Raw genomic sequence first — 71,477 nt, forward strand, 5'->3', positions numbered from 1 at the left:
GGGTGGCTCAGTTGGTTAAGCACCCGGCTTCGGCTCAGGTCATGATCTCGAAATTTGTGAGTTCGAGCCCCGCGTCAGGCTCTGTGCTGACAGGTCGGAGCCTGGAGCCTGCTTCGGATTCGGTGTCTCTCTCTCTCTCTCTCTCTCTCTCTCTGCCCCTCCCCTGCTTGTGCTCTGTCCATCTCTGTCTCAAAAATAAATAAACATTAAAAAAATAGTAAATGAAAATACGCTTCTCAGATGAGCACCTGAAGTCAGAGGGGTTGGTTCTTGATTCCAGGCAGCTGTACTTCTCCCCTCGGGATAGAGTATAGATTTCCCTTCTGGCCCCCCCCCCCCCCCCCGAGCTATCCTGTGCCCAAGGAGCAGGATCAAGTGACTGAGAATTCTGGGACTATTTATTTATTTAAGCTCTGTGACCTTGAGTGACCCATTTCCTTAATTGTAAAATGGAGTATTTACTTCCTCTCTGGGTTGCTTTGTGAATTAAATGCAACACATAAGATAACTAGAATAGGGAATGGCATGTAAAAAGTGTTAAATAAAAGTTAGATCTCTCCTCTCTCTCTCTAGGCTTTCTCCCTTCCCGTTATACACCTTTCCATTTAAAATAACAGTAATAACAATTAACATTTATTTAGTCCTTTCTATGTGTCAGGAATTGTTCCTTGCACTTTACTCTTTCCCTTAATCCCCCATACAACCCAATGGCATGGTGACTGTAGGCTTAAGGTCAGCAGTTCTCAAAGTCTGGTCCACGGACCCCTGGAGTTCCGGAGACCCTTTCAGGCTTAAAACTATTTCCTTTTTCTTTTTCTTTCTTTCTTTCTTTCCTTTCTTCTTTCTTTCTTTCTTTCTTTCTTTTTATTTATTTTTGAGAGACAGAGAGAGATAGAGCATGAGCAGGGGAGGGGCAGAGAGAGAGGGAGACACAGAATCTGAAGCAGCTACAGGCTCTGAGCTGTCAGCACAGGACCCAATGCAGGGCTCGAACTCACAAGCCTCGAGATCATGACCTGAGCCGAAGTCAGACGCCCAACCGACTGAGCCACTCAGGCGCCCCAAAACGATTTTCTTAATAATCCTGAAACAGGAATGAAAATCACTGTTGACATTTTGCAAAGTAATGGTGGGTAAAGCTCCTGGCGCCTTGGTGTGAATCTAGGCTGTGGCACTAAATGGTATTGGTAGTTAATGTACTTTGCCCTGCCATATGCTCACGGTGAACAAAACAAAACAAAACAAAATCTCACTTGAGAATGTCCTTCATAAAGCAGTAACAATTATTCTTTTTATTAGACCTTGACCCTTGAATATACAGCTTTTTTTTTAATGTTTTTTATTTATTTTTGAGACAGGGAGAGACAGAGCATGAACGGGGGAGGGTCAGAGAGAGGGAGACACAGAATCTGAAACAGGCTCCAGGCTCTGAGCTGTCAGCACAGAGCCCGACGCGGGGCTCAAACTCACGGACCGCGAGATCACGACCTGAGCCGAAGTCGGACGCTTAACCGACTGAGCCACCCAGGCGCCCCTACATCTTTTCAATATTCTGTGCAACAGTGGAAGGCACGGGTAAAGAACTCCATACTAATATTATGATGGTTGTCTCCAGGAAAAGCATTGCTTTTAGTTTGAGCTGAGCTAGCTGCATTTCTTGTAAAATACCAAAGGGTGACTGACAAACTAGGGTTGTTCAGACTTGGTTTTCTTGAAATACAAGCTGAGACTGTCACTTCATGAAACAAGTTTTCGTTACCAAGGGTAAAATTTGAGCTTTTCAATGGCTTTTCGAACACTTGTATCTAGTACGGTGGGCTTGACAGCTTTCCAGTACTCAACGACTTTTCTGATGAGATTAGTGGGGATATTGATGAAAATGTTATTTTTTTTTTTAAATGTCAGAAAGGCCAGTCATGGAAAGTTATGTAACTTTTGTATCAGCTGCACACTGAGGTATCTCCATGATCCAAGGAACAGTTTAAATTTTTTTTTCAACGTTTTATTTATTTTTGGGACAGAGAGAGACAGAGCATGAATGGGCGAGGGGCAGAGAGAGAGGGAGACACAGAATCTGAAACAGGCTCCAGGCTCTGAGCCATCAGCCCAGAGCCCGACGCGGGGCTCAAACTCACGGACCGCGAGATCGTGACCTGGCTGAAGTCGGATGCTTAACTGGCTGCGCCACCCAGGCGCCCCTGAAAATGTTATTTTTAACGGTATATAACAAAATGTGTAAACATTTGAAAGATCTGCATAAGGCAGTGAAGCGGTATTTTCTAAATGATCCGCGCCAGATGTTACAAGATCACGCATAAGTGATCCAAAGGGCAAGAGTCAAAGACCAGTGGATTTTAATGTAACACAGTACAAAAAGTTCGTTAATATGGTATCGGATTTCAAGTTGCAACTAGCCTTTAAGAAACTACCACCCGCTGAATTTTGGTATTTGTAACAAGAACATCTAAAATGATCATTAAAATACCCCTCTCTTGGGGCGCCTGGGTGACTCAGTCGGTTGAGTGACCGACTTTGGCTCAGGTCATGATCTCACGGTTTGTGAGTTCGAGCCCTGTGTCGGGCTCTGTGCTGACAGCTCAGAGCCTGGAACCTGCTTCAGATTCTGTGTCTCCCTCTCTCTCTGCCCCAACCCCACTCAAGTGCTGTCTCTCTCTGTCTCAAAAATAAATAAAACATTAAAAAAAAATACCCCTCTCTTTTTCAACTACATATCAACGTGAGGCCAGATTTTCTTCACATAGTTTAACCAAAACAATATGAGAATGCAGAATGCAGAAGCAGATATGAGAAACCAGCTCCTTTCCTGTAAGCTGGGTGTGAGATTTGCAAAAATGTAAAACAATGCTGCTCTTCTCACTCAATGATTATTTTGAAAAAGTATTTTTTTCACAAAAAAAGTTATTTCAAAAATATTCATTTAAAATGAGAAAAATCAACCACAGGTTAACATAAATAACGAAAACAAAAGCCCTCCATTTTTAGAGTATAAAGAAATCTGAGACTGAAATGTCTGAGATTCACTGACTTAGGGAGACAAAAACTTGTCCAATGTTCATAGAGTTAGTAAGCGGGGACCCAAGCGTCAAGCAGCCTGACTTCCCAAGTCAGTGTTCTCATGAATTTTTAAAACAAATTTTAACGTTTTATTTTTGAGAGACAGAGTGCGAGCAGGAGAGGGGCAGAGAGAGAGGGAGACACAGAATCCGAAGCAGCCTCCAGGCTCTGAGCCGTCAGCACAGAGCTCGATGTAGGTCTCAAACCTACGAACGCGAACCAGGAGATCATGACCTGAGCCGAAGTTGGATGCTCAACCGACTGAGACACCCAGGCGCCTCTCATGAATTTTTTGATGCAGAACTTCAAAAACATGTCTTACCTCTGAGAAACCGGGAGTAGATCCCCTCAGGGTTAGGGAATCCCAGGCAGGGAAGCAGACACAAGGTGCTCCCAGTTTCACTGATCGTGCTCCCAAGAGCCTTAGCGTTCAACACTATTCCAATTAGAGACTCAGAGGCCTCTGGAACCTTTACCTGAGGCAGGTGAAACTTCTTTCCCTTTAAGTTGCGAATAAAAAGATGACTCAGTCTTGCCTCACAAGACTCAAACTTTTTTTTTTTTTTGCCACAACCTACAGTAATAAGGAACTTTTCCCTCCAATGCAGCTGACGCTTTCAGAAGTATACATAAACCTGAAACAAAAGCTTCATGAAACAGTATCTTTACCATATGATATTTTTGAATCTATTATTTCATTAAAAAGCGGGTCATAATTTATTAAATGGATTTTACAACCACCTGCAGTTTGAAAAATTGGAACACTACAGTATTTCTCTTGGATGGAAGATATCAGGCTGACATATATTAATACAGGCAATTCCCTACTAAGGATCAGAATCTTTCCGACCAATGCTCATGTATTACTTGGTTATTTGACATTTGAAACATTTCCCGTGAAATAAGATGGTTGGGAAAGGAAGTAACATTCACTAAGGATCTATTACATGCGTTATCTCATTACTCCAACAAATGATCCTGACTGGAAGAAAATACTCCATCACACAGATGGGAAAAATTAAGGCTCAGAGATTAGTAACTTTTCTAGTGTAGTAGAATTTGACCCCAAGACACTTGACTCCCCAAAATGTGCTTTGTAGCACACTACAGCATTTTCTTAGGTTTATAATCACTCACTCCAAACCCTGACTTCTTCTCCAAAAAATAAAACCAAATAATCCCTATTCAACCCAAATTGAGCAGGATATTATAGAGCCTAATCACCATTTATGGGGATAATCTTTGTAGAGGTCATCCTTAATTATAACTTGGGCTCTCAAAAACACATTCTCCACAGTGGTAGCAAGATTCTTATACCCCGCAAATTCCCCGGTTGACTCCTAAAACAAGCCACAGCAAATGGGAACAGAATTCTCAGTGATTTCAGAGGCAGCAGGGAGACAAAAAGGAGATGGGGACTGCTTGAGACATCCCCAAGGCCAGTAGGGGAAATCTAGGCATTTCCAGGGTGGAGACTTGAGGTAGAGTCTGGCTCCTTTGCCCTGACTAGGTCTACTTCATTTGCATACATATTCCCACTGTCTTGACATCCCTTTCCCTATTCCCCAGGAGTATCTGGGGAAAAAGAAAAATGCTCCTCTTGCTCAGCTTTAAAAGGACTCTGTTGCTAAAGCTGAAGTATGAACCACCATTCCTGATACAAGTGCCTGAAGCAGAAACAACTTTACACTCCGATACTGAAAGATGGCAGGTGGAAGGATGGGTAGGTGAATGGTTCTTGAGGAACCAGTCTGAATATGCCCATCGCAAACCCGTTTCCAGGCCTGACAAAGTGATTCCCGGAATGAAAAGCAAAAAGCACCCGCACACTCTCCCTGCTGGTGCAAACCTGCTGCTAACTGTCCATCACGAGGTCAGAGGAATCCTAGCTGCGGCCCTCCACCCCGAGTATTGGCTCGTGTGGGAGTGAAGCGTCACGTATTTATGTCCGCGTGGCTGAAAATTCAGGAGCTGTTGGGTGTGCTGGGCTTTCGCCCCAGGAAGGAGAACTGGAAGCACTGACTTTCTCTTCCCTCCTCCCTTCCACTCCCTCGCCAAGGACGAAGGGTTGCCTCCGCTCACCTCAACTTGTCTTACCTATTACATTCTTCCTTTTTATTAATTTTTATTGGTTTAAATTCAAGTTAGTTATCACATAGTGTTATCACATCTTTTCTGACTCCACTGTCTATGGCTAGGCACCCCCCGCCCCCAAACTAAAGTGAGCAAACGAACATTTTATCAGTCTTTTATTTGTATTTTTGGAGAAGATCTACAGTTTCACGAGAAACACTGATTTTTTTCTCAAACAATAGAAAAAGTTAAAAAAAAAAGAAATCTAGGGTCTAGTGTCTTAGAAGAATAAAACGAGTCTCTTCAGCAAGCATCGGGCCAATTCAGACGGGAGTAACCAGTGAAGCAGGAGTCACACACAGGAAGTTCACATTTATCCAGTTTTAGGAAGAACCCAGATGTCGTCTTGTCTGGTTCTGTAAGGTTCCAACTGGACCGGCTCAGCCTAAAACTGGCAACAAGCTGACCAGCACAGCCTCCGGGGGCCGTGTCGTTTGGACACGGGTGGCTCACTCTCCGGGAGGCTGCATCTGTTTACAGAACTCATCGAACTGCTGCTGCTCCAGCTCTGTCATGACTCGGTTGAGGGCATAGATCTGAAGGGAGAAGCCGACATGTTAGCAGACGAGGCAGCTGCTTAAGCAGACACCACAGGCTGGGTCAGGGGCAAATGCCGGGCCTGAGGCAATAATGCAGGGACAGTGATAACGGAGCACAAGCGACGGCTACTGATTCCATCTGGAGCATGAGGGGAGAAGCAGGCAGGTGGCTTGATCTGGCTTTTGAAGCTTCAGTAGGATCTGGACAAGCAGGGAAGAAAGGACATACTAGGGGGCGGGCAGAGGGTGATGTGACGGAATAAACAGAATGGAAGAGTACAGGATTAGTTCTGGAACCTTCAACTATGCTAATATGAAGGATATCACAGCATGTGGGGAGGTGGAGAGAGCACTGAGGATGTTGAAGCCTTAAATGCCCTGCCGAGGCATCTGGACTTTGGCCAGACTCTGGAGAGCCAGCAAGATTAGTGCGCAGGGGAGCAACCCGATTGTATCTCTGCTTTGGGAGAGATAACTAGAGACCATGTGAGGGATCAAGTAGGGGAAAAAGAGATTGCAGGCCCCTTAGGAGGCATCATCACAATAGTCCAGGGAGGAGGCGGCAAGAATATGACGACGTAGGGCAGGCAGCGGCGGTGGAATGAAAATCGCGAGAGACATTCTCAGGTGAAAGGTGGGGTATCTACCTCATTCCTCACCTTTATCCTTGTGGTGCTGATCTGTCCACTAAAGAACAGAAACATCATAAAACGCCCCCAGTTGTAAAAGAGAAAAATGAAGGAGTGTGTTTGTGTGTGGGGGCGGGGGGATGTAACTTGGATCAATTTAAGAGAAGACAAGAAAGGGGGAAAAAAGAAACCGAGCAGTGAGACAAATAGAAAACACAAAATAAAGAGCAGAAAGGCAACCAGATGTGTAAGAGAGGATCACTAACCATGCAAGATGGTTCTTTGAAAGCAGTAGAGAAAATCCTGCAAACCTATGACAGGGTGAACGGAGATAAAAAGGGGGAGACACAAACATGACTGGCATCAAAAAGAAAAGATAATCACTGATCTAATGGAGACTAACTCCAAGTATTATGAACTCTGTGTCAATAAGTTTGAAAACTTAAAATGAAATAAATTCCTACAAAGAGTAAAATGATCAAAACTGACTACATAGAAAGGGTGAATGATCCTACAGTCCCCCATGTGTCTACTGTGGTGAGACCCTATAATCTCTAAGGAAAATGGGAATCCCACACAGTGATGAGGACAGTTACAAGCAACATAAATGATTATCAAAAAGCAGAATACTGACGGTTAAGGGGCACCTGGGTGGCTCAGTCGGTTAAGCGTCTGACTTCAGCTCAGGTCACGATCTCGTGGTTCACGAGTTCAAGCCCTATATCGGGCTCTGTGCTGACAGCCCAGAGCCTGGAGCCTGCTTCAGATTCTGTGTCTCCCTCTCTCTCTCTGCCCCTCCCCCACTTGTGCTCTGTCTCTCTCTCTCTCTCAAAAATAAAAACTTTAAAAAAGCAGAATACTGATGGTTAAAATGGTTAGCTTTTAGGTTATATACACTTTACCACAATGAAAATAAATGCATAGATCTGAATAGTTTAAAAAAAAAAAAAGCGGAGTGAAGAGAGACAGTCACAGAATGTAGTAACATATTTAAAAATTCAGAAACATGCACAACTAGATAGTATATTGTTAGGCCACAAAGTATTACTTGGGGGTACACAGTGGAAGAGTAAATTAGTACAGAACAGCAAGGGCATGATCGGCATAAAATCAAGAAATTAGGCCATGCTAGTGGGAAGGGTTGGGGACAAGACCAGAGTGGGGCCCGAGAAGCTTCCAAGTTCCTGGTCATGTTCTATTTCTTCAGTTGGGTGGTAGGCACAGGGTTGTTTTATTCATCTCCTTTAAGTTGCACACATTATATATACATATGAATACACATACTTCTTATATATGTAGATTAGATATAGATTTATAGATATAGGTATCATATATTTGAACCTCGGCTTCATCCGTTCATGCTTTACTGAGCATTTTAATCTGCATCTGACTGAGCTGGGGACTAAGAAGGATATGAAGTAGCTTCTTGGAGACCAGAAGGCAGACTGGTAGAAGGGAAAATAAAATAAGCAAAGAAGGGACTCAAAATAGGTCAGCAGGTCTGAGCCAAGGAATGAAAGACTTTTGAGAAGGAAAGAGTCGCTAACAGTGTCAAATGCTGCTTCACAGCCACATGTGCCCTCTGTTCCCATTTATCCCCCACATCGCTCCATCACATCGAACTTTCTAGAATGTGCCATCTTTGTAGAACTGAATGGAACCTGTGTCTCCTTTTCCCCGCAAGGGTCTTGCCATTTCTATCTTAAGAGAATACATCCCAGGCAGCACAGATAAAGCGAACAGCAAGGTCACTGTGGGGCAAAGCAAAAAGCAGGAGCCGAAGGTCAGATTTAGCTGGCAGTCCTGCCCCTCGATCCCTCAGTAACTAGGGTTCTGTGCTTTAAAGTGAGGATAATACCTTCTACCTCACAAAGTCACATATTCTCTATCTCTTCCTTATGCCAGGCAGGATTTACAAAGGTCAGAATAATGGGAGGAGTAATAAGCCCTAGTGTGAAGATACACGTGGTCATGCACGTGCGGGCTGGCCCCGTGCCTGGGAATGTTACATTTCAATATTCCAATATTCCATTGCAGCATATCACCATAAACACGATCAGTCCTTCAATTCAGAATCCGCACAAGTAAGAGCAGGCCAAGTGCCTGGAAGCACCCGATCTCTGCTAACAATCTGCTGCCATTTACTGGGTGCTCTCTTGGTGCCAGGCCCTGTGCTAAGTGCCTTACATACATTTCTGTTCCTCATGACAATCTTGGGAGGTAGAGGTCATCATCCTCGTACTAAGGGGGGGACTGAGGTTCAGAGAGATGAAGCATCTTGTCCAAGGTCCCATGGAAAGAACTGGGGTTCATAGAGGAGCGGGGATTTAGAGTTGGACTAATAAATCTAACCTGTGGAACCTCACCAGAAGGATGTCAATAAGGACAAGAATGTCCCTGACAGCATCTTTCCTTACAGCGTGCACAAAGGACGGTTGCCTCAGGCTGTTTCTTAGAGCAACCCTCCAACTGTTCCCCAAAGCGTAATGCAGTAAGAACATCTGGGGCCTGGATCTAGGTGGGGACGGGGAGGTGAAGAAGGGGAGAATAATTTGTTAGAATCCAAGTCCACAGCCCTCAGGCGGTCGGTCTTAACCCAAAGGCAGATTTCTGTGTATGGATTAACTTCAAACACTCTATTATACAGTTTACTTAGTATAAAGCGCCTCCCCCAATGAATGCAGCTCCACGAAGGCAGGCATTCTTCTCCGCCTGGTCCAGTCACGGGTCTCAAGCTCCTGCAACGGCGCCTGGCACCTAGTAGCAGCTCAGGACTTAATGAACGGATCAAATCAACAAAAATGTGAAGTCTTTCGCTATCAAGTAGGAAAAGAAGTGAGGAATGAGAACCCTCTTACACTGCTATCACCTCTTTGACAGCAATCTGGCAATGTCTAGTACAACGGAAATATACACAGCCATTCTACTTCTAGTTATAGATGCTCTACGGAAATTCTAGCACAGGTGCCAAAGCATCTATGACATCGAAAAGTTTTTCACGACAGTAATATCTGTAGTAGTAAAAATCTACAAGTAATTTAAATGTTCATTACTGGAAGAACGGGTAAATATACCCAAGTGGATTCATAAAACAGACTACTGTATCTCTTTTTCTCCTATGCTCATTTCTTTTGTTTCTTAAACTAAGAAACAGACTCTTAACTATAGAGAAAAATTGATGGTAATCAGAGAGGAGGTTGGGGTGGGGGGGATGGGTCAGGTGGATAATGAGCACCGGGTGATGTATGGAAGTGTTCAATCACTACATTGTACACCTGAAACGAATATTACACTGTAAGTTAACTAACTGGAATTTAAATAAAAAGTCAAAAAATAAAATAAAATAGATTACTGTAAGCAGTGATGAGGAATAAACTACATTATTATAACATGAATAGTCCTACAAAACATAATGTAGGCAAAGGGTCAAATAAAACACAGAATTTTATTTTTTACTTATTTATTTTTCTTTTTTTAAAGGAGGATTTTGTCAAGTTTTAATTTTTTTTAATGTTTATTTATTTTTGAGAGAGAGACAGAGAGAGAGCATGAGTGTATGAGTAGGGGAGGGGCAGAGAGAGAAGGAGAGAGAATCCTAAGCAGGCTCTGCCAGCACAGAGCCCAACGTGGGGCTTGAACTCACGAACTGTGAGATCATGACCTGAGTTGAAGTCAGATGCTTCACCAACTGAACCACCCAGGTGCCCCTACTTATTTATTTTTTGATAATTTTTTTGAAGATTTTATTTTTAAGCAATCTCTCTGCCCAACATGGGGCTTACACTCACACCCCCGAGATCAAGAGTTGTACACTCTACTGACCAAGCCAGCCGGGTGTCCCAAAACACAGAATTTTATTAATATAAAATTTTAAAACACAAAAGAACATTGTATATTGCTCAAGGATATCTATTAATATATTTGAGTGTAAAAGCATAAAACATTATAATGGTTGCCCACAGAAAGGGAAAAAGGGTGTAAGACAGGAATGGACAAAGAGGACTTCAAATTCATATGTAATTTTTATTTATCTGAAAGGCTCCAGGCGAGTATGACAAAATATTAATCACCACCAATCTGGGGTGCTGAGTACGCAGGTGTCTGTTATAATAGTCTGTTCTTCCGTATTTTTTAATGTCTCAAAAAAGGAACAAATAAAATGACTAGAAAGAGGGAAGACAGTGCAGCAAGCTTTCTTATGATATTAAATACTAAAAAAAAAACAAAAACCCTACATGTCTGGATGTGCTCCAACAAAGGTAGTGTCAACAGTTTAGCTTTTCATTCTCAAGTTGATTGTGTAGACTGAACAAAGGAACAGGTCTGGTGGCTATAGGACCTGCGCCTCTTCTGGTTATGAGCAGCTAGCTGCTCCCCGGCCAAATCCCGAACATCTGTGCTAGAGGGTATCCAACACTTGTTGTCTCACTCTGACCCCTCCCTCACATGTCCCTTCTGTTTTTCCTTTCTTCCTTGCACAAAGGCTCTGCACCACGAATCACGTGGGGACGGTCAGGGCTCTGACAGTAACCTGGCATGAGACTCTGGGCTGCCACTCCATCATTCTGGACCTCGATCTCCTCCCAGGAGAGCACCTGCTTTCCTGGAGGCAGAACTGCATCACAGTTCTCTCTCCTGTCTCTATTCCAGCATCATCTCCAGCAGACCACAGGTATACTCGCCCATCTTTATCTCACCTCTGCTCTTTGTCTTTGCTTCAGCTCCTGCTGGGCTGATTTCTGCTTGGCCTTCTCCACTCTGCTGACAGGTTCTTTAACTTTGGATTTTTCTTTGCGGGCAGGTGGATCCATGACTTGGCTTCTGAACGCTTCCTAGCTCTGATGATGCAGAAGAGACTGATGAACAACAGAAAGAAAGAAGGAAAGAAAAGAAAAAAGAACTGCCGGTCCCTTCCCTAACAATCCCTGAGCTCAGCCCCTTCCTTTGACAGGGAAGGCAGAGTGGCCCGGTGAAAAGGGTGCTGGATTTGGTGGACTAAGACTGAATCCCACCGCCATGACCTTGCTGGGCGTCACTGGGCGAACCGTTATAATATTCTATTTTTCTGCATTTTTAAATTTATAAGAAAAAGAAAAAGCAAGAAATGAATAAAACTAATATAAGGAGGGAAGAGAGTGCACCAAACTTTCTCCTGATATTAAATACTTAAAATCCCCTCCCCACTCTGAGCCCGTTTCCTGTCTGCAAAATGGGCCAACAGCCACATTCCCTGCCTCCGAGGCCTGCGGCGTGAGGATCAAGCCAGAGGACCTCTGAAACGTTCATACACTGCAGCGCGGTTCTGTGAGGACACCGCGGCCCGGCGGGGCCGGCCCACGCGTCGGAGCGGGTCGGCGGGGAGGCCCGGGCCTCGCGCGGTCTCCGGCCTCCGACCCGGCGCCTTCCCACGCCCCGCCGGCCCGACAGTTGCGGCCCCCCGACGCCGAAGGGTCCCCGCCTCCCGCCGCTCCGCCCGGGCCCGCCCGCCGCAGCCCGCCGCCCGCCCGCGGCCCAAGCCCGGCCCCGGGGTACGCCTCCCCGCCCGCCGCTGCCCTCTCCGGGGGCAAGATGGCGGCGAGCAGCGGCCCGGAGTCGCCGCCGGCCCTTCTCGCCTCGGGACTCCGGGGCCCGGCCGCGTCGCCGTGCAAGACCCCACGCGGGACACCCCCGCCTTTCCCTACCTCCCGGCTTGGACTCGCGAGCCCGCCGCGCCTAGGATTGGGCAGGGCCGGGGGCGGGGCCGAGAGGCGGGGCGGTGGGGCTGGCGCGCTTTGAGGCCCCGCCCCCGGGAGAGCCGCGCGTGCGCAGAGATCACATCTAGCCATTCCCAAGTCATTCCAGAGTGTGAGCTCTGGGGCAGGGGTGGGAGGTGACTAGCAAAAGCTTTCCCTGGGATATTTTCTGGGACAGCTACTAGGCTTTGAAGAGTGAGATCTCAAGCCGGGACGAGAATTGTTAACTTCCTGGCCTTCACTATTCTTAATTCGAAGAAAAGTGTGGATGGTGACCGCTGCCTTCTTGGTTTACAAGCTCGTTAAGAAGACCAAGGGAGGGAGGTCCTGCTGGCCACAGTGTTTGGAAAAAGGAAATCAGGACAGAAATGTAAATAACCAATATAAACATAGAGAAACGTTCAAGCTCATCGATAATACATAATTTTACATTTTTTTATAATTACAATTTTAGTCATTTAAAATAATTTTACAAATCAAAATAGCTGGTCATCGTTTCTCATTTATTAGATTAGAAGGATTGAAGAAAATGGTAGGTAAATGACAACAGAAATCTTGTTCAGTCTAATCGTAATAATAATAGTAATAATAATGATAATGGCTGCCTCACACACTGTTCTTAGAGCTTCACATTTATTAACTCATTTATTCCTGTTGATAAGTATGTATGACAATGTACATGTATAGGACCATGTTGTTATCCCCATTTGACAGGTAAGGGAACAGAGCACAGAGAAGTTAAATGACTTGTCCATGGTCACACAGCTAGTAAGTACCCCAGCAAGTATTTCAGCCAGGATTTAGGATAGGAAATGGCCTATCCAGAGAAAGACGCGGCCATGTAGACCCCCAACTTTTGTTCCTCTAAGGACTAGGCAAGAATTGAAACAATTGATGGATGCTAAGCAGGGAGCTGTTCAATGGATATAGACTTTGAATTTTGCAAGATGAGAAAGTCCTAGAGATCTTTTGCCCAAGAATGTGCGTATGTTTAATACCATTGTATTGTACACTTAAAAATAAATAAGATGGGAAATTTTGTGGTTTTTTTTTACCACAATAATAATACAAGCATGATCTTTGACTCAGCAATTCCACTTCTAAGTTATCCTAACTAAATAATCAGAGATAGCACTATTCTTAAGAGTGAAAAACTGGAAACAATAAAAATAATTGTAATAGGGGTTGATTAAATACATCATAGGATAGCTGTCATGGGAGTCAATGCAGTCATTAAAATGACATAGCAGAATATTTATTGATGTAATAAAATGTTTTTATTAAATGAAACAGTTAAAAAGAGGCACATACAACACGATCACAACATTTGTTTTATTTTTTCAAAAAAGATTATTTGGGACATATGGAAAAAAGGTTGGATGAAAACATACCAATAGGTAAATCCAGATTACTTTGAGAGTAGAGGGGATTTTTATCTTCTTTGTGCTTTTCTGTATTTTCCAAAATTTCTGCAATGAACACTTATACCTTAGCAAGATTTATACTTTCTTCTTTTAATTAGAAGGAAGTCTAATAAATTTCATTTAAAAATGCTATACGAATGGTGATTGGATTATTGTTAATAATAAAAGTAGCCAAGTTAGACTGGATTATAATACAGCTGGAAACAGGCATGGGCCTTTGGAAAACTTTAGAAAGCCATTCTAAAACGGACTGCATGCAGGGTATGAAGGAGTGGAAAAGCCGAAGTAGAAGATTAGGAAGAATAGTGGAGCCACTGATAAAAGTGAAGGTATGCTGAGTTAGCTTGGGAAAGGATAAAGAAGAGGGTAAATTAGAGGTGTGTGTGTGTGTGTGTGTGAGAGAGAGAGAGAGAGAAAGAGACACACACACACACACACACACACACACACACACACAGTGTGTGTGTTAGTTTATACTCGAGGTGGCAATAGGCAAGAACAGTTGTCTAGCTCCAGAAAGGTACAGGTGTAGAGACACTGGTTTGGGATTCTTCATCAGGATAGTGAGGCTGGAGTCTGGAAGGAGGGGGAGTCTGGAAGGAGGGGGAGTCTGGAAGGAGTGAAAATCCCCTCCCCCTAATTCCTCCATGAGTTTATGATATCTATCTATCTATGCATCATCTGTCATCTTTTTGTGACCATCAACAGACTGTTGGCCAGTCTGCTTAATTCCCTAGTTGGCTGAGTCAGAGTTTATGTTGATACAACCACAGTATATTTTTACAATTGAGGTGTATACCATACTAAGGTTACATTCACTTTATTGAATAATTTTTTTTCCTATAGTCAAAAATTGCCTTTTTCCCCCCCATTCACTTAGTTATGTATGCATCTATTGTTAATTCTTCCCCAAATTCTCCATCTGGACTATAAAACATCTCTTGATCTGGTCACGTGACTCTGGTGATCTTTCAGTGTCTTTTTTTTTTCTTTTTTTTTTAATTGGAGACATCCTTCCTTAGGCCCATCCTCTTCTCTCCAAGTTATCGTCATGGCCTCACTAGGCAACTATCGTTGTAGGACTTCCCCTAACCACATTCTGGGGATTCCCATCTCTTCTCCCTGGTGCCAAATCCGTTGTGTCCTGGATCTTCCCATTTGTGGTTTATTCTCTCATTTTAGAAGAGTGGATTCTCCAGTAACCTCCCCAGAAGGGATTCATGGGAGGTAAATGTTTGAAACCTTGCTTGTCTAAAAATGGCTTTATTTTACTCTCACATTTGACAGTTTGGTGGGGTACAGATTTCCAGACTGGAAATCAAATTCTCTTGGAATTTTAAAGGTATTGATCCGTTGTCTTTTAGCTTCTCATGTGGCTAGACTTTTGAGAAATCTGATTTTTATTCTGGTTTCTGTCACTTCCTGTGTAATTTTTGTTTGTTCATTTGTTCTCCAGAATTTTTTAGGGTATACGTTTTTCCTTCATCCTTGGTGTTCCGAACGCTCATAATGACTTGTCATGGTAAGTCTTTTTCATTCATTGTACTAGACACTCCCTTTCAGTCAGGAAACGTGTAGTGTTCGATTTTGGGAGACTTTCTCTGTGATAGATTCCTTGGTTTTTAAAATCTTTTCTTTCTCATTTTCCACCTCTTGGTTTTGCTCTAGTTTATAAGAGATTTTCCTGAACTTCATCCCCTGCTTCTTCTGTTGAGTGTTCTCATTTCTGCTCCAAAATTGTAATTTCTGAGTTTTTCCTGGTACCTGACTTTTCTTTTGGCAACCTCTTGCTTTCATGTTGTGGATTCATATACCTGAGGACATCAGTTGTAATTTTCTGCTCTTTCCTTTCACTTCGTAGATTTTTTTGTTTTGTTTTGTTTATTTTGGTCTCTAGCTTTGAAGCTGGAGGCTGTCCTCAAATAATGATAATAGCTACCAAATATTGGGTGTCAAGCTCTGTTCTGAGTATTTTACATATTTTAACTAATTTAATCCTTATACTATCCCAGTGAGGTAGTTACCATTCTTATCCTCAATTTACTGATAAGGAAACTGAGACACAGAAAGGTTAAGGCTCTCATCCTGGACACACAGCCTGGAAGTGAACCTGAATCTAATCAAACCTCCAGCTTTCCAAATCACAGGAAATATGAGGGATAGAGAAATAAATTCAATGATACCACTAGAAAGCAATCAGCCAAATCCAGAATGTGGGACATTGTATGAGACAAATTTCTAAGTTTTACCAATAATCAAGGGTATAAAGACAAAAATCTTTTAAAAAAAAGGGCAAAGAGACCATTATGGAACAAAGGCACTTTAGAAACCGAACCCCGGGGCGCCTGGGTGGCTCAGTCGGTTAAGCATCCGACTTCAGCCAGGTCACGATCTCGTGGTCCGTGAGTTCGAGCCCCGCGTCGGGCTCTGGGCTGATGGCTCAGAGCCTGGAGCCTGCTTCTGATTCTGTGTCTCCCTCTCTCTGACCCTCCCCCGTTCATGCTCTGTCTCTCTCTGTCTCAAAAAAAAATAAACGTCAAAAAAAAAAAATTAAAAAAAAAAAAAGAAACTGAACCCCAAAATGTAACATGTGCGTCTCGTTTGGATGCAGATTTGAACAAACCATGTGTAAAAAGACATGTCTGACACCATTGAAAATGTGTGAACATAGACTGGATATCAAATAATATCAAGGGATTATGATGTATGTAGGGGTGTGTGTGTGTGTGTGTGTACCTTAAATGGGTTATATTTTTGGAAATTTGCCATAGTAGAAATTAAACTAAGAAATTATTACTTCATTTAAACATGTCCTTACATGTTAACATAAACAAAATATGTTTTATGAGAACAGCTATTTTCTGAAACAAAAAAAATTAGTGAGAAGGGTGGTTTTGTTTCACACATCTGTACATCTTTTAAGTGTCTGGCTTGATAAAGACAGCTGTATTCTCGTATCAGCTCTTAAAAAATTTGATCCGCTGCAGTAGGCTGTGTGGTTGAAGTGGATGTGATTGGAAAAGGGGCATTTCAATCGCCTTCTCAAGTAATTGTGGATATTCTTCTTTGATACTTTGGCCTAACTTGGCCAATGGTAGTTTCTGAAAGGTTACTGCAGCATGGGATCTGCAGCCATCCCGGTGAACTTTTCTTGTCTTTTTTTCTCTCAGCTTTACTGAAATAAAATTGACATGTAGGCGTACAACTTGTAGATTTGATACCCTTATATATTGCAAAATGATTACCACCATAAAGTCAGCTAATACCTCCATCGGGTCACATAATTACCATTTCTTGGTTGTGGTGGGAACCTTTAAGATGTGCTCTCCTAGCAACTTTAAAATGTATAAGCCACTAATGAACTTTCCAGACTCTGTTACCACTGAATTCTCTTGCATTTTGAGTAGATCTTTTACCTTTGCATGATTTTGTCAAGACATGCATTAGTCATTTGGAAGTTACTGGTTCACTGAGTTACACAGGTCTTTCAAATGTTGACACGTTTCATTACATAACATCAAAAAATCACTAATTACGTTTAAAAAATTTTTTTTAAACGTTTATTTATTTTTGAGACAGAGAGAGACAGAGTATGAATGGGGGAGGGTCAGAGAGAGGGAGACACAGAATCCAAAGCAGGCTCCAGGCTCCGAGCTGTCAGCACAGAGCCCAACGTGGGGCTGGAACTCACGGACCATGAGATCGTGACCTGAGCCGAAGTCGGACGCTTAACCGACTGAGACACCCAGGCGCCCCTAAAAAAAGTAATCGCTAATTATTAATGTCACTACCAATCTCAAGAACATGATCTCTTTTTATTGGGAAGCTATCAAGCCCACAGCGGCAGATGAAATGTCAACACAGTGAAAAAAGCAAATAACAGTTTAGTATTATTACGAGCATAACAATACTGGGGGACCTCAGGAAAGGGTCTCAGGGGCTTCCGGAGTTCATGGACCCCATGGACCCCGCACATTGCTCTCCTAGAGAAACTCTTGCACATGTGAGCCAGGAAAGAATGTTCACAGCAGCACTGTTTGTAAAAGCAAAGGCCCAGGCACAACCCACATTTTTATCAATGAGGGAATAGACACACTGTTGGTATATTCATACAATGTCTACCACCCAGTGGTGAAGGAACGTACCAGAGCTCTCTGAATCAATCTGGATGAATTTCAGTATTTTAATCTGTACTCCACCAAAAAGCAGAGTGTGAACCGAGTCCTTCAGTGCAAGAGTTAGGAGGTGTTCCCAGGAATCCGGAATGGGTGAGAAGAAAAGGAAGAAAAAACCAATAAAATGTGCATTATTGAGCTAATGACATCTGTGCACTACTGTGCTCATTTCCTCTGGCAACTCTCTGAGGTGTCGCGTAGAATACAGCTCAGAACTGTCCCTCAGGGTGTGAGGCTGGAGCCTTTTCCACTGATGCCTGTCACTGCCCAGTTGATCCCTTCAGGGCATTAAGGTTCCTGAACTTCTGGGTGGCACACAGGTCGAACAGCCTTCCCTTTGTGTAGAGCCGAGTCAGACAAGCAAAGAGACCCTGTGGTCTTTGAGGTGGCATGCTGGCAGCTTGCCTGCAAGTTTCAGCTACCCCAGGATCCGGGGAGGGGGGTTGCTGAGGGGATATGGTGTCCACCACGGATGTCTGCTAGACTCAGAAACTAAGGTTGAGTGAAAAAAAGGAAGTCACAGGGAATTACGTACAATGTATTACATTTTTACAAAGTTCAAAGATAAATAAACATATAATGCATTATTAAGGATACAATTATGGATATTGTGCATATGCAGTTATGGATGTTATGAAAGCAAGACAGGCAGGAAAGGGTTTATCACATGTTGGGAGACAGTCAGCAAGTCTGTTTGCCAGAAAGCACATGTCAGGGTGCAGCTGGAGATAAAGGTAGTGGGGTAAGGAAGGTGGTTCATTGGTGGGTATCTTTGAAACCAATCTTCAATTTTACTCTAATATGGAAAGCAAAGGGCAGCGAGCTTGTGAGAAAGAACGCGACAGGATGGAAATATATGGAATGGAATCACTCTGCCTGGGAGGGGAAGGAGGCTTTGGGGCAAAGTTCCCTCGCAGCGGGTAGCACTGGGAGGTTCCCTCGCTTTTAGGGAGCCTCCTTTCTGCTCTGTTCCTTTATCAGGGGCGGACAGGCAGGGTGTGGCTGGTTGGTGTATAGGAGGCAGCTAGAGGGGAGTGTGTGGGGCCGGAGAAGCCCCTGGCTGAGGGCTGAGGGCTGAGGGCTGAGGCCTGAGGCCTGAGGCCTGAGGGCTGAGGGCTGAGAATAAAAGATGAACTCTTCCCAAGGCTCACCTCAGCCCTACCTGATGCTCCTGCCTGAAGCCTGATCTCCGTGGATGGACGGAGGGAGCGTTCCCAGCTTGGAGACTCCAGGTCTGCTGGTGCGGGACAAAGGGCCCCCGATTCCAAAGGTGGGGAGTCCTCCCTCTCTCTCCTCTTCATTCTCCTTAGTCCTTTGACTTTCTCGGGATCCTCAAGTTTGTTGGAGAAACTGTCCCCTTTCTCCTCACAAGTACGTTTTAGAAGACAAAATGGGGCAAGTGGAAATGAGCATAAAAGGATGAGGGACAAGGGGGCTGGATGGGTTTTGTCTAAAGATTCTCACTGAAAAAAAAAAAAAAGATTCTCACTGAAGTAATATTGTTATCATTATTATTACAGCTGTCATGTATTTAGTCCTTCTTATTAGCCAGGTCCTATGCTCTGTGCATCTAGACCAATCATTTGTAGATTTGAGGAGTCTTCTTAGCCTGCTTGGGGTTGTCAAGGGAACTTCCAGTGCGTGGTTTTTTGTGTTTGTTTGTTTTGTTTTTTCTAATTTAGAAGGTTTTGAAATTAAACTCTTTAAAACTTAAACGTAAAATAAATAAAGAAATAAATAAAACTTAAACGTAAATGGGTGCCCGGGGACAACATATTTCCAACATGTGTAGTAGAAAGAAAATTGTTCCTATGTGAAGAATTTTGCAAACCGTTAAAGAGACAGATGCCCACATAAAAAAATGGACAAAGTATTTAGATAACTGACAAAGTCCAAATAATAAGTAATCAAAAAAAAATAAATTAAAACAAAACACCATTAATTCTTTTAAAAGAGATACCATTTGGGGTACTTGGATGGCTCAGTCAGTTCAGTGCCCGACTTCAGCTCACGGTTCATGGGTTTGGGCCCCGTGTGGGGCGCTGTGCTGACAGCTCAGAGCCTGAAGCCCGTTTCAGATTCTGTGTCTCCCTCTCTCTCTCTGCCCCTCACACACTCACACCCTGTCTGTCTCTCAAAGTATGAATAAAAACATTAACACATTTTTTACATAAATAAAAAATAAAAGAGATAGCATTTTGCTACTCATTAAAATAACAAAGATTCTTTTAAAAACATGAAGCCATGTGATGGCAATCTTGTGGGGAAACAAGCAATTTCCTCACTTTGGTAAATTGATATGACCTTTCTAGAAGGCAATTTGGCAGTGCAAATTAAAAGTCTCTCTATTTTAAAGATGGGAACCTCAAGGCCTAAGAATTTAAGTGACTTGCTTAAAGTTACAAAGTCAACAGTTAGTTAGGGACTAAACCAAGATTAGGGCTCAGACTTCTAACTCTGGCCCTCCATGCCTTATCTGGTAGCGATGCTTAAACAGCAATGTGTTGGAAAACAACCTAAATATCCTACAATATAGATTTACTTTTAAAATTCTCGAATATCCATGATATCCATGGCACATAAATCATTAAAAGAATATTTGATGGTATGGGAAAATGCACATAATGTAGTGGTTAGGGAACTTGACAGATATCAGCAGCATATATGGTATGGTCCAATTTTTAAAAAAAAGTTATATACATGCATGGAAAAAAAATTGATGAAATATATCTCTGGGTGGAGAGATTTCAGATGATTTAAAAATTTTAGGAGCACCTAAGTGGCTCAATCGGTTAAGCATCGACTTTGGCTCAAGTCATGATCTCATGGTTTGTGAGTTCAAGGCCCACATTGGGCTCACTGCTGTCATTGCAGGGTCTGCTTCGGATCCTCTGTCCCCCTCTCTGCCCCTCCCACATTCGCCCTTGCTCTCTCTCTTGAAAATAACAGTTAAAAAAATGTACACTTAAAAAATAAATTTAAGGGGCGCCTGGGTGGCGCAGTTGGTTAAGTGTCCGACTTGAGCCAGCCAGGTCACGATCTTGCGGTCCGTGAGTTCGAGCCCCGCGTCAGGCTCTGGGCTGATGGTTCAGAGCCTGGAGCCTGTTTCCGATTCTGTGCCTCCCTCTCTCTCTGCCCCTCCCCCGTTCATGCTCTGTCTCTCTCTGTCCCAAAAATAAATAAATGTTGAAAAAAAAATTAAAAAAAAAATAAAATAAATTTAAAAATTTTACCTATTTTTTTGATAATTTCCAGATTTTCTACAGGATAGAAAAAGCAATATATTTTATTTAATAAAAACTTTTAAAAAATGGCTGAAATGCCATGGGGCTCTTCTGGATGTGAGCTGGAGCTGGCTGACTGGCAGGTGACTGTCAGGGCAGGAAACACTCATCCCAGAGGGCAAGTGTGAGGGGCTCACACAGTCTAAGAGAATTTATAGCCATGACCAGGGAAGATAGGAAAGATGGCTTTTAGTTCCTTGAAGTTGGATAAGTACAAAGCAAAAGTTAAAGTTCAGGTATAGGAATGAAAAAATACCTAATTAGATTAACAATGTGTTTGGGGGACCTGCTGTACTATGGGGGGACTCATAGCAGAGGTAGTACCCAGAGAGCCGGTGATGGAGGATTCCCACGCACTGTCTGTTCACCCTTTTATACTTTCAGTCTTTTTCTTCTACTCTGTCCCCCTTCTACCATCTTTTGTTTCTCCTCCCGATCTTACTTAGGTTTCTTCTCCCCATCTGACTTGGAAACGTACATTGAATACCCTGGTTCTCCTTCAGCACCGCTCTGCCCTCTGAAGGCTCTCAAAATTACAATCTGACTAATCCTGCTCTTCATAATTTTGTAAATGTAGGCATCAAGTTTCCAAATTAAGTTATTTCTAGCAAAGAACTGCAAGACAAACACTCGATATATAATTTTTCCTTTTCATAGTATACTGGAGTTAGAAAAGCTCCATCTATGGGACGCCTGGGTGGCTCAGTCGGTTAAGAAAAGCTCCATCTAATCAAAATCCCTTAATAAGTGAATTTATTTTTTGCTAAATTTAGTTTTGTGTTATGTCTTTTTATTATTTTATTATGCTTTATTAATAAGTTAGGAAATAGAGATGAGAAAAAATTGTCTATATTTCCAACACCTTAATTAATTTTAATGTTTTTAATGTTTATTTATTTTTGAGAGAGACAGACTGTAAGTGGGGAAGGGGCAGAGAGACAGGGAGACACAGAATCTGAAGCAGGCTCCAGGCTCTGAGCTGTCAACACAGGGCTTGAACTCACGAACTGTGAGATCATGACCTGAGCCAAAGCTGGATGCTTAACTGACTGAGCCACGCACGTGCCCCACCAACACCTTAATTATTAATATTCATATTTTATAGGACTTCCTCTCAACTCCTTTCTTACACACTCTTTAGTTATAATCATTGTAAATATGTTATTTTGTATTTTGATTTTAACACATCATTATTAGTTTGAAGCTAATCATTTGAAACACAGGCTTGATGAACCATAATTTACTTAGTCATTTCCTTATTGATGTACCTATAGATAGTCCAGTTTTTCACTTTTATAAACATACTGCTGAGATCATGTGACCTTTTATATTTAAGATTCTTTTCTTAGAGTAGATTTCCAGAATATTTCTTACTGAATCAAAGGCAAATACATTTCTTTTTTTTTTAATGTTTTATTTATTTTTGAGAGACAGAGAGAGATAGAGTGTGAGTGGGGGAGGGGCAGAGAGAGAGGGAGACACAGAATCGGAAGCAAGCTCCAGGTTCTGAGCTGTCAGCACAGAGCCCAACGTGGGGCTCGAACTCACGAACTGCAAGATCATGACCTGAGCTGAATGTGGATGCTTAACTGACTGAGCTATCCAGCGCCCCCAAGTAACGTTTCTTTACCTCTTGTTCCTTCCCAATTTACAATGAATTCAGCAAATGTAAGTGAATCTCTTATTTTCAAGACAGGAGACTCGGGGCCTAAGAGTTTAAGTGATTTGCTCAAAGTTATAGAGTCACATAGTCAGTTAGGGACCAAGACAAGACTGAAACCAAGGCATCTGACTCCAGCCCTCAGTTCGCTAGGTCTACTAGCTTTTCTTTTACCATTTGGCTTTATTTAGCCTTAGATTCCTGGGAATTTTCCCATTGGCTTACTCTTTGCTCTTCTCAGATGAGATTATGCACGAAAGTCACATCTTTAATAAAAAAAGCTAAGACCTTACATTACACTTGTCACCCTCTACCCAACAACAGAATACACACTTAAAAAAAAAGACACATGAAATATGTGTCTCCTTTGCCTAACTTCTCTATTCAGTTTCTGAGTAGCTGGTAACCTGTGGGAAAGTGGGTGGGATGGGGTGGGGGGGGGGAAATGTCCTAATTGTCATCCTAACCTCAGTGTGTCCTAGTGCTGTGTTACCATTTGCAACCCTAGGGGATTAGAGATGGATATTACATGCGTTGTGACTGAAAAACAAAAACAAATGAAACAAAAACAACCCTAAAGCAGTATGCTGTTTGCCATGAGAGAAACAGAACTGGAAATTCGTTCAAAGCTTAAGTCCATCCTCCGTTTTTCCTCCTCCCTTTGATGGCCCCCCCTCCGCCAAGTCTCTTTTTGCTCTATTCCAAGACCTTCCGGGACCTCACCTGAGGACTTCTACAAAAATCCTCCTCTTTAGAAAGGATTTGAAATCTTGGGGAGAATTCAAGAGACATTATCTCTTCCCTGGAGTGTTTTTTACCTTTAAACTTCATCCCCGGTTGTGGCATGAAAAGGTTTGGTTCCCGCTAAAGGAATTTCAGGCAGTCGCAAGTAGGTGGGGAGAGTTTTATAGTAGGGAATCCTCTAGGGTGTCCTTTTGGTTAATGCGCAAGGTGCATTTAGTAATAACTAAACTGTGGTTAATGCACAAGGTGATTTAGTAATAACAACTACAGCACTTTTATTGAGCACTTTTTCTGCCAGGCATTTGCGGCAAGTGCTTTCCATGCATTATCTCCTTGCATCTGGGAAGAAGCTCCCCCTTTATAGATTAAGCACTGGAGGCCCACAGATTTTAAACAATATTCCCAGGGACACGGAGCTAGTACATGAATGGAGCTAAGACTTGAATCCACTGTGCATGGAAGAGCAACTGTGGAAGGGCCAGCAACAGGCCCTTGCCAAGCCTGGCTTGAGACACTAAATGCTAGAAGAAGCCTATATTCTGGTGTGCACCTGGTTAGTTCTGGGTGTAAGTTCTTGTTTCTCCAGACCCCTGCCTATGCCTTTGAAATCACACTCTATCTCAGCCTCCCTGTCACCATGGCCCTCAGTCACGGCTTCCATGTTGAGCACTTACCTCCTCCAATCCTCACAATAATCCTGCAAGGAGGCACAGTTATTATACCCATTTTAAAGATGGAGAAGCAGAGCCTCAGTCACAAGGTTACTCAGAGAAGTTAAGTCATGAGTTTCCATGGAGGTAAGTAGCCAAGCTGGGCTGTGGGATTCCAGAGTGCTTGCTGTGCGGCTCGTGCCTGCGCCCCCACCTCCTCCATTGTCCCCGTTCCCTCATCAAGCTCACCAGCCCTTTCTGGTGTCTCCCTGTGTCTGTCCTCCTAGTTCGGATGGAGATGGCAAGCTCCTCGGGCGCCTGGCTCTCCGGCTGCCTCGTGGCACTCGTGTTCCTCTGCCTGCCCATGCGTGTGTCAGGTAGGAGTTTGCGAACCTCTTCCCGTGTCCGGGACGTCTGCGGAAGGAGACCCAAGCGCAAGGGGGCCTTATTTCTTCTCGCGTTCACTTCTTCCCCCCCCCCCCCCCCCCCGACCCCCCAGTCCTCTCCCAGGCCCTTCCCGGGCCCTGCCCTTCCCCAAGACGTCCCCTTCGTCCATGGCAAAGCTCCTGCGCTCCCATCCCTCCCAGACGCCCTTGTCCCTTTTTTGTCCGCACCGCACAGGGGACACCAGCAACTTCCACCTGGCCCCGCTAGGGGGCACAGCCGAGCTGCCCTGCCCGCTCGCCCTGTGGCCGGTCACCGTGCCCACCGCGGTGACGTGGCTGCGGTCCCCACACCCGGACCGCTCCCAGGCGGTGCACGTGTTCCGGGACGGGAAAGACCGGGAGGAAGGCGTGATGCCGGAGTACAAGGGGCGAACGGCCATGCGGAGGGACGCCGGAGAGGGGAGCGTCAGCCTGGAGATCCGCCAGGTCCGGCTGGAGGACCGAGGGCAGTACCGATGCCAGGTCCAGATTGGAAACCTGACTCGAGAGGGCACCGTGACCCTGCAGGTGGCTGGTTAGTCATTGTCCAAGGGGGACTGAAGTGCCCCCAAGATCTGAATCGTGGGGTGCAGTTACCCTAGGGGCGGATTGGAGAAGGTATGAGGATGAAGCCAGAGACTGTCTCACCCCATGGGGAGGAGGATGAAGGTGGGGAGAGGGTGGGCATGCACGTGCCGTGAGCAGCCCCTGCTGCCCCCCACCCCGGAGACCGTGGGAAGAGGGGGGGGGGCTCCCGCGGGGACCGCGCCCCCACGGCCAGGCGTCTCTGTTCCCTGTCCCCCTCGCAGTTGTAGGCTCTGACCCTTACATCCACGTGAAGGGCTACGACGCTGGATGGATCCAGCTGGTGTGCAGGTCGGCGGGATGGTTCCCAAAGCCTTGGGCCGAGTGGAGAGACCCTCAGGGCAGGGTGCTTCTATCCCTGTCGGAGGCCCATTCCCTGGAAGCTGGGCTCTTCCGGACAGCGGTGTCCAGCAGAGTCAGGGACAGCACGCTGGGGAACGTGTCCTGCACCTTCCGCAACTTGGCCCTCGGCCAAGAGAAGACGGCAGCCATGGTCATAGCAGGTAAAAGCTGGGGCCGTAAATGGGCTTGAAGCCCCTGGTGAAAACTCCTACCTTAGTGGAAACCTTATAAAGAATTTTCACATTTTTTTAAATTCTAAGAGTAACACATGTTTGCAGTAGAAAACTTGAAAAAAAACCGAGGAACATTTTAAAGAAACCAACAAATGGCCTATAATGTCATAAATTAGAGAGAACTGCTGCTAACATTTAAAAAAATTATATATTTTGAGAGAGAGAGAGAGAGCACAAGCAGGGGGAGGGGGTGAGGGAGAGGAGAGAGAGAAACCCAAGCAGGCTCCATGCTGTCAGCACAGAGCCCGATGTGGGGCTGGATCCCAGGAACCATGAGATCATGACCTGAGCGGAAATCAAGAGCCCAACGCTTAAGGGACTGAGCCACCCCAGGGGCCCTGGGGCATTTCTTTCAAGACTGTCTTGTGTGCGTGTATCTCTGAGTGCGTATGTCTTTGCACGTATGTAATTTTCTACCTGGTGTCTTCTTCCTTTTCACTTCTAATGTCCTGAGCATTTTCCGCCCATGTCCTTCAGTAGTTCTCTGCAACGTGATCTTTAAGGCCTACATAGTACTTCATTGTGTGGTTATAGCTGAATAAAATTAATCGAAGCCCTATGTCTGGACATCTGGATGGTTTCTAATTTTTCCTCCTATTATAATGAGTGGTGCAGTGGACACCTTTGCACATATTTTGGCAAGTGACTTTGGTTATTTTCTTAGAATGTGTTTCTAGAAGTAGAATTGAGGGGTTAAAGGGGTATGAACCTTTTAAAGATCCTTGAGACATGGAGGCCATGTGGCAGAGCAGAGTGGTTTTAGAGCCCAGAAAGATAGACTGTGGCCTGGGGTCCCGAGTAAGCAAGGGTCATGACCTCTGCCCCCTCCCTTCTCTTACTACTGCCGCTGCCTCTCACTGAGTGCTAAGTGCTTTACCTGCCTATCCCTTTCTTTATTTAAACAAAAATTTTTAATGTTTATTTATTTTTGAGAGAGCGAGAGAGAGAGAGAGGGATCTGGGGAGGGGCAGAAAGAGAGGGAGACACAGAATCTGAAGCAGGCTCCAGGCTGAGTTGTCAGCACAGAGCCCAGTGCAGGGCTCAAACTCACAAACTGCAAGATCATGACCTGAGCCAAAGTCGGAGGCTTCACCGACTGAGCCACCCAGATGCCCCTATTTATTTATTGTTTAATTTTTTTAAGTTTATTTATTTTGAGAGAGAGAGAGAGAGAGAGAGAGAGAGCAAGAGAGCAGGGGAGGGGCAGAGAGAGAGGGAGAGAAATAATCCCAAGCAGGCTCTGCCCTGTCAGCACGGAGCTCGATGCGGAGCTGGAACTCAGGAACCATGAGATCATGACCTGAGCCAAAACCAAGAGTCAGATGCTTAACTGACTGAGCCACCCAGGTGCCCCATGATCCTTTTAAATCTCCCAACAACCCAGTGGAACAAGGATTATTATCATCTCTATTTTACAGATGGTAAGCCAGGCTTGGGGAAGCTCAGTCTCTCGCTCAGGGTCACATAATGTTGAGTGAGGTCTCACATCCAGCCTAGGCTCTCCACCACTTGTCACGGAGCCTCTTCTGCTCTTTTTTTCTTCTTTCCTTTCTCCTTTCTTCCTGGCTAGGCTTTAGTCTACTGCTGTAGCACCCCAGAATCTGTTCTGCCCCTGCTGCTAGGGCTCAGGGCAAAGATGTCACTGACTGTTGTTTCACTTGACAAGGAGGCAGGCGGGTACTCATGAGAAGAGTGGAGATGGCCCCTGAGGAAGTACCTCCTATCCTCCAAAGTCCCCAGATAATGGTTTCATATAAGGCAGCACGAGGTTGTGGTTGAAAGGCTGAGTTTAACCCACTGTCTTCGGGCGGGAGCATCAACACCACTCCTAAGGGTCGAGCATCTCACTTTAAAGTTGTCCCCGGGTCATCCGGGGTTGGAGTTACTGAGAGAAGCAAAGACACTCACCTGTCTTGGCCGGAGGTCTCTCCCTAAACTTGATGGAGACCGTTGGGATGTGCCTGAGCCGCCTGCCATCTGAAGTGGGGCCCTTTGAGGGTGGTCATTGGCGGTTTCTGTTTCAGCCCCATCTCCAGGGAAGATCTCCTCCTCAGCAATGGCTCTTGCTGTGATCCTGCCTTTCCTGGGGCTTCTCATCATGGCAGGCGTTTGCCTCATTTGGAAGCAAAAAAGATCCAAAGGTAACTAAGTGGTAAGGGAGTCCCGGCCGAGACTGAGAAGTGGGACTGAGGCTTCTCTAGGAAATGGCCGGGAGGAAGTAGATGTGGACATGAGTTTTCCCTAGGTTGCAGACCCTGCAAGCTGGCTGAGAGCAAACTGGTAGAGCCATGCTGGGGGACTCACATTGCAGAGAGGGTCAAAGAAACTGCAGAAAACTCCTGGGCAGAGCTGTGAATTCTCATCTTCTGATAAATTAGGAAAATACTGATCATGCCAGTCTTCTAATTAATTAAGAAATGCAGTGCTATCCATTAGATAAAACCCCTGTGAATGTGGTTGAATTGCCTAGGATCTTGGGGTCACAAAGGATCCTGAAAGTCATATAAGCCAATCACTCCTTTCCCCATCTGATGGTTTGAAGATCCTCTAATCCTTTCAAATAGTCACACACCCACAGGGACGAGGAGCAAAGTCCTACTCAGGCAGCTTGCGTGGGCCATCTTTGGACAACCCTGCCTACTAGAAAAAGTCCTTCCTTTAACTGAGCTGACACATCTTTCTTTCTTCCAGAGAATCTTCTCTATGAACAGGTGGTGGAGGTAGGTAAGTGTCTTGAGCTTGGTGGGGATGTTACTGTGTTTTATTGGTTTTGTGCTCCCAATGACCACTGATTTAAATTGTGCACCTGAAAGTCCCAACATCTGATGTCCTGGTGGCAGGGGTGGTGGGGGGTCTATACCTGCCATTTCCAGTTTTTGCAGACTCTTACTTGTCACAGCTTGCCTTCCAGTATGTTTGGTGGTTTTTGTATGTGAACTCATTCCTTGGTCTTGCTCTCCACTCCTGTGGGAGTCATGTAGATCTAACGTGGGGGAAGCTTTCATTCGTTCAACAATTAGTAATTGTCTCCGAAGCACCCCAGACCATACTGGAGGCTGGGGACACAATGGCGAGTAAAAACACACACAGTCTGTGCCTTCTTGGGGCGTTCAGTCTAATCAAGGAAGCATATGTGAATGAAATGATTATACAAACAAATTGTGCACAGATGCCACAAGAGGGAGTTCTAAGGGTTGTAAAGACTGTAACCAGGAGGAACCAACCAAGCTTCAGGGACAGGAGAGGGGGGCCCTGAGGAAGGGATGTGTGATCTGGAAGACAGGCGGTCTGGAGGGAAGAGGGAATAGAAAACCATGTGCAGCAGAAGGAACAGCATGTGAAAGAAACACAGTGTGGAAATGAGGCCAAAGATGACAGCGGATGAGGCTGTGGACTTGGCAGGGGTCAGCCCAGGTGACGCCCTGTAGATCACGTGAAGGGTTTTGGTCTTTCCTATCAGAGCAGTGGTAAAGCAGTGAACCGGGCAATCTTGGCCAGAATTGTGCTTCGAGAAGCTCTCTCCGGCTGCAGTGTTGAGAAAGGACCAGAGGGAGCAATGGGACAAGATGTGGGGGCAGGTTGGGGGGCACCACTCTGTCATCCAGATGAGAGATGGTGAGGGCCTGGGTCAGGGAGGTGGAGGTGGAGACGAGGTTCAAGAGCAGGTGAACTCAATAGGCATCGGGGACCTTCAGAGTAACAGCACAGAATCTCATTTACTTTTCTTTCTCTAGAAAATCTTCTCTCAGACCACGCAAAAGAAAAAGGTAATTATATGTGTAGAATAAAGAGTAGGGAACCAATAACAAAGAATATATTCTTTCTATTTCTACATGAATGCTGACAGTCTATGATACATACTTTATACACACACACACACACACACACACACACACACATTTTCCATTAATATTATTGGAATTCACTTTCCAATATCAAGGGCTTATAGGGCCGGTGGCCATGGTGAGGGGGTGCACTTGATCAGCATTCACGGGTCTGGATTGGCCTGAGCTCCCTTCACCAGCCTTTCTGTCAATCACTGAAAAAGAAGGTCTATTTACTATTTAGAAAGGTATTATTATGGTCATGTGGGGTGTATGAAAAATCTGAGGAACCCATACAACTTTTGCACTGAGAGAGGCGGTATCATACGATGGGAGGGTCACGGGCTCTGGAGTCAGCGACTGGGTCAGTGATACCTGGCTCAGATCACTGCTCTGCCACTTACCGGCCTTAGACAAGGCACTTAACTGCTCGGAGCTTCAGTTTTCTCGTCTGTAAAGTGGGGACAGTAAGTCCCCTCACCTGATTGTTTTCAGGACTCAACTAGACAAAACTTCTTATTACAAAGCCTGGTACTCCTTTTTCTTCCTGCCATTTCATCTTCATTAATCGAGTGTCTGCTGTAAGCCACTGAGCATAAAAGTTAGACACTCAGGGCACAAACAAACAGGGGCTATGCCCTTAAGGTCTTGCTGGGAAGACAAGTCACTGGACCAGAAATGGCTCTATGTGCACCGATTTCAGCATCTCCTCTCCTCCCTGCTTACATCTCCTCCAAGGCGATGGAAGTGTAGGTGCATGCACAACTCAGGGATGTTATGGCTGCTCTGTTCAAGAGCGGAAGGAACGGTGGTGTAGTGGGGCTGACCTCTGATTGGGAGCCAGACAGATGTGGGTTGGAATCCTGCCTCCCCGGCCACTTACTAGCCTGGTCACCTGGGCAAATTTCCACCTCCCTCTGAGCCTCAGACAACTACTCTATAAGATGGGGATACTAATTGTATGCACCTCACATGGTGGAGGGGGTTCAGTGCCCACCTCGTTATGAGAACAGGACACAATAAATGGAGACTGTTAGTAGTGGGAATAGTAAAAATCAGCCATAAGCTCCTTGGGGGCTGTATCGTATTCAGTTTCACTGCCCAAGTGCCTCATGCCTAACACATGCCCCGCCCTTAGCACAGGGCCTGGCAGTGAACTCGAACGTGTAACTTTAGTTCTCTGGCAAGGCCAGTGCTAGGAGAAAATGTGGGCTGGATGGCGCCTCCAGAAAAGCCACAAGCACAGTAGTCTCAGGAGCGTACAGTTTATGTCCTGAGACCTGGGATCTCCAAATTTACCAATCTCTCTGCAGTTCTTCAGGGGAGTTACTGTCGAGAACAATACGAGCCAACAAGCCAATGCTATAGGCTTCCTGCTGGACACCATAGCTATTATAAACAGTAGGTTATAGAAGGAGAGCAAGGGACACACCCGTGTACACACAGTCACAAACGTACAGAAACACTCAGACAGAAAGAGAAAAGGAGCCGGGCAAAAAGGGAAGAGAAGGGAGAAACCGAAGTTCTGGGCAGCCTGGGTCACTGGGGAAAGTGGCGCCGCCAGGTTCACGGGTCTGAGCTTTGAGAGATGTGACTGGATTAGGGGCCGACAGGATGGTCATCGCCCTCTTCACTGTAGGGGACGGAGCCATGAGCCTTCCCGCGTGCGTCCCAGGGATAAAGTGGCCACATGTGTTCACTTGTGCCTTTTTCTGTTTGTTTGTTTTAGGAAGGCTCCATAAAGTGCTCAGTAAGTTCCGCTCCTCACCTGTGGCTCAAACCTCCTTCTGCTGACATCTTTGCTCTAGGATGAGTGTCTCAGTTTCACTCGTTGGGGCAGAAGAGGGGGGCAAGGGTACTTGAGGCCCTGGGGGCTGGGGATATACTGGCTCCCACAGCCCTCTTTTCTCAACTATTCCCTGTTCCTCTTTCCCACATAACTGTTATCCGGTCTCTATGCGGGAACCGTTTTACTGGGAAGAGCTGTACCTCCCAAAGGGGAAGCCGCCTGGAAGACCCCCTTTGATCACCTAGGGGGGACATTCCCTTAGGTGGGATCCAAAGCGTGCGCGTCCTCTTTAAAGTGAACGTGTGGAGAAGTGGGTCTCCCCCACTTCATGAATGAGAACCTCTTTATAACAAAAAAAGTCTTCAGGCACGTGACATGTCTATTTTATTTTACACTGAGGAAACATACAGAAGAAAATCTAGTGGAAATTCGGTGGTAGTTTCAAGTGAACTGATATTTTAGGCTTCTCCCGCAACATCTACAAATGTTGATGTTTTCGTGACCTGTGTGTAGAAGATGTGTTATTACTTGGTCTGCCGGGAAGTTGTGGGGGCCGCAGGAATTTGGTGACCCTCTGCGGTGTCTCTGGGGTGTGCTGGCCCACGGCTGGGGGCCCGCTGCTCTTGCCGGCCCTGTCACCGGGGAAGCTCAGGGCATTGCTCCCCAGGATCTCATGTGGGGGTGTGGTTGGGATGGGACCGCAGCATTCTGGGCAGGTCGACGCCCTTGTTCTGATTGGTCCAACTGTGTTTCTTCTTTAGAGACCCTCCGGAATGAACTGAGTAAGTGTCCCACGTGCTTATAACTCCTGTATCACCTTGTCTCCTGTGGATTCTGTGTGTCCAGTGATAGCTCACCCCCTGGTTTCTTCTTTTATTAGAGTTGAAGAGAGCTGCAGCGAACTCAGGTGAGGTACACTTTCCCTGCATTTGACCCCCAAGCCCCAAGACTTCCCCGTTTCTCTGTCCTTAAACTCAGGCATCCCCTTTACGTCTTCCAGGCTGGAGGAGGGCCCGGCTGCACTTTGGTAAGTCACACCAGCCAAATCATCCACATTTCAGAGCCCATTGCTCTGGTCCTGAGGAATTCAGACTGTCATTTAGAACTTTGTAAAAATCAAATCTGATTATCTGCTTATCAGTTTTGAAAAATCTTTGTGATTTTGGGGTTCACATTTAGAGTTAGGAAGTCTCCCCTCTTTGTTTTGATCTTCCTATGAGTTCTCTATGAGTTTTGAGATTTATCTTAGGTTTGTTGGTTATTCACATTTCATCTTTGTGACTTGTCTGCTCCTGTCCTGTTCTGGCTACTTTTTTTTTTTTTTTTAAATGCTTATTTATTTTGAGAAAGAGAGACAGAGTGCCAGTGGGGAAGGGGCAGAGAGAGAGGGAGACACAGAATCCGAAGCAGGCTTCAGGCTCTGAGCTTTCAGCACAGATCCCAGAATGGGGCTCGAACTCGTGAACCGTGAGATCGTGACCTGAGCCGAAGTTGGACGCTTAACCGAATGAGCCCCCCAGGCGCCCCTGTTCTGCCTACTTTTTGATTTGTGAGGATATTATTTCTATATAAAGCATACTAGTTCTTTGTCACGTTTTTCACAAATTATTTTTCTGACTTTTGTTTTTCTGACATTTTCTATGTCAGACTTTCTGACTTTTATTTTTCTGACATTTTCTATTTTTCTGACATTCTCATTTTGCTTTCCCTATAATATTACTTTTTTATGTATGAACATTTTGTTTTTTATGGAGTCAAATTTATTCATCTTTTCCTGTATTGTCTCTTCCATGCTTTCAAGTTGGGGAGGTCCTTCCTATCCCACAGCTGGGCCAACAGCCAGTGCTCTTGTCTCTTTCCACACCCCTGCCACATCCTTCTTTCTCTGATGATCAGTTTTCTTGGGGCGTGGTGATTGAGACTCTCAGAGGAGTGAATGGGTGACGCAGAAGCTCCAACAACGCGGACTACACAAAAGTTTCACAGGCTCATCCTAAAAGATTTGCACATCTCTTTTCATGTTATTCCGAAATAGCTTGTGATCTGTTGCTGCTGTTTTAACGAGACCTGTTATTTTCACTGCTTTGTAGTCCGTATCAGTTTTCCAGCTGCTCATCCCCCTTCTATCCACACGTCTTCCTTCAGGCAGGTCTAATAGAATCGGTGAGTTGGCACTTAAGAGAACACCAGGTCACCTTGGTTGGCACTCCAGGAGCTCACAAACTCTTCTGACATTCGAGGTCCGGCTTCCTCCCACCACCTTGACTGAGTACAGATTTCACGGATTTACTCTCCAAGAAGAGCCTGTTTTCTGTACTTGGTGAAGGAGAGAGGCTCACTGTGACCCTTATAATCCACAATTTTAAGGAAGAATCCCTTTGAATCCTTTTCTCTATACTAACATTTAGCTATAGTAATTATAAGCAATAATTTTATTTTTTTTAATGTTTACTTATTTTCGAGAGACAGAGGGAGACAGATGATGAGCAGGGGAGGGGAAGAGAGAGAGGGAGACACAGAATCTGAAGCAGGCTCCGGGCTCTGAGCTGGCAGCGCAGAGCCCGATGTGGGGCTTGAACCCACGAACTGTGAGATCATGACCTGAGACGAAGTCAGATGCTTAACCGACAGAGCCACCCAGGTGCCCCATTTTAGCTACCAAAATGAGCATCACACCCTCACTGTGTGAACTCGGCACTATCTCATGCATTAGTTCCTCAAATCTGTACAACAGCCCTACTCCCATTTTACAGAGGAAGGAACTAAAGTTGGGAGATAAACAACAAGCCCAAGATCACATAACCAGCGAGTGGCAGAGCTGGGACATCCTAGCTGGCTACTGGATCTAATATCAAAGCCCATGTTTATTATCATACATTAGATTCCTTTGGAACATCGAAGACAAAGGCAGTATTTCCTAAGGATTAAGGCAGCTTCACAGATGATGAAATACTTTTTCCTCTTTTACGTAATACACCGCCAACAGACCTGGGGGACTGGAAGACAGTTTTCTTTGGTTCTAGTACTTATAGGGGAGGGAGAACCATGGACTCAAATAGACCAATGACAGTGGTCACAGCCTAGGGATTATCTTTCCCTTCAAAGTTACCCAAAGATCCCAAAGATCTCAGGGGATCTGAGACCTTGTCTTCCCCAGCCTCACCTGTCGGTGACTCTCTGCAGTGGCAGTGACCCTGGACCCGGACACAGCACATCCCAAACTCATGCTGTCTGAGGACCGGAGACGTGTGAAACTTGGAGAAAGAAAGCAGCCTGTGCCCGACGGCCCCCAGAGATTTGACTTTGTCGTCAGCGTCCTGGGAGCTGAGTACTTCACGGCAGGCTGTCACTACTGGGAGGTGTTCGTGGGAGACAAGACCAAATGGGCCCTGGGGGTGTGTAGCGAGTCCGTGGGCAGGAAGGGCAAGGTCACCGCCACACCGGCCAATGGACACTGGCTTGTAAGACAGAGTAGTGAGAAGAAGTATGAAGCTCTCACATCCCCGCAGACCATCCTGCGCCTGAAAGAGCCCCCACGGTGTGTGGGGGTTTTCCTAGACTATGAAGCTGGAGTCATTTCCTTCTACAATGTGACCAGCAGATCCCACATCTTTACTTTCACCCACAGTTTCTCTGGCCCCCTTCGCCCTTTCTTCGAGCCTTGCCTTCATGATGGAGGGAAAAATACAGCGCCTCTAATCATTTGCTCGGAACTCCAGAAATCAGAGCCATCAACTGTCCCCAAGCCAGAAGAAAAAGGCCAGGCTAATGGAGACGTGGCCATGAAGGTGGACCCTTCCTTACTCCCCCCTCAAGCACCGGAGCCTTCCCCACTCAGGGATATGATCCTGCCCTGGCCTTCTGACATTGGCCCTGCCCTTCAGGGGCTCAAAGTTCCTTCTTTTTAGGGCTGTGCCTCATTATCTGCCCCCCTGAAGGTCCGGCACCGGGCCCTGCATTTTAGGCTCCTGGCCCAACACCTGATTCTGAAACATCTCATCTCCTTTCCCCAAATCTAAACCTTGTGATTTCTGTTCAAATCACCTTCCTCCCAGGGCTCAGTTCTAAACTCTGTCATCCTTCTGGGGACTTAAAGTTCCCACTGCCCTGGAAGAATTCTTGAAAACCAGATGAACAATCACATTAAGTTTAGGTGGTGATGGTGAATGTGTGTCACCAAGATACAGGTGTTCTCTACTCGAGGGGCTATTTATAGAGGAACTTCACTCTACTTCAGCTTGCTCTTGACCTCTTAGTCATGAAGTTATGGTGCCCAGTCCCTGACTTTTCTCTGATCCCCTCCAGAATGGCGTTTCTTCTTTTCTCAGGGCAGGCCTCTAGCTCCCAAAGTCAGCTTTTTAAAAGTACACATTTTTTGGGTCACACACTCTTCCTTCTTTCTTCCGGAACAGGGGGTAGGTCAGCTAGAGGGGTAAAACAGGCCATCCTTTCTTTTCTATTTCCTTGATGCTTTTTTGCAGCAGAGTGTCCTGACATCCAGAGCTAATGTACATGTTTTCAAAGCTAACTTACCTATTGATGATAACCAGGTATAAGAATTTTAAATGAGGTAGCCATAATCCCCAAAAGACTGCAGAGTACAATCACGGAGCTGGGACACACAGCTTCAAACACAGCAGCCCAGCTGTGTGTGTGACCTTGAAAAAACAGCCACGGATGAGTTTGTCTGTTACCCTGGCCCTTTTGAATCTCCTCCCGGGATTTAGAGAGGCCCAGCCAGAAAAACGGTAGTTTTAACCACAAAGGTAGAGGCATTTTTTTTCCTGTAAGACCATCATTCTGGTAGACTTGACTACTTGTGTGGCAAACAGCTTCTTAGGTCAGAGAGTATTGATTTCAAATAGGAAGTCAGTAGACCATGTGTGAGGATAAAATAATGAGCCTCATTTTTTGGTGTGGATTGCAGAAAGAAGCCTATTCACTTTCAAGTCACTCCACAAAGGTGATCTGGCCTCTTTGTGGCGGTACTGGCTATCAGTTTGCAGATGAGCACACAGTTCTACCCAACAGAAACTAGATCTTTCTGTCAGAAGTTCTCTCTGTTGGTGCTTATAATAGTTAGGGTCCTCCAGAGAAAAATGTATTTGTGTTATCTTTACATGTATAAAGAGATTTATTCCAAGGAATTGTCTCATATGATTATGGAGGCTGGCACTTCCCAAGATCTATCTGCAGGGTTAGTCAGCAAGTCAGAGACCCAGGGGAGCCAATGGTGTAGTTCCAGTTTCAAGGCTGACAGGCCTGAGACCCAGGAAGAACCAATATTTCCATTTGAGTCCGAAAGTAGGAAAAAAGTGGATGTTCCAGGCTGAAGACTGTCAGGCCAGAAGAATTCTCTCTTACTAGGAGAGGGTCAGCTTTTTGGTTCTCTTCAGGCCTTCAACTGATTGGATGGGGCAGGCCCACATTAGGGACAGCACTCTGCTTCACTCACTCTACCAATTTAAATGTTAATCTCATCCGAAAACCCCCTTACAGAAACAGAATAATGTTTGACCAAATATATGGGCACCCTGTAGCCTGGTCAAGTTGATATATAAAGTTAATTATCACAGTGCATGGGTGAAATTTTCTGTTTGCTTTTGTACATGAACGAGAAGTTGTGGGGAAAGGCTTTGGACTGGTAACAGACAAGCACATTATGGGATTGGTTTTTGAACAAACTTGAATTCACCCAAGCAAGCTTTAACCACAGTTAGAAATAAAGCCACAGTTTTATTTCTGATCTGCCTTCTCAGTATTTTATTTATATCAATTTATAAGCAATAGTGTGTGTGTAGGATTTATATTTCACTCACTCATATTCAGTTTCAAACATACTTTCCTGAATATCCTAATCTAATTCCCATTGTTCACACTGGCTGCACCCAAGAGAATTTACCAGCCGGAAGAGAACTGACATTGTGGAAGCAGAAGCTTTAACTCATTTAATCCTTAGAACAATTCTGCCAGGGATTTTATGGGGGAGGAAAATGGTGCTCCAAATGGCTAGGCAGTAGAACTGGTATTATAAATGTAGATGATCTAGCTCTGAAGACAAGAAATACCGTGCAGATATGAGAATATTGGATTAGGCTTTTTTTTTTTTTAAGTAAAACTTGGAAAAAAAAAAAAATCCTAATCCTGGATACCTTAGAAGTTGTATTGTGTCGGATTGAGGAATGCCAGGTTTATCTATGTAGGACCGAGAAAAAAAAAAAAAATCCCTGTGCAGGAGCGTTGGGAGACCCAGAGGCAGCTCCTTGCACAGGAAACGTCTAACTTCTCACAAACGGATTGGGTTAGTGGATCTTTAAAATCCCTTCTAGTTCTCCAATCCTTTGATTTTAAGGATAAACCTCGCGTGAAGCGCGGAATTCAAGGCTTCACGGATGTCTACAGGACCAAGGGTCACCAATTCAACGTAAGAAGAAACTGAGTTCATGACACTTGGAGGTCATGTAGGTTAGCTCTAGGTTTTCTATTACTTCCCAGACGGGTGGTTAAAACTACGTTGGGCTTTTCTCGTGTGAGCGTAGGAGGAGATCCGACGACCTTGGAAGGGAACACGGTCTCCACTTGCTCAGTTCTAAACTTCGCAAATTTCTTCTCGGAGTCTACGCTCTTCCTCAGGACTACAACTCCCAGCAGGCTTTGTTCGAGACCAAAGCTTATTGGCGAGCCCGCCTGGGTTTCTTGCCTTGTGGCAGCCAATACAGCCAGTGGGAATGAAGGATCCTCCTCAGGACCCAATCCTGGAGGTGTAGGGCGGGTCCTCTCTGGGTTCCGGCTCCGGCTCCTCCCCCGGCCCACAGAGGCAGCGCTGTCCCTGATCGAGCGGCGGGAGCGAGGTGGGTCCTGGGTGGGCCCGAGGTCGCGGGGGAGGCGGATACGGCTTTGTGGGGAACTCTGAGCATGGCCCCTTCCCTCTCTCCCGGGAATTAGAGGCTGGGGCTTTGCTCCCTGGACCCGGTGGGGAGCAAATGGGACTCGGTGGTCCCCCCCGCCCCGACCCCTGGCCCCCGCCCCTGGCCCGCGCGGCCAGGCGGCTGGCCTCAGCCCTTATTTCAGGCCCTCCTGTTGGCCTTTCAGTCCAGCCCCCCCGGCACTGACCATACTTTTGGGGGCAGCCCCTCCCCATCTCCCTAGCCTCCCGCCCAAGCCAGTCCGCTACTCAGAACCCAGCTCCTGTCCTCTGGGAGGCGCGTATCCTCGACTCCGCCATCGGCTTCTCCCCGCTACTTACAGCCCAGCCCCCTGACACCTCTGATTGCAGCCTGTGCCTCCTCTCCCCAGGTCATCTCCTCGGACCCTCGGACCCCTATGGCCTCTAACTGACCCGTTATGCAGCTCCCCGATACATTTCCCTGTTGTTCAACACCTTGTCCCTGGTCTTTCCAAGCTCTTCTCTCCCCATTACCTCCCACCCCCTACCCCTTGACTTGACCCTAAAGACCCCGAACTTTGACCCTTCAGACCACTTTCCAGCTTAGCCACTTCCCTCTAACCCAAGCCCTTGACCTTCAGCATCTGTGATCACCAGCCCCATCTGCTTGGCTCTTATTTCTTAGTCCTGGTCGCTTCACCACTGCCCCCAGTGTCTCCCACCTCAGATCCTCCCTGTACCCCTGGGCCTCCTGGGAAGCCAAGACTGATGGGCCCTTCTCTCCCCCAAATCTTTGAAATGTGACCTGAAAGTGTATCTGTACCTTACTTGTCACTGTGTTCTTATCTCATCTCTCTGTAAGTCCCAATCTTGCTCACCTATCCTGTAAGTCCTAGCTCAGATGCCTCCTTTTCCATTTAGCAGCTCGTCCTTGATCTCTTCAGGGAGCCATGCGGGTGTCACCTGAACTCCCGAACTCCTGTGGCACTGTTCTTACTCCTTCCTCCTTCCCTTCCCTCCCCTTCCCTCCCCATCTCCCACTCTCCCCCACTTCTCTCCAATACTAGTGTCAGGCTTAAAAGCACTGGCTTTGGAGTGATGGGCACAAGTCCCAGTTTTGCTACTCACTTGCTGTGTGCCCTTGGGCAAGTTATAATTTCTCTGAGCCTCAGTTTCCTCATCTCTAAAATAAGTTGTGTAAATGAAATGCCATGATTTGTATATAGTGTTCAGCCCAGGGCCTAGCATTTAGTATCAGCTTAAAAAAATGTGGACTTTTATTATCGGTTCCTGTATAATGTGCCAGGTGCTGTGCAAGGCATTGAGGAACGGTACAAAGGTGACTGAGGCACAGTTCCTGCCCCCTTAGAACTTAACCTTCTGTACCATATGACAGTTTCTGGAGTTCATGGCCTGTTTCCCTGAACTGTGCCATAAACTGAGGGTAGTAACCATAATCTTAAATCTTTTTGCTCTTCTTTTGATCCAGCATTCAGTCCTGAGGCGAGTCAGAGCTTGGTACATTATAGGTGCTCAGAAGAGCAGGATTGGAAGTGAGAGGGGGCCATGTCGCCCCCTGCATAGACAGAGGTACTAGAACCCTAGGTGGGGTGGGCAGGGCTGGGGCTTGAATTCAGATCACATCCTTTCACTCATACATTCAAAAAACATTTGAGCACTGCCTTGTGCTGAAGAGAGATTTCCAAAGTGACCTGGTCCCTCCTTTCCAATGACTTATAAATTTCTAGTGAAGCCAGATAATGTTAAAAGATAATTGCAAATCACTGTAAAAGCAAGTACATACAAACAGGAGTCTGTGTTTGCATAAAGGTGGAAGTGGGCAGGAATCAAGAGATTCCTGAGGAACAGAAACAGACACAAGCGAGCCTGAAATGGGTTCTGTAGACAGGCCTGGCCTTTACTCAACTCTTTCAACAAATATTTATTAAGGACCTACTAGATATGACTGTCAGTGCTTTAGGAACAAAGACCCCGTCCCTCATAGGACTTCTGTTTTAGCAAGGGGAGGCAGACACTAAATAATTGACATAATAAATAAATAGAATGTTCGCAGGTGAGAAGTTCTGTGGGGTAGGGGGATGGGAATGTGGGAACGGGGTTGTAATTTTTAAAAGGATTGTCAAAACTAAATAAGTGTCAAGGAATAAATTGTTTTTGATGTTTACTTGCATTTTTGAAAGCGAAGCAAGCCTCCTTCACCTCCCTTATCTAGATTCTTCAAGAAACACTCTCAAACAAGGACTGGGAAACTATAGTTCAGCTCCTTTTGTCTTAAAGTTTTATTGGAACACAGCCACACTCATTCATTTTTGTATTGTCTGTGGCTGCTTTTACGATACAACAGCAGAGTTGAGTAGTTGCCACAGAGATCCTATGGCCCCAAATATTTACTGTCTGGCCCCTTCCAGAAAAATTTGCTGGCCTCCACTCAAAGATTTGAGGCTCTGTCCATATTGTACATTTTAGAATGTATAGTCGTGTACCATTTTTTAAATTAGAAACATTTTTTTTTTTTCTTTCCTAACAAGATCACATAAGGGATCTTTTTCATTCTTGTGTTCTCTGCAGGGCCAGGACACGGTGTCCTCCTAAGTCCCATGGGGGACAAGGTCTTTGTTCTTCTAATGTAACCCAAATTCCTAAAGTAGCAGCAGTCATATCTAGTAGGTCCTTAAGATATATTTGTTGAATGGGTTGAGTAAAGGCCGGGCCTGTCTCTGGAACCCATTGTCCTCAACCGTGGTAACGGTAGCTGTCATTTGCTGCCACGCAGCATGCTGAGCACGCCGTAGGCATGCAGGATAGGCGGGTGTCACAGGGTTAGTGATGTGGGAGTTGAGGCTCCCGGTGCTCGAGTGATTTGCCCAGTTCCGTACTGTGTGCCACCATCGGGATACGACCCTAAATACAGTCAGCGCCCCTTCCGTTACGGCTGTTGTGTGTTCCAGAAGTACTTGCTGACTTGAAGGAATCCTCGGTCTGTCATTTTCTACCATCGCTGTCCCTTCAGTCTCGCTCCCACCCTCATCCCTTGCTCGTGTCCGCCCGCAGTATCTCTGCCGGCCCACTGCACCTTCTGAAGTGCTGCTATTGCTTTGGGGCCCAGAGGAAACCCCACGCCCAGCAGAAGTACTTCATCCCTCGCCCCTGTCCTGGGCTATAGGAATGCAGAGGAGTCTGCGCAGCTGAGCAAGCATTTACCGACGTTTGCATAAGTTGGCGCTGTGTGTGTGTGAAGAATGTGGTTTGTGTCTGTTTGTCTTGTTTTTTTGTTTTGTTTTGTTTTGTCTTAACTTTAAAAAATTTTTATTATTTTCAAAGTTTATTTATTTATTTTGAGAGAGACAGAGAGAGCACAAGCGGGGGAGGAGCAAAGAGAAGGAGAAACAATCCCAAGCAGGCTCTGCACCATCAGCGTTGAACCTGATGTGGGGCTTGAACTCACGAACTGTGAGATCATGACCTGAGCTGAGATCAAGACACTTGACAGACTGTGCCACCCAGGCACCCCAATGTCGGTGTGTCTTTGTACATAGCATGTGAGCGTGTGTGATTTTGTGTGGTGTGACAGTAGAGCTGTATTTGTGATTGTGTAGCCATGTATGTGGCTACATGCTTGGGAGGACTATGCATGTATATGGGATGTGTGTGGCTGTATGTGGCTATATGTGGTATGCAGGTCTGTGTATGTGGCTGTGTGTGGTATGTGTGTATGGTGTGAGAATGTGGTTGAGTGTGTCTGGTATGTGAGTATGGCTGTGTGTGTATGTGGCCTGTGTATGTGGTTGTATATGGTGTTGGAGAGAGGAAGTGGGCATTGACCAATCAGAGCACACGGCCCAGACCCTGCAGTACGTCTTGGAGGGCCCAGACGTTAACCGTTAGTTGCTAGGTTAGGGTGAGTTCCGGGGAGGGGAAGGGTGGCGGAATGTTTAAGAGGAATCATGCTGGGCCTTGTACACAGCTAGGAGAGCCTCAAGAATGAGAGGTTCTATTCTGTTCATTCTGAAAGCAGGGAAATGGAAACTTTTCAGGAAGTGTTTTCAAAAGAGATCACCATAAAAGTAGTTTTAGTTAGCTTAAAGTTAGGCAGGAAAATGGAATTTTACCCAAATGGGAGCTCCTTTACTTGTACATGAATTATAGTCTAGACTGTCATTTTTCAATGATACTGAGAAAAGTGACATTCGCGTTGCACAAGTATCTGTTGGGCATAGACAAAGCTGATGCCTCTTTACTCCGACGGGCAGCTTTAAACATCCGTGGAAGTTTGTAACTTGAAAGTAAGTAAAGGCATTGCATCCAAGTATTCCAGTTAATTGAGGTTATTTCTAATGGATGGTTCCCTGGGGAAGGTGTACACCCCTTTACCAGAACAAGATTCCCTGTGGTCTAGCCTGACCCAACACCAAGGAATAAAGGTGTTGGCCATTTGTGTTCATTCTCAGGGTTCAGAAATGGGCAGTGAGAAGGAGAAGGAGCAGAATCCAGAACAGCACCTGCCTGAGGAAGGGGAATGGGGTGAGCCTTGGAGAGTGGAGGACTCGGAGGGTTTTCGGATCCCAGATGGAGAGAAGGAGCATGAGCAAGAGAGCCTGTCAGAAGGTCCACAAGAGATCCACCCAAAAAAAACCGTTGCAGAAAGTCACCGACCCCGCCAGAGAGCCCGGGGGCCCCATGGCTCACCCAAGGCCCGAGATCGACGAGAAGCCCTTTATATGTGCCCAGTGTGGCAAAACCTTCAATAATACCTCCAACCTGAGAACACACCAGCGGATCCACACCGGCGAGAAACCTTACAAGTGTTCTGAATGTGGCAAGAGCTTCTCGAGAAGCTCCAACCGCATCCGGCACGAGCGGATCCACCTGGAAGAGAAGCACTACAAATGTCCCAAGTGTCAGGAGAGCTTTCGGCGGCGCTCAGACCTTACCACGCACCAACAAGATCACCTGGGCAAGCGGCCGTACCGCTGTGACCTCTGTGGCAAGAGCTTCAGCCAGAGTGCCACGCTGGCGGTGCATCACCGGACGCACCTGGAGCCAGCGCCCTACATCTGCTGTGAGTGCGGCAAGAGCTTCAGCAACAGCTCCAGCTTCGGCGTGCACCACCGCACGCACACGGGCGAGAGGCCCTATGAGTGCACCGAGTGTGGGCGGACCTTCAGCGACATCTCCAACTTTGGAGCACACCAGAGGACCCACAGAGGGGAGAAGCCCTACTGGTGCACTCTGTGTGGGAAACACTTCTCCCGGAGCTCCAACCTTATCCGCCACCAGAAAACGCACATGGGAGAGCAGGCTGGGAAAGACGCCAGCTGAAGGACAATGAGGGAGAAAGAGAGAGAGAGAGAGAGAGAGAGAGAGAGACAGACCCCAGCCTAGTATAGGAAGATCTGTAGGATCTGCTGCTGCCCCCTTGACCTCAAGCCCCTCCTCCCACTTTGGAGAATGGTTTCCTGTTGCCTCTGAAGCCAGGATCTCCAGGAAGTCCTGAGAAGGGACCCTTGAGTAAAAATCCCTGCCCCTTTCCAGGCCAATTTCTTGCCTTGGAAAGTGGGAGGATCCAGTCTTGGCTTCATCTCCTTGGGATGAAAGAGAAGTAGGATAGGCTTGGCACATGCTCGTATCATTAGGGCAATCATCCCCTGGCCTTTGAGGAAGTCCCTGTGAGGTGGCATCACTGTCTGAAGGTCCTCGGAATTGTGTATGAAATGCTCGGGGCACATTGCAGTGGCTGCCAGTTCCCATCTGCTGGGCCCCACCTGTGTTGGGGGGAGCAGCCTTCCCAATGGAAGGGGCCTCCTTGGCCTGGAGAAGAGGTCTGGCCCTGCCTTAGGAATGAAAGGGAAGCCCTCAGGGAGCCTTGATCTAGGGACCTTCACAGTCCCCCATGTTTGTGACTTGTTCCCCCCACCCCACCTCCATCTGTTCCCGGAGTGATTAGCAGTAAAACTCTTCAATGAAAAGGAACTGTGTACTTATTTGGGGCATCAAGGAAGTGGGAGCTGGGGAGGCGGCCATGCTGCAGCCTCTCTGGAAGGGGGTTGAATTCCAGGAAAGACAGAATGGGTGGCTGCTCTGAAAAGCAGAGGAAAGCAGGCTGAGTCTCTGGGGCCTTTGAGCAGGAAGGCAGGAGGAACCCACATATGCTGTAGATTCTATAGGTCACATTACATCTTTGTGTCATTGACATTTGCTCAAGGGAATAAGATGAGGAAACAAGTGAGGAGAAGTGAAGTCAATTGCTGTGAAGTTACACAGCAGGTATGTGGTGGAGCCAGAGTTCACACTTGGGCCTCCCTTGATTCTGAACTGATGCTCTTTTCATTACATGCACCTACTGGCTTCTGAAGGAGGATCCACCTAGGGGCCAGCCTGGGACCAAGTGAGTCCCTGGAAACGGGAGCTAGTGGGGCCTTCTGGTGCGGCCCTGGTTCATTTGCTCTGTGGGAAGTCAGTGCCAAGTATGAGAACCTTTCCTCCCTCAGATTCTTGATTGACATTTATTTGTGTCTAGGAAAAGTGATAAGTGTTGGGGAGTAGGGGTGAGGGCTGGGATGAACCCATGATGAGGGTCTTTGCCTTTTGTAGCAATGGTTTAGTTCCCAAGGCTGGGACAGCTTGGTGGGGATCCTGCCCAGCTTCCTGCCCTCCTGGTTTCGGCCTGGCTCCACATGCCAGATTTCCATGTTTTCTGACGGCAGTTGAACATTCACCCAGATTTCCTCCAACACATAAAGAAGACCCTTCTCTACATCTCTTGCCGATCAGGTCCTGCTCTTCCAGACTGAGAGGCCCTCTTCATTTGTAGCCAATTGCCAGAATGTGATTCTGGTACCAGGCTTAAAACTGGCACCGTCTGTGACCTGACCTATCACATGGGATCCTGCCACCCAGCCGGAGACGGATGTGCTAGCAGCTTTGTACTCATGTTGAATTCTCACGTAACCCTGGGAAGTAAGAATTACCCACATTTGACAGAAGGAGAAACAGGCTGCCAGAAAGTGACTTGCCCAAGATCACATGGCAAGTAAGTCGCAGGGGCAGGACTCCACCTACTTCTGCCTAAACCCAAAGCCTGTATTCCAACTATAAAAGAAGACTTTCCAAATGATTCCCTGACATTTGTAGGACACTACAGTTTCCAAAGTACTTTTTAAAAAGTTTTTATTTTAATCACCTGGTGCTCGTCACGACAAGGACACTCCTTAATCCTCATCACTTGTTTCACCCATCCTCCCACACACCTCCCCTTGTGTGACCTTCAGTTTGTTCTCTACAGTTAACAATCTGTTTCTTGGTTTGTCTCTCTCTCTTTTTTCCTTTTGCTTGTTTGTTTTATTTCTTGAATTTCACATATGAGTGAGATCATACGGTATTTGTCTTTCTCTGATTTATTTCACTTAGAATTATACTCTCTGGCTTCATGCATGTCATTGCAGATGGCAAGATTTTATTTTATTTTTTTAATGTTTTTTATTTAATTTTGAGAGAGCACAAGCAGGGGCAAGGCAGAGACGGGGCAGAGGATCTGAAACAAGCTCTGTGCTGACAGCACAGCCCAATGTGGAGCTTGAACTCACAAACTGCGAGATCATGACCTGAGCCAAAGTCGGGACGCCCAACTGACTGAGCCACCCAGGCGCCCCAAGATTTCATTCTTTTTCATGGCTGAATAATATTCCACTGTATATACCACACCTTCTTTATCCACTCATCAGCTGATACACACTTGTGCTGCTTCCATATCTTGGCTATTGCAAACAGTGCTGCTATAAACATAGAGGGGCATGTATCCCTTTGAAATAATGTGTTTATATTTGACAAGGCACTTTTATTTCATATACATCTTTCTGCTTCTTCAAAATCTGCGTACAAAATATTTTAAACATATAGTCACCCAAACTTGTATGTATGAATTGGCACACTCCCTAGTAATTAAAGTTGCCATCAAACACCACCGAGCACCCGTTCTTGGGCACCTGTTACCTCTGATCTCCACAACTATCCTGTAAGGTAGTAGTATCCCTATTATTTAAAAACATTTTTATTTATTTAACTTACTGTTATTATTTTTTTAATTTAGAGAGAGAGCTCATGAGCAGGGGGAAGGAGAGAGAGAATCTTAAGCAGGGTCCTCACTCAGTGTGGAGCCCAACATGAGGCTCGAGCCCACAGCCGTGAGATCATGACAGCCGAAATTAAGAGTAGGATGCTTAACCCACTGAGCCACCCAGGCACCTCTCCCTATTTTTAAGATGAGAAAATTCTGAGATGTTAAATGACCTGACTTAATGGCTATGCTGGGATTCAAATCAGGTATTTATGATTCCAAGGCCAAGCTCTTCATTATACTCACTACCAAGCTAGGTCTACTGGTCCCCTGTCTGGGGAGCTTGGTATCCTTCCAGACTTAACATAGAGCCTTAGTAACAGTTGCTGTGACTTTCTGGGACTCTCTGCTGCCAGTAAAACCCAGGACCAGTGCCCGAGGCACTTGCTTTGATGTTGGGACATGACTTGCCAATCTCATTTGCCCCTTTTTGACCAAGTTCATAGGTTATGGTTTCTGCACTGGCCCAGACTTTTGAATCCTGACTAGTCCATTTATTCACTCTGTGACTTCCTTTTTTGTTAACTTCCCTAATTTTCTCCTTCATTCTCTTCATTCTCTGAGTGCAGGAGATGGGCACAAAAACCTAGAGTTAAGTGCAGGATGATATGGGTCATTATGGTTGTACCCAGGGTGCAGTAGGAGCACAGGGGAGGGCCTTACGCTGGCCTGAACTGGACATTGGAGTCCAAAATTGAATAAGACAGTCCTTCCTGCAGGGAACTCAGAGGAAGAGAAACTCTGCTCAGAACAAGGTATTGGGGGAACACAGGTGGGAATGGCTAGCTCTTTGGAGGGAAGGAAAAGGTGAGACGATGATTGAGTCTGGTCTTAAAGAATGAATAGATGTTTACTCAGGCAAAGAAGAGGAAGGTTATTTCAGATGGGAGGGAAATGGCAGTGTTTTAAGGAACAGTGAAATGTTTAACGTAATCAGAGCGGCCTGTGTGAGGAGGAGATGATGGTAAGGGAGGGACCAGATGGTGAAGGCTGTTGGATGCCAGGATAAAAAGTTGTGGGCTGTAGACAACGGGATTTTCAAGCAGGCGAACGGTGTGATCATTCAAGCTAGCGTGGAGGGTGAACTAAAGGGGTCAGGTACGTAGGAAACATGCCAGGTGCCAGTTGGGGGCACTCCTGACCCACAGAGAGTTCTGTACGATTACCTCAGAGTCTTGCCAATTCCACAGGATGGAAAGTCCAAACCCTCCACCCAATTCCTGCAGATTCCTGGAACTCATGCTCTCATGGCCTCTTGCCTGAGGTTCCTATGGTCTGTGCAAGTCTCTGTTTTGTTCCCATCAGCCCCTGTCACAGAACTGAGCATCTTCACTGGCTTCCCCAGGAAATTCCACCACAACAAGCATTCTGTAAGTTTAGAATCCCTTTGAGAGATTGGCAGTCTTGGGGAGGGGTTCCCATCATGGCATGTCACTAGCTTCCTCTCCTCTTTCCTCCCATCGCTGTCCTTATCCTCTCTCTCCCAACTGCTCTGGAAACTGCAGATTGTTTTACTCCATAATAAAAAGCTGTTTGGCTTTTCTCGGCCCCTGATGCCAATCTGCGTACACAAACACATCAAGGAGCTCAGCAGAACAAAGGCCTCACCATTTAACAGCATATGCCTAACCCATAAAGTAGTTGCAAAAATAAACCAACAAATACCCTTGGAGATTCACAAAGTAGGTAAGCATATTAAAGGTTCAAGACTCTGGTCTGAGCTCAAGTGATTGTTTCTCCTTCCTTCTGAGACCTGGCTAAGATAACTGAAAAGGAATAGAAACACATAACAGCAAAGAGAATGGCAGGGAAGAGGAGTGGCAGGTGCAGACCTCCAACAGTTTCTAAAAGTAGATGACACACACTGATGGCTCAGCAGAGTGGGAGGAAGCCATGGCCCAGAACTCAGGCATGGAAATGAGAGCCAGTCTTCCCGGCAAAACCACAGAGAGGCTCTGAGTTCATGGTTGGCAGGTACTGATGACAGACAGGAGGAGTGGGTCTAGAAACTATACTCTCCATAGAAAGTCTGTGCAGCTGCACCAGTCACCTCCCTCTTACGTCTAGAATGGAGAGTAACTAGCACTTACATCCAGACAAAAATAAAACGTACACGGCAAGACCCCAGAAGGCTCATTCTATAGAAATCAAATCTGGTGTTTCATATAATGTTGATACCCCAGAATAAAACTTTTGTCATTGTGACATTTACAAACCCTCTCCCTACCTCATCCCCCAACAACCCATCCACTCACACTACAGAAAAACCTCCCAGAAGACCCCACTCAGCTTTCTTGTTCAAGGGGGTGACCTCTCAGGGAAGCATAGAGCAACAGAGGAAATACACAGCAACTGAGGGAGCCAACTCAATTACTGAGATTAACCAACTAGATCTGTCATTCCATAAACAGGCAACCAGGAGGACCAGAGTTATGAAGACAGCTAGAAGCATGAAAGAGAGAAGGGGAAACAGAGTAAGTGACTCCAGACAACAGAAAGTTATAATGTAACAGTAAAATCTTTAAAAATTCTAGTTATATCTTCAGGAAGATCTGGGAAGTTACTGCCTCCATAAAACAAGAAAGGTCATTAGTGGCAAGGACCAGTCGGAAAATAGGAAATACCTTTGGAAAATTAAACATATGACAGCTAAATTAAGATATTCAAGAGACCACTTGGACGATAAAATCAAGAAAAGCCCCTACAATGTAGAGCAAAAATACAAAGATAAGGAAAGAAGAAATAAAGCACCTAGAAGATCAATCCTGGAAGTTCTTATGATGAAGACTGCTAGTTGTCCTCCAAAATCTGTTCACCCTTTTTTTTTTTTTTTTTTTTTGGAGCACTTAACTAACCAACGTTTCCCAGCCTCCTTTGTAGTTAGGTATAAGTCATATGACTTAACTTCTTATCATTGGAAAATGAGCAGAAATGGTACATGACACTTCTCGGCTTAGACCTCAGGAAAGAGCAGGCATGCCTTCAGTTCATTTTCTTCCCCCTTTTCACTTTTTGTAACCTGTGGGAACCCCCAGCTTTGATAGTTGCAGACTATATAGTTTGCTAGTATTGATTTGCCAGATAAAACATAGGACACCCCAATAAATTTGAATTTCAAATAAACAATGAATAATTTTTAGTATAATTATGTCCTAGATATTGCATCCTAGTGGGTGGCAGAACAACAGGATAAAAGGAAGTGGGTTTTTGAACTTAGCATGTAGCAGTGCTATCCCACTCACCTGCCTAGATGCTTCACAACTATTAGTGAGAGAGAAACAGATTTTTTTGTACTCTAAGCCACTGCTTTGTTGAGTCTCTTTTTTATAGCACTTAACTTTTCATCCTAATACTTAGAAGTGAGTTAATTTCTTCTTTCTTTTCCTTTTCCTTTTTCCTTTTCCTTTCTTTTTCTCTTTCTTTCTTTCTTTCTTTCTTTCCTTCTTATGGGGTAGTTTGGGAGTGTGATTTATTCTTATTATTTAAATTCATGTTAGTTAACATATAGTGTAGTATTGGTTTCATGAGTAGAATTTAGTGGTTCATCACTTACATATAACACCCAGTGTTTGTCCTAGCAAGTACCCTCCTTAATGTGCATCATCATCATGCATTTAGCCCATCCCCCTCACCTACTTCCCCTCCAGCAACCCTAGTTTGGTCTCTATATTTAAGAGTTCTCCTATGGTTTGCCTCCCTCTGTTTTTATCTTATCTTATCTTTCCTTCCGTTCCCCTACGTTCATTTGTTTTGTTTCTTAAATTCCACATATGAGTGAAATCCTATGATATTTGTCTTTCTCTGATTGACTTACTGAAGTGAGTTTCTGCCATAACAAGACTGTAGCACATCTTACTACAGATGGTGTCTTACTGTTGCCATTGGTTATTCTCCCCCATTTTAACATCTCCAAAATTGGAATATGTCTAATAATTGATACTAGCTTAGATTTGATGAAATATCACATTACATGAAAGAGATGACGCAGTGATGTCAACAAGATGGTGGAATAAGAAGTCCCAGTCTTTACTGCCCAACAGAGACAGTGACTGAACAACAAAGTATGGACCAAAATACCTTTATAGGAACTCCAGAAATGAGCACAGCTCAGATCAGGTTTTCTGTGGGGGGTAGGGGGAAGGCAGGGAAAAGACTGGAACATGTATCAAACATTCTGGATTTTCAGAGGGCTGCCCAAGGAACTGGTTTATGTCTTACATGACTGATGGGGAGCCAAAATACTTTTGATGCCACTAAGTACAAAATACTTTGGATGTCACTGAGCACAACATACTTTTGGATGCTACTGAGTGGGGTGGCTTTATGCTACACCACGAGAGAACCTGCAATACCACAGATAGACACCAGAGGGAGCAAGAGATATATGAGGCCCTGAGAAAGAAACCACCAAACCTCTAACTGGGAAATTAGCTCACGAACTCCGAGAAATTGCATCCACCGAAAAGGTTTTCAGAAGTCCTAGAATCTCAAGCCAGGTTGATTATTGAAGGTTTCCTCCTGCTTAAAGCCAGACTATAGAAAAATCAGGAAAATAATGCATGGACAAAATGAGAATATCAAGAAAGAGATAAAAACTATAAAAAAAGAACCAAACAGAAATTCCAGAGTTGAAGAATATTTAATAGCTGAACTGAAAAACTCATTAAAGGGGTTCAACGACACACTTGACCAAACAAGGAAGAATCCGTGAACTCAAGGACAAGTTATTTGAGATTATTGAGTCAGAGGAACAAAAACAAACAAGAATGAAGAAAAGTGAAGAAAGCCTAAGGGATTTACAGGATATCATAAAGCTACCCAATGTATACATTATGGGAGTTCCAGAAGGAGAAAAGAGAGAGAAAGGGGTGGAGTGGCTAATTAAAGAAATAATGACCAAGACATACCATTTCAAGTATGAGACACTCAGTAGTCTCTAAGTATGATGAATCCAAAGAGGCTCACAGCAAGACAAATTATAATTAAACTGTCAAAAGTCAAAGACAAAGAATCTTGAAAACAACAAGAGAAAAGCAACTCACTACATACAAGGGAGCTCCCATAAGATTATCACTGTTTTCTCAGCAGAAACCTGAGATAATATATTCAAGGTGAGTGAGACAATGTATTCAAGGTGTTGAGAGAAGAAAAACCTGCCAGTCAAGATTATTATATCTGAAAAAACTGTCCTTCAAAAATGAAGAAGAAAGAGGGGCGCCTGGGTGGCTCAGTGGGTTTAGTATCTGACTTTGGCTCAGGTCATGATCTCATGGCTTGTGGGTTCAAGCCCCGTGTCGGGCTCTGTGCTGACAGCTCAGAGCCTGGAGCCTGCTTTGGATTCTGTGTCTCCGTCTCTCTCTGCTTTTCCTCCACTCCTGCTCTCTTTCTCTCTCTCTCTCAGAAATAAATAAATATTAAAAAATATTTAAAAATTTTTTTAAATGAAGGGGAAATAAACACTTTCCAGAAAACAAAAGCTGAAGGACTTTACCCACTAGACCTTCCTTACAATAAATCCTAAAGGGAGTTCACAAGTTGAAACAAAAGGATGCTAGACAGAAACATGAAATATAAAAATATATAGCTTGTTGGGGCACCTGGGTGGCGCAGTCGGTTAAGCGTCCGACTTCAGCCAGGTCACGATCTCGCAGTCCGTGAGTTCGAGCCCCGCGTCAGGCTCTGGGCTGATGGCTCGGAGCCTGGAGCCTGTTTCCGACTCTGTGCCTCCCTCTCTCTCTGCCTCTCCCCCGTTCATGCTCTGTCTCTCTCTGTCCCAAAAATAAATTAAAAAACCCTGAAAAAAGAAAAAAAAATTAAAAAAAAAAATATAGCTTGTTGATAAATGTAAAAAAAGATAGAGAATACCTTATTACTGTAATGGTATTGCAAAAAACACTTAACGCTGGTATAGAATTTAAAAGACAAAAGCATAAAAACAAAAAACTATGGCTATAAAACTATGAATACAATTTATATAAAGATATAATTTGTCGGGGCGCCTGGGTGGCGCAGTCGGTTAAGCGTCCGACTTCAGCCAGGTCACGATCTCGCGGTCCGTGAGTTCGAGCCCCGCGTCAGGCTCTGGGCTGATGGCTTGGAGCCTGGAGCCTGTTTCCGATTCTGTGTCTCCCTCTCTCTCTGCCCCTCCCCCGTTCATGCTCTGTCTCTCTCTGTCCCAAAAATAAATAAAAAACGTTGAAAAAAAATAAAAAAAAAAAGATATAATTTGTGACATCAATAACAAAGTTAGGGGTGGAGAGATGCAAAAGAGTTGAGTTCTGTTTTTTTTTTTATGTTTATTTATTTTTGAGAGAGACAGAGACAGAATGCGAGTGGGTTAGGGGCAGAGGGAGAGGCAGACTCAGAATCGGAAGCAGGATCCAGGCTCTGAGCTGTCAGCACAGAGCCCAACGCAGGGCTTGAACTCAGGAGCCATGAGATCATGACCTGAGCCGAAGTCAGATGCTCAACCTACTGAGCCACCCAGGTGCCCCAAGAGTTGGGTTTTGTATATGATTAAAGTTGTTATCAACTTAAAACAGATTATTAGCCCTATGGTAACCACACACACACAAATACCTATAGAATATATACAAAAGAAAATGAGAACGGAATCAAAGCTTGTGAATACAAAAAGTCAACAACACACAAGGAAGGCAGAAAGAGAGGAAACCAGGGAAAAAATAGCTACCAGACAGACAGAAAAAAAAAGAACAAAATGCCAATAGTAGGTCTGTCCCCTTTAGTAATTATTTTAAACCTTCTTATTTTTAAATTTTTATTTATTTTAAGAGAGAGCACAAGTGGGGGAGGGGCGGAGAGAGAGAGAGGGAGAGAGAGAATCCCACGCAGGCTCTGCACTGTCTGTGTGGAGCCTGATGTGGGGCTTGAACTCACTAACTGTGAAATTATGACCTGAGCCGAAACCAAGAGTCAGACGCTTAACTGACTGAGCCACCCAGATGTCCCAGTAAGTATTTTAAATGTAACTGGATAAGCTCCCCAATCAAAAGACTTTGAATGGCTGAATGGATTATAAAACAAAAACAAAAACAAAAAAACTATACCCAACTATATGCTGTCTGCAGGAGATCCTCTTTACACATAAAAACACACATAGAATGAAAATGAACAAAAGAGAAAAGATCCTAGGCAAATAGTAACCAAAAGAGAACAGAAATGGCCATATTTATATCAGATAAAACAGACTTTAAGGAAAAACTGTTACAAGAGATAAAGATGGACATTATAAGGGGCAGTTGGGTAGCTCAGTGGGTTAAGTGTCCGACTTTGGCTCAGGTCATAATCTCACGGTTGGTGAGTTCAAGCCCTGAGTGGGGCTCTGTGCTGACAGCTCAGAGCCTGGAGCCTGCTTCGGATCCTGTGTCTCCCTTTCTCTCTGTGCCCCTCCCCTGCTTGTGCTCTGTTTCTCTCTGTCTCTCAAAAATGAGTAAATGTTAAAACAAAATCGAAAGAAAAAAGAAATACATTATAAAATGATAAAAGGGTCAATTCGTCAGAAAAATACAATTACAAATATACACGGCCTCAACATTAGAGCACCCAAATATATGAAGCAAACATTGTCAGAATGGAAGAGAAAAACAGACTGTAATATAATAATAGTAGGATGTTTCAATACCCTACTTTCAATAATGGGTAGAACAACCAGACAGAAGATCAATAAGGAAACAGAGGGCCTGAACGACACAATGCACTGAATGGATTTAACACATATATACAGAAAATTCCACCCAACATCAGCAGAATACACATTATTCTCAAGTGTACATGAAACATTCCCCAGGATAGATAACTTGTTAGGCCACAAAACAAGTCTTACCTAATTTAATAAGACTTACATCATACCAAGTATCTTTTCTGACTACAATGGAATGAAACTAGAAATCAGTAACAGAAGAAAAATGGGAAAATTAAAAATAGATATGGAAATTAAATCACACACTCTTGAAGAACCAAGGTGTTCAAATATTTCTTCACAAGGGAAATCAGAAAATATCTTGAGACAAATGAGAATGAAAATACAACATACCAAAATTTATGGGATGCAGAAAAGCAGTATTAAGAAGGAAGTTGATAGCAGAACATGCCTACATTGAAAAAGAAGAAAGTTCTCAAACCAACAAACTGACTTTATGCTTCAAGGAACTAGAAAAAAACAAAACTAAACTAAACCCAAAGTTATCAGAAGGAAGGAAATAATAAAGATAAAGGCAGAAATAAATGAAATAGAGATTAGAAAAACAATAGAAAATCAACAAAGTACTCAGTTGGCTTTTAAGATCAACAAAATTGACAAACCCTTATCTAGACCAAGTAGGACAAAGAAGGGAAGACTCAAATAATGAAAATCAAATGCAAGAGGGGACATTGCCACAGAAGTAAAAAAAAGATCAAAAGAGACTACTATGAACAATTACCTAGAAGAAATAAATAAATTCTTGGAAACATACAACCTACACAGATTGAATCATGAAGAAATAGAGAATCTGAACATACCAGTAACTATTAAGGAGATTTAATCAGTAATCAAAATGCTCTCAACAAAGAAAAGTCCAAAACCAGATGGCTTCAAGGGACAATTCTACCAAATATCTAAAGAAGAATTAACACCAATCCCTCTCAAATTCTTCCAAAAAAAAAAAAAAAAAAAGAAGAGGAAGGAACATATCTAAACTCATTTTCTAAGACCAGCATTATCCTAATATCAAAGCCAGATAGACACTACAAAAAAACTACAAACCAATATCCCTGAAGAATACGAGGCAAAAATCCTGACTAAAATACTAGCAAAGTGAATTCAATAGCATATTGAAACTATTATACATCACGATCATGACCATGATGTATCGTGATCACATCATAGTCTCAACTGATGCAGAAAAAGCATCTGACAAAACTCAACACCCTATCTTGATAAAAACACTCAGCAACCTAGGTATACTGCAACAAAATAAAGGCCATATATGAAGAATCCACAGGGAACATCATAATCAATGGTGAAAGACTGAAACCTCTAAGGTTAGGAACAAGGTAAGGATATACTTTCTCACCACTTTTATTCATAGTACTTGAAATTTATCCAGAGAAATAGATAGATAAATAGACAAATAAATAAAAGGCATCCAAATTGGAAAAGAAATAAAATTATCTCTTTCACAGATGACCTGATCTTACATGCAGAAAACCCTGAAGACACCATAAAAAACTGTTAGAACCAATAAGTGAATTCAGTTAAATTGCAGCATAGAAGATGAACATACAAAAATTAGTTGCATTTCTATACACTAATAACAAACTAACGGAAAAGGAAATTAAGGAAACAATCCCATTTACAACAGCATCAAAGATAATAAAATTCTTAGGAATAAACTTGAGCAACAAGGCAGAAGACTCATACACTGAAAATAACAAAGCATTGCTGAAAGAAATTAGACACAAATAAATTGAAATGAGACACAAATAAGTGGATTGAAAGATAATATTGTTAAGATGTCCATAGTACACAAAGCAACATACAGGTTCAATGTTACCCCATCAATATCCTGGCATTTTTTACAGAAGTAGAAAAAACAATCCTGAAAGTAACATGGAACCACAAAAGAAAAAATAGCCAAAGCAATCTTGAGAAAGATTGACAAAACTGGAACATCATACTTTGATTTCAAAATATATTACAAAGCTACAATAATCAAAATAGGATGGTATTGGTATAAAGACAGACATATAGAACAATGGAACAGAACAGGGCCCAGAAATAAACCCATGTACACACAGCCAGATGATTTTCATTAGAGAACCAAGAATTCACAATGAGAAAGGGTAGTTTCCTCAACAAATGGTGTTGGGAAAACTGGGTATCCATATGCAAAAGAATGAAATTGGATCCTTATCTTAGACCATACATAAAATTCAACTGAAGATGGATTAAAGACTTAAGGGGCGCCTGGGTGGCTCAGTCGGTTAAGCGTCCGACTTCGGCTCAGGTCATGATCTCACGGTCCGTGAGTTCGAGCCCCGCGTCGGGCTCTGTGCTGACAGCTCAGAACCTGGAGCCTGTTTCAGATTCTGTGTCTCCCTCTCTCTCTGACCTGCCCCTGTTCATGTTCTGTCTCTCTCTGTCTCAAAAATAAATAAATGTTAAAAAAAAAATTAAAAAAAAAAAAGACTTAAATGTAAGACCCAAAACTGTAAAACTCCTAGAATAAAACACAAGGAAAGTCTACTTGATATTGGTCTTGGTCATTTCTTGGATATGATACCAAAGCACAAATAGACAAGTTAGTCAACATCAAAGTAAAAAAAATTCTGAACAGCAAGGACACTACCAACAAAATGAAAGGTAACCTACAGAATGGAAGAAAATATTACAAATCCTATATCTGATATAAGGGGTTAATATCAAAAAATGTATAAGGAACTCCTACAACTCAATTGCAAAAAACCAAATAACCTGATTTTAAAAATGGGTAAGGAATTGAACAGGCATTTCTCCAAAGAAGACATACAAATGGACAAGTATATGAAAAGGTGCTCAACATCACCAATCCTCAGGGAAATGTAAATCAAAACCACCATGAGATGTTACCTCACATCTGTTAGGATGGTCACTCACAAAAAAGAAAACAAGTGTTGGTGAGGTTGTGGAGAAACTGGAACCCTTGTACACGTTGGTGGAAATATAAAATGGCACAGCTACTATGGAAAATAACATGTAGATGCCTCAAAAAATTAAAAATTGAACTACCATGATTCAGCAATCCCATTTCTGGGTATCTATCTAAAAGAATTGAAAGAAGGGTCTCAAAGAGATATCCACATTCCCATTTCATTGCAGCATTATTCCCAATAGCCAAGATGTGGAAACCACCTAAATGTGCATCAAGATAGAATTGATAAGGAAAATATGGCATATGCATACAATGGAATATTAATCAGCCTTTAAAAATAAGGAAGTCCTAAACTAAAACAGAAAAAATAGAAAATTTCATAACCAGCAAAGAAATAGAAAATCCATAACCAGCAAAGAAATTGAATCAATAATCAAAAATCTCCCAACAAACAAGAGTCCTGGGCCATGACTTTCTAAGGGGAATTCTAGCAGAGATTTAAAGAAGAGTTAATACCTATTCTTCTCAAATTGTTCCAAAAAAATGGAAATGGAAGGAAAGCTTCCAAACTCATTCTATGAAGCCAGCATTACCATGATTCCAAAACCAAAGACCTCACTAAAAAGGAGAATTACTAATATCCCTGATGAACCCGGAGGCAAAAATTCTCAACAAGATACTAGCAAATCTAATTCAACTGTACATTAAAAGAATTATTTACCATGATCAAGTGGGATTTATTCCTGGGCTGCAGGGCTGGTTCAATATTTATAAATCAACATGATACACTGCATTAATAAAAGAAAGGATAAGAACCATATGATGATCCTCTCAATAATTGCAGAAAAAGCATTTGACCAAATACAGCATCCTTTCATGATAAAACCCTCAAGAAAGCAGGAATAGAAGGCATATACCTCAATATCATGAAGGCCATATATGAAAGACCCACAGTTAATATCATCCTCAATGGGGAAAAACTGAGAGCTTTCCCCGGAACTAAGTTCAGGAATATGACAGGGATGTCCACCCTTACCACTGTTGTTCAACATAGTACTGGAAGTCCTAGCCTCAGCAATCAGACAACAAAAAGAAATAAAAGGCATATAAATTGGCAAGGAAGAAGTCAAACTTTCACTCTTCTCAGGTGACATGATACTCTTTGTGGAAAACCTGAAAGACTCCACCAAAAAAACTGCTAGAACTGATACATGAATTCAGCAAAGTCACAGGGATATAAAATCAATGTACAGAAATCAGTTACATTTCTATACATCAGTAATGAAGCAGCAGAAAGAGAAATTGATCCCATTTACAATTGCATCAAAACCCATAAGATATGCAGGAATAAACCTAACCAAAGAAGTAAAAGATTTGTATGTTGAAAACTATAGAAAGCTTATGAAAGAAACTAAAGAAGACATGAAGAAATGGAAAAATATTCCATGCTCATGGATTAGAAATACAAATATTGTTAAAATGTCTATACTACCCAAAGCAATCTACACATTCAATGCAATCCAGATCAAAATAACACCAGCATTCTTCACAGAGCTAGAACAAACAATTCTAAAATTTGTATGGAACCAGAAAAGATCCCAGATAACCAAAATAATGTTAAAAAAGAAAATCAAAACTGGAGGCATCACAATTCTGAACTGTATTACAAAGCTGTAATCATCAAGACGGTATGGTACTGGCACAAAAACAGACACATAGATCAATGGAACAGAATAGAGAACCCAGAAATGAGCCCATAAATGTATGGCCAACTGATCTTCGACAAAGCAGGAAAGAGCATCTGATGTAAATAAGACAGTCTCTTCAGCATATGGTGTTGGGAAAACTGGACAGCAACATGCAGAAGAATGAACCTGGACCACTTTCTTACACCATACACAAAAATAAATTCAAAATGGATGGAAGACCTAAATATGAGACTGGAAACCATCAAAATCCTAGAGGAGAAAACAGGCAGCAAACTTTCTGACCTTGCCCACAGGAACTTCTTACTAAACATGCCTCCAGAGGCAAGGAAAACAAAAGCAAAAATGAACTATTGGGGGTCATGTGGGTGGCTCAGTCAGATAAGCATCTGACTCTTGGTTTTGGTTCAGGTCATGATCTCATGGTTTCGTGAGTTCAAGTCCCACATCAGGCTCTGTGCTGATAGTGTGGGGCCTGCTTGGGGATTCTCTCTCTCTCTCCTCTCTCTCCCTCCCTCTTTCTTTGCCCCTCCCCCACTCATGCTGTCTCTCTCTCTCTCAAAAATAAATAAATAAACTTTAAAAAATCTTTTTAATGAACTATTGGGACCTCATCAAGATAAAAAGCTTCTGTACAGCAAAGGAAACAATCAACAAAACTAAAAGGCAACTAATGGAATGGGAGAAGATATTTGCAAATGATGTATCAGATAAAGGTTAGTATCTGAAATCTATAAAGAACTTATCAAACTCAATACCCAAAAAACATAATCCAGTGAAGAAATGGGCAGAAGACATGAATGGACACTTTCCCAAAGAAGACATTCAGATGACTAACAGACACATGAAAAGATGCTCAACATCACTCATCATCAGGGAAATAGAAACCAAAACCACAATGAAATACCACGTCACACCTGTCAAGATGGCTAAAATTAACAACACAGGAAACAACAGATGTCAGCAAGGATGCGGAGAAAGAGGAACACTTTTGTACAGCTGGTGGGAATGCAAACTGGTGCAGCCACTCTGGAAAACAGTATGGAGGTTCCTCAAAAAATTAAAAATAGAACTACCTTGGGGCACCTGGGTGGCTCAGTTGGTTGAGTGTTCAACTTCGGCTCAGGTCATGATCTTGTGGTTTGTGGGTTCAAGCCCTGCCTCAGGCTCTGTACTGATGTCTCAGAGCCTGGAGCCTCCTGCAGATTCTGAGTCTCCTGCTCTCTCTCTGCCCCTCCTCTGCTTGCTCTCTCTCCCTCTCTGTCAAAATAAACATTTAAAAAAGGGTCACATAATGATGAGTTACAATTTATCCAAAATCTATAATAATTCTGAAGCTATGGACACCCAATAAAACTTCAAAAGTTAGAAGTGACCTTGTTACTTCTATGTGAAAGTTCTAAAAGTCTGTATGTGTTGCTATGTGCTCTTTTTTCCCTCTGCCATAGCAATTAGGACTGTCCTAGATAGTGCCTTCTCCATTAGCCTGGGTCCCAGCATGAGGATGATGATAATACTTTTAGCCAATTCATGATGGACATGGAGCATGAGCAAAAAATAAATCTTTAATAAGTTGTTTTTGACAGCCTTATTGAGCTATAGTCGACACACAATGAATTAAACATATTTAAAGGGTCCAGTCTGATCAATTTTGACATAGGCATATACCTAGAGAGCCATCACCACAATCAAGATAATGAACATATGAGTTCCAGTCCAAGATGGCTACATAGGAAGACCCTGAACTCACCTCTCCCACAACACACCAAATCTACACCTATTTACAGAGCAATCCCTCCTCAAGGAAGAACTGAGAGCTGACCAAACAGTGTCTGCACAGCAAAGGGTAGAGAGACCACACTGAGAAAGGCAAGAAAGACAGAAACATAGTAACAAAGGAAATCCCCACTCCCAACTACTAGAATCTGAAAGATTCAGCCCTAGAACTGCGCCAAATGGCAGGAGGAGCTGCTGGAACTCTCCAGGTTGTGGGCAATGAGCTGGATCTGGGTGCCTTGCTGGCCTGCTTGCCCACACCAATCCTGGACCCCTAGGGCACAGGAAAAAAAAAGCTGTGGGTTTAAGATAGTAACTAGAATATAAAAGATCCAGGCTTAGAACCTTACCAGGCAGCAGGAGAGCTGCTGGAACTCTCTCTGTGTCGAGTGGTGAGTGCTATGGTTTATCTTCCCCTTCTACCTTGCTGGTGGGGATGGGAGTAGGGTCCAGGCACCTTAGGCAGCCTACCATCTCAGCAAGCACTGGGCCCCTAGTCCACACCAGCCCCAGATGTCCAACCAAGGCAACCCTAGCACAGTGCACACTGGGACACCCCTGGTCAGCACTCACTGTGGTTCCAGCTGCCTTGCTGAGGTGACAAAGGTGTAAAGCACCCTGGAACACTCCAAGCCTGTACCACTTTGGTTCCAAATGACTTGACAGGGCACCCCTGGAGCACAGTGCCCCAGGCCTACACCTGTCTCAGTTCCAGCCTCCCTGTCAGGGGCCCCCTGTGCAGAGCATCCTGAGACACCCCCAGTTTGCACCCACTTTAGCTTCAGCTGTCCTCCCAGTGTGCCCACAACGCAGAGGAGCCCTGGGATAGCCTCAGCCCACACTCACTTCAGTTCTGGCTATCCCACCAGGTTGGCCCCAGCATAGAGTGCTCTGGGACCCCCAACCCACACCAGCCACAGCTCCAGCCAGCCAAAGTCATCAGTCACACACATTCTACATAGGGGATGACCATACATAAGATCATTCCTTTCAGTTAAGGAAGTAGCTGTTCCACCTAATTCATAGAAACAAACACAGAAAGTCAAACACGATGAAGAGACAGGAATATGTTCCAAACAAAAGAACAAGACAAACCTCAGAAAAAGAATGAAATGGAGGTAAGCAATCCACCTGATAAAGAGCTGAAGGCAATCATCATAAAGATGTTCACCAGATTGGAGAGAAGAGTAGAACTTAGTGAGAACTTCAACAAAAAGATAGAAAATATTAAAAAGAACCCATCAGAGTTGAAAGTACAATGACTTAAGACTACATGACAGGGAATCAATAGTAGAGGGGGGGTGCAGAAGAACGGGTTAGTGATCTGGAAGATGGTATTGCAGAGCACCCAAGATGAACAGGAAAAAAAAAAAGAAAAGAAAAGAAAAGAAAGAAAAAAAATGAGGATAGGTTAAGGGAGGTCTTGGACAACATGAAGCCAATAAATGTTCACATTATAGGGGTTCCAGAAAGAGAAGACAGAGAGAATGTGGCAGAAAACTTATTTGAAGAAAAAATAGCTGAAAACTTCCATAACCCGGGGAAGAAAACAGACATCCAAGATCAGGAAGCACAGAAAATTCCAAACAAGATGAACCCAAGGAGATTCATGCCACCACACATAATAATTAAAATGCCAAAGACTAATAATATTGAAAACCTTTTTATGTGCTTATTTGGCATCCATATCTCATCTTTGGTGAAGGGTCTGTCCAAACATTTCCCTATTTTTTTTATTGGGTTGTTTGTTTTCTTTTTCAACTGGAAACTTATGGTCTTTGAAAGATACTGTTAAAGAATGAAAAGATGAGCAGGGGCTGGGGCTGGGATGTGATTAGAAACAGTAGCACAAGGAGATTTTTGTGGCAAAGGAATAGTTCTGTGTCTTGATTGTGGTGGTGGTTACACAAATATGCACATGTGATAAAATAACACGTCTATACACCTACATCATACTAATGTTATGTTCCTGGTTTCGATAGTGTGTCATAATAATGTAAGCTATGATTGTGAGGTAGTAGAAAACATATATATTAGTCTGCCCCAGTTCTTGGCACAGAACTCCTAAAACTCTTGTAATTCCCTAAGTGATAAGAGCACTAGGAACATCTTTTGTTCTAATATTTGTTCTTTGGCCCTGGTTTCTGACACAGAGTTCCTAAGTCTCCGGGAATTTCTTTGTTCTAGGTGACTCTTGATGGGCCCTTGGATGAGGGCTGGTCACCAGAAAGACCAAGCCATGACTGGAAGCTTGGAATTTTCAGCACCACCCACCCCCATTTTCTAGAGAGGAGAGAGGGGCTGGAAATGGGCTTAATAATTGATCATGCCTACGTGAGAAAGCCTGTATAAGAATCCCAATAGTATGGGGTTCAGAGAGCATCCAGGTTGGTGAACATATCCGTATATGCAGGGAAGGGGGTGATGTACCCCTACTCCACGAGGACAGAAGACCCTGTGCTCAGTATTCTCTCAGCCCTTGCCCTATGTATCTTTTCTGGCTGTTCATCTGTATCCCTTATCACATCCTTTAATAAACTGGTAAATGTAAGTGTTTCCCTGAGTGTTCTGTTCTGGTAAATAATTTAATCTGAGGGAGAGGAGGTCATGGGAACCTCTGATTTATAGTGAAGTCAGACACAAGTTGTGGGTAACTTGGGGACTTATTACTACTTGCAATTGGCATCTAAAGTAGGGGGCAGTCTTGTGGGACTGAACCCCTAACCTGTGGAATGTGCTATCTATAGGTAGATAATGTTAGAATTGAGTTAAATTGTGGGTCACCTCGCTGGTGTCATGAATAATGGCTTCTTGTCGGGAATCCCCCCCCCCCACATCTGGTGCCAGAAGTGTTGTGGATATGGTGGTGGTGTGAGATTAATGGGGAAATGCAGGTTTCCAGCTCAGTAACCATTGAGGAAAACTGGGTGGAGCTGATATAAGGTCTCTCTGTACTATCTTTGAAAATACCTGTGAATGTAAAATTATTTCAAAACAAAAAACTAAAAAGCAAAAGACAAACAGACATTCTAAAATAAATGGTGTTTGGATAATTGATTATCCATTAGGGAGAAAATAAAATCGGATCCCTATCTTACAATATACATAAAGTCAATTCCTAGAGTTTCAAAGACCTTGATACAAACAGAAAATTATTAGAGAACATACAGGACTGACTTTGTGACTACAAGATATTTCTTTCTCTTTTTTTAAAATTTATTTCCAAGTTAGTTAACATATAGTGTAGTGTCGGCTTTAGAAGTAGAAGCCAGTGATTCATCTCATACATATGACAGTGTTCATCCCCAAAAGTGCCCTCCTTAATGCCTGTCACCCATTTAACCCAGCCCTCCAGCAACCCTCAGTTTGTTTTCTGCATTTAAGAGTCTCTTATGGTTTGCCTCCCTCTCTGTTTTTATCTTATTTTTCCTTCCCTTCCCCTATGTTCATCTACTGAGTTTCTCAAATTACACGTATGAGTTAAATCATATGATATGTCTTTCTCTGTCTTATTTTGCTTAGCATAATACCCTCCAGTTCCATCCATGTTGTTTCAAATGGCAAGATTCCATTATTTTTCATTGCTGAGTAGTATTCCATTGTATATATATACATATATATATATATGTATATACATACATACATACATACATATATATATATATATATTCCACATCTTCTTAATCCATTCATCAGTTGATGGACATTTGGGCTCTTTCCACACTTTGGCTACTGTTAATAGCGCCGCTGTAAACATTGTGGTGCATGTGCCCCTTCAAATCAGCATTTTTTAATCCTTTGGATAAATTCCTCATAGTGCAATTTGCTGGGTAGGTCTATTTTTAATTTTTTGAGGAACATCCATAATGTTTTCCAGAGTGGACCAGTTTGTTCCCACAGCAGTGCAAAAGAGATCTCCTTTCTCGGCATCCTCGGCAACATCTGTTGTTTCCTGTGTTGTTAATTTTAGCCATTCTGACAGGTGTAAGGTGGTATCTCATCATGGTTTTGATTTGTATTTTCCTGATGATGAGTGATGTTGAGCATCTTCTCATGTGCCTGTTAGCCATCTAGATGTCTTCTTTGGAAAAGTGTCTATCAATGTCTTTTGCCCATTTCTTCACTGGATTATTTGTTTTTTGGGTGTTGAGTTTGATAAGTTCTTTATAGATTTTGGATACTATCCTTTATCTGATATGTCATTTGCAAATATCTTCTCCCATTCTGCCAGTTGCCTTTTAGTTTTGCGGTTTCCCTCGCTATGCTGAAGCTTTTTATCTTGATGAAGTCCCAATAGTTCATTTTTGCTTTTGTTTCTCTTGCCTCCAGAGACACGTTTAGTAAAAAGTTGCTTTAGCCTAGGTCAAAGAGGTTGCTGCCTGTTTTCTCCTCTAGGATTTTGATGGTTTCATGTCTCACATTTAGGTCTTTCATCCATTTTGAATTTATTTTTGTGTATGGTGTAAAAAAGTGGTCCAGTTTCGTTCTTCTGCATGTTGCTGTCCAGTTCTCTCAACACCATTTTCTTAAGAGACTGTCTTTTTTCCATTGGATACCCCTCCCTGCCTTGTCAAAGATTAGTTGGCCGTACGTTTGTGGGCCCATTTCTGGACTCTGGATTCTATTCCATCGATCTATGTGTCTGTTTTTGTGCTAATGTCATACTGTCTTGATGATTACAGCTTTGTAGTTCCGGTTAAAGTCTGGGATTCTGATGCCTCCAGCTTTGTTTTTCTTTTTCAATATTACTTTGGCTATTCGGGGTCTTTTGTGGTTTGATAGGAAAATATTTCTTAATTTGTTCAAAAAAGAAAAAGAAGGGGCACCTGGGCGATTCCGTCGGTTGAGGATCTGACTTCGGCTCAGGTAATGATCTCATAGTTTGTGAGTTCGAGCCCCGTGTCAGGCCTGTGGAGTCTGCTTCAAGATTCTGTGTCTCCCTCTCTCTGCCCCTCCCCTGCTCACACTCTGTCTCTGTCTCTCTCTCTCAAAAATAAATAAACATTAAAAAAATTTTTTTAAAAGAAAAAGAGAATTAACATATTTAACTATATGAACATTATACATTTATAGTCACATAAAGAGAGTGAAAAGATAAGCTACAAACTGAGAGAATAATTGCAACACATAAAAGTAAGTATATTTAATATCTACAATATATGTCTATAAATCAACAAGACAACTCAATTAACAAAATGGACAAAGAAATGAACAGTGCTTTCACTCCAGAGAAAGCATAAGTAATCCATAAACATATGAACGAAATGCCGGGTTCACTTGAAATCTGGGATATGTAAGTTGAAATCACAATAAAATGCAATTTCACAACCACCAAATGTAACAGTTGAATAATACCAAATATCAGCTAGAATATATACGGCAGTGGGAGATTTTATATTGTTGCTGACAGTAGTATAAATTGGAAAAGTCCCACTACCTTAAAAAGTTGATCATGCATGTACCCTACAAGCTAGCAATTCTACTAGGTATATATCCTAGGAAAACTTGCACGTGCACACCAAGAGACATGAAGAAAAATGTTTATAGTGGCATTGTCCATAAGAACAAAACAAAACAAACAAAAATAACAAAAGTGACTGGTTTTATGGTTTTGAGATTTACCTATGTCATTACAAGAAGCTGTATTCTTTGATTTTTACTGCTCTCTTGTGTGAATACTACTGTATTAGGGAAATGTTATGACTTGTTTAATCTATTCTCTTCTTATAAAGCACTAAAGCCAGACTGTCTTGCTAAACTTTCAAGGGTACAGATAATTCTTCTCCATATGCATATTATTCCAAAGGGGAGAAATTATCCAACTTATTTTTAAGAGGTTAATGTATTCCTGATAACCATTTAAGGGCAGTAGAATGGATAATCTCATTTATAAATATGGATGCAAAAATTCTAATCCAACAGCAAATTTTAACATAAGGCATTACAACCAAAGTACAGCTTATTCCAGGAATGTAAGGATTTTTTGAATATTAGAAACCATCTCTGCTTTTGGCTTCCTAACCTAGTCCCACTACTTCTGAGGCAATGGCACGGGCGAGGAGAACCATCCAGGCAGTCAGCCACTACAATTACTCTGGGAGTAATTGGGACCAGGGAGTGAATGTCTAGGGCTCATTCATACAGAAAGGCTAGAAATTCCAACACACAGATAAAACAGATATGCAAGTGCAAGATTTACTAACTTATACTGACTAGACTGAAGTCACCAGTAGAAGTGGCTGTTTCATGGATCCAGAACCCAGAAGCTCTCTTGAGTATAAAGGCTCAAGATAATATTTTCTTTCATGACATCACGTGTCTTCTGCGCAAATCCCTTGTGCCTCCCCAGACCTTCCCCCCATGAGGTAGAGCTAACTTCTCTAATTTCCATTTACTTCCTTTGCACATGGTATTATTGCCTCAGTAGATCACTACTTTACAGTCATCAGCGTAATGGATGGATTCAGGTGAGGATCATCAATGATCGCTAAAACCATTGGGTGAAAGATTGCTGCACAATAGGTTATTTAAACAGTTGCAAAGTATAACTCCATAGGTTAGTTGATTAACTACAAAGAGATAAAAGTACCCTTAAAATGGAGATCTGAGGAACATCACCTGAACCAAATGATCAAACTTACTATCACCAATTAGAGACAAAATGACATTACATGGTTCCTAACATGATGTAACGGGAAGTACACATCACGTATGTAGTATTTTTTTTGCCAAGAATGATTAACCTGAATCTAATAGTGGCGGGAAAGGGACCAAATCCAGATTGTGAGACATTCGAAAAGACAACTTCCCTGGACTCTTCAAAATAGTAGAGTCAAGAAGGACTATCCATATGCACATGTGCATGTGTACCACGTGTGTGTGTGTGTGTGTGTGTGTGTGTGTGTGTGTGTATGTGAGTGAGATTCAATATAAAGATGAAAGGATACTAAAAAAGGCTTGAGGGGCACCTGGGTGGCTCACTCAGTTCAGTGACCGGCTCTTGACCTTGGCTCAGGTCATGATCTCACAGTTCGTGGAATTTAGCTCTGCATCGGACTCTGCACTGACAGCGTGGAGCCTGCATGGGATTCTGTCTCCCTCTCTCTCTGTCCCTCCTCTGCTTATGCTCTCTTTCTCTCTCTCAAAAATTAAATAAATAAACAAAAATAAATAAACAAAAAAAGGCTTGACAACTCAGTACAATATGGAATCCTTACTTGGAGTTTAGATCAAATAACAAAAATGTTATGAAGGAAACATGGAGGACAACTGATGAAATTTTAATGTTACTGTATATGAGATATTATATTCATGTTACATTTTTGGATGTGATAGTGGTGTTGCAGATATTTAGAAGAATGTTCATTTTCTTAAAGAGTTATATGCTGAAATATTGAGGCATAAAATGTCTCAATGTCTGGAACTTTCAAATGGTCCAGCAAAAAAGAAAAAATTACATAGATGGATACTTAGATAAGTAAAATGTGGCCAAATGGTGATAGTTGGTGAATCTAGGTGTTGGATAAATTAGGTGTTGGATTAATTCATTATGCTATAATTTTACCTTTCCTGGGGATTATTTTTCAAAATAAAAATTTTGCAGGAAAGTAAAAACAAAAATCTAGAAAATGCACCTAATGTGTTTTACAGAAGCAAGAGCAGCAAAGGATAAAGGAAATGCAGTACATCCATTACTAAAGCTTTAATTCTAATTGGTTAATCACCCACTGTGTTCTTGAAACCCTAACTTTTGTCGTCCCCCAAATGGAAACATTCCTTAATTTTTGCTTGTTTCTCTTCTCTCTCTTCATAAGGTCTGACTGATCTGAACAGTTTCTCCTGAATTTACTGCCTTAGTTTTATTTTTTCTAGTTAACCGTATGTCTTTCTCTCCTCCTGTACATTATGTAAATTCCTGCAGGAGTGCTGACAACACTGACTCCATCTTTGGCCCTCCATCTTGTTCATGCTTGCGCAATGACCTCCCTGGAGGCTAGGCGTTCCAGGCCCCATGGAGGCTAATGTATGCCCTGATATTCCCTAAAGTGGTGGACAGGAGGCGCCACGTTAGAAAACTCGTAAAGATTTTGGGGCGCACAGATGGTGCCCTTTAGATAGCACCGTCTTTTGACCTCACCACAATGCCCCTTGTTCTAGAAGAGCTGTGGGTTAAGATCCAGATTAGGGGGGAAATAGCTGCATGATGTTTGGATTGTCTGTTCTCCTGATTTCCTTGTCAGTAAGTTACCCTGGATAAAACTCTGTATAAACAGTAGGGAGTGGTTTGCATTGTTTTTTCCATCTCAAAATGCTTTTTCAGTTTAAATACTTAACTGACTCTCCTCCACCTCATAATAATTTCCCTTCCTAATTTCCCCTCCTTTGATCAATGCTGTCCTTTCAACAAATGGAATTCACCTTAATAGATTAAAGGAGGAAGACCATATGATCATCTCCCTTGATGCAAGGAAAACATGCAATAAAATTCAGTGCCTCCTAAAAAATGAGAAAACTTCCTTTTTAAAACAACAAAAAAAGCATCTATAGCAACATCTCTATCAAAACTCATACTCGGAAATATCATTATGCTTCTAAACTTTAGAAGCATTTCCTTTAACATTGGTAACTAAGCAGGCCAATAAGATGGGGTACTTCTATCACCATTAATGCTCAATATGATAATGGAGGTGCTGACCAATACAGTAAGACCAGAAAATGAAGGCAGATGTATAAGGATTGGAAAGGAAGAGATTTAACTGCAGATTATCTCACCATTTGCATAAAAAATAAGAATAGCTAACATTTACTGAGCACTTAATATGTGCAGGTTCTGTTCAGTAAGCATTACATGTATAATGCCATTTAATCCTACTTTTTAAAAAACCCTAGGAGGTGGTCACAGTTATTGTCCCCATCTTACAGCTGGTGACACTAGGGCAGAGAAGGTAAGAAATTGACTTAAGACAACTAAGCAGTCTAATCCTAGGGCCTTAAGTTTTAACCACATTCTATATTATAACTTTACTGTCATTGATGCAACTTGCTTCAGCAAAGAGAGGAGTGAGAAGATCTGATGTAAGAAAATTAACGTGTCTTTAGAGCTGGAGGAGAAGGCATAAGTATTGGTTCTCAACTTTGCATATTAGAATCACTTGGGAAGCTTTCTGAAAAACCCAAATGCCCACACTGCCCCAGACCGATTATATCGCAATCCTGGAAGAAGGGTGGAAAGGCCTCAGTTTCTAAAGAACAACATAATTAAAAGTGCTCTTAAGAGCACTCAAGAATTCACTCAAATTGTGATAGAAGTTTCCTTTCTTGCAACCTGGGTGAAGTTGCAAACTTCAGTCAGATGAATTACAGAAGAGTGTAATTTGAACCCAGGAGAAGGGTATAGACAAGAAGTCCCCTGTAGTTACGGTGACTATAAGAAGGGGTCACTGCATCCACAGGTGGCTCAGGTAGAATCACCTTGGAAGCCTGCAGAGCTCAGGTCCCGCTTCCCAGTGTTGAATCTCTTGCTGATAATGACCTCACTGTGTTAATAAATTGTCAACCCAATAGCCTCTGCTTGTTTAAGATGTCAACTTCAGCCTTCCTGAGAAGGTAACTATATCAGAGCCATGAACTGTTGAGCTGGTCACCTCAAGGTGGCCTCCCCTAGATGGTAACTCTATCATGGCTGTGAATTGTTGACCCAGTAATGTGATCTCCCTGGAGATGCTAGAACTTCTTTCTTAGTGATTAAGTAGCTTTCAAACCTGAAAAGGCTTAAAGTTAAATATAGTGATGATAGAGGCACCTGGGTGGTTCAGTTGGTAAAGTGCCTGACTGTTGATTTCGGCTCAGGTCATGATCTCACTGTTTTGTGAGTTCAAGACCTGCGTTGGCTCCCCAGTGACAGTATGGAGCCTGCTTGGAATTCTCCATCTCCCTTTCTGCCCTTCCCCTGCTCACATACCTGTATGCACTCTCTCTCTCTCAAAATAAACATTAAAAAAAATAATAAAAATATAGAGATGATAAATCAAATCTATCATATTCATACTTTTGTGTTTAAAATATATGTCTGTGTTATAATTTTGAATAATAATAATATAATTCGTCATATTGACGAATCTGGTAGATTAGTCTGTGAGGTGTAAGAAAATGTAATTAAGTTTGGAAATAGTATTGGAATACCTCACAATTAGATCTACTAGATTTGTGTTACATGTACATATATAAAACAAATTTTTGTCAACTACTTGGGAAAGATTTGCTCATTAGGGATGGTAACTAAATGAAAATAGAATATATGAGATCTATAAATTTAGTTCAAAATGCTTAATGGGGGGGCACCTGGCTGGCTCAGTTGGTAGAGCATGTGACTCTTGATCTCGGGGTTGTGGATTTGAGCCCCAAATTGGGTGTAGAGAATATTTAAAAATAAAATCTGTAAAAAAAAATGTTAAAGGAATTACATTTTATAAGTTTTAAAAATGGGATTAATTTTTTAAGAGTTTAGATTTTTCTGCCTGTTACTTGAACAATATTAAAAGATCCCCTTAAACCTAATTAATATTTGTATATAAGTATACAAAACTTACAAATAGAATAGTATAACTGTAAATTAAACATTTAAAGCTTAAATAAGACCGAAGTTTTGAATTTGTAAATGAATAAACTTAATATTAACATAAAACCAAAGATACTATAAACAGTCTTTTCTGTTCACAAAAATCTGTCCTCAGACATGAAAAAAAAACCACACTGATGCTATTATTATCTGGACTTAACCAGTGAAGAAGCTGAAGCTCAGAAAGGTTAAGACAGCAATCAACTCTATGCATGTCTGCTCTAAAGCCTGGGCTTCTTTTTTTTTTTTTTTTTAACTTTTTAAATTTTTTAAATGTCTATTTTTGAGAGAGAGAGAACAAGTTGGGGAGGGGTAGAGAGAGAGACACACACACACAGAATCCAAAGCAGGCTCCAGGCTCCGAGCTGTCAGCACAGAGCCCGATGCAGGGCTCGAACTCACAGACCATGAGATCATTACCTGAGCCTAAGTTGGACACTTAACCTAGTGAGCCCCCCAGGCGCCCCTAAAGCCTGTGCTTCT

General features: G+C 43.5%; 3 protein-coding genes across 4 annotated transcripts; 2 read left to right on the forward strand and 1 right to left on the reverse strand.

Moving 5' to 3' along the window:
* Nucleotides 1-5,307: 5,307 nt before the first annotated feature.
* On the reverse strand, nucleotides 5,308-12,154 carry LOC122480363 (small vasohibin binding protein). Of its 2 annotated transcripts, none has more exons than XM_043574629.1 (3): nucleotides 12,058-12,154; nucleotides 11,074-11,214; nucleotides 5,308-5,744 (listed from the first exon to the last, which is right to left on the reverse strand). In XM_043574629.1, exons 2-3 carry the CDS (start codon nucleotides 11,185-11,187, stop codon nucleotides 5,658-5,660), a joined length of 201 nt encoding a protein of 66 aa, XP_043430564.1. In that variant the 5' UTR covers nucleotides 11,188-11,214; nucleotides 12,058-12,154; the 3' UTR covers nucleotides 5,308-5,657. The 2 variants fall into 2 exon arrangements, with proteins under 2 accessions (XP_043430564.1, XP_043430565.1); XM_043574630.1 differs by having other exon boundaries at nucleotides 11,074-11,232; nucleotides 12,058-12,130.
* Nucleotides 12,155-17,683: 5,529 nt separating this feature from the next.
* Nucleotides 17,684-36,989, forward strand: LOC122480364 (erythroblast membrane associated protein (Scianna blood group)). The gene is made up of 12 exons (XM_043574631.1): nucleotides 17,684-18,980; nucleotides 24,333-24,422; nucleotides 24,667-25,005; nucleotides 25,280-25,558; nucleotides 27,655-27,771; nucleotides 28,322-28,354; nucleotides 29,365-29,397; nucleotides 31,184-31,204; nucleotides 32,005-32,025; nucleotides 32,124-32,150; nucleotides 32,244-32,270; nucleotides 34,427-36,989. The coding sequence occupies exons 2-12, from the start codon at nucleotides 24,338-24,340 to the stop codon at nucleotides 35,149-35,151; spliced, it is 1,707 nt and encodes a 568-aa protein (XP_043430566.1). The 5' UTR covers nucleotides 17,684-18,980; nucleotides 24,333-24,337; the 3' UTR covers nucleotides 35,152-36,989.
* A 1,042-nt stretch (nucleotides 36,990-38,031) lies between these two features.
* On the forward strand, nucleotides 38,032-44,116 carry ZNF691 (zinc finger protein 691). Its single transcript, XM_043574633.1, is given in 3 exon segments — nucleotides 38,032-38,094; nucleotides 42,599-42,775; nucleotides 42,777-44,116. Coding segments are annotated over 2 exon segments (861 nt in total). The 5' UTR covers nucleotides 38,032-38,094; nucleotides 42,599-42,607; the 3' UTR covers nucleotides 43,470-44,116.
* The last annotated feature ends 27,361 nt before the right edge of the window (nucleotides 44,117-71,477 follow it).

This window comes from Prionailurus bengalensis, chromosome C1 (assembly GCF_016509475.1).
Source record: "Prionailurus bengalensis isolate Pbe53 chromosome C1, Fcat_Pben_1.1_paternal_pri, whole genome shotgun sequence".
In the NCBI taxonomy this organism is placed as follows: Eukaryota; Metazoa; Chordata; class Mammalia; order Carnivora; family Felidae; genus Prionailurus; species Prionailurus bengalensis.

Bases quoted from the DNA above. Each gene is read 5' to 3' on its own strand.
- LOC122480364 (XM_043574631.1), top strand. From the start codon at position 24,338: ATGGAGATGGCAAGCTCCTCGGGCGCCTGGCTCTCCGGCTGCCTCGTG. The intron at 27,772-28,321 runs GTAACTAAGTGG...TCTTTCTTCCAG, and splicing joins GAAGCAAAAAAGATCCAAAG to AGAATCTTCTCTATGAACAG. The intron at 29,398-31,183 runs GTAATTATATGT...TGTTTGTTTTAG, and splicing joins AGACCACGCAAAAGAAAAAG to GAAGGCTCCATAAAGTGCTC.
- LOC122480363 (XM_043574629.1), bottom strand. From the start codon at position 11,187: ATGGATCCACCTGCCCGCAAAGAAAAATCCAAAGTTAAAGAACCTGTC. The intron at 5,745-11,073 runs GTGAGATAAAGA...TTCTCCCTTCAG, and splicing joins AGCAAAGACAAAGAGCAGAG to ATCTATGCCCTCAACCGAGT.